This window comes from Tachyglossus aculeatus, unplaced genomic scaffold (assembly GCF_015852505.1).
Source record: "Tachyglossus aculeatus isolate mTacAcu1 unplaced genomic scaffold, mTacAcu1.pri scaffold_108_arrow_ctg1, whole genome shotgun sequence".
In the NCBI taxonomy this organism is placed as follows: domain Eukaryota; kingdom Metazoa; phylum Chordata; class Mammalia; order Monotremata; family Tachyglossidae; genus Tachyglossus; species Tachyglossus aculeatus.
Window position 1 is genome coordinate 1,454,475 of NW_024044845.1, and position 72,089 is coordinate 1,526,563.

Consider the following 72,089-nt stretch of genomic DNA (forward strand, 5'->3'; position numbering starts at 1 on the left):
CTGGGACTGGTTACACAGTATATAGAGATGGGGGGGGGGGGGTAGGGAAAGGGGAAGTGAGGAGGGGGCGAAGAAGAAGGGAGAGAGGGAGAAAGAGAAAATTTTCTTATTCTCATTACCATCAGAAACAGTTATCTTAGTCAGCAGCCTATGTATGTTTTCCTCAGTTCTTTGTCCGTCATGGAAACTCAGATAGAGAGAGCTGTGTGCTGACCCTCTGTGGAGTGTTTTCTCAGGGTGGATAAAATGATGGGATAGGAAACAATCAAGGCAAAAAGGTTAGTAGGGCCAGAACACCAGTGCTGACAATGAATAAGATGTTGCCAAAATAGGTCTTGGTACAGACAAGCTTCAGCAGAGGAAGCATGTCACAAAAATAGTGGTCAGTATGACTGGGGCCACAGAAATGTAGCTGCACCATGATGAAAATATGCATGATCGAATGCAGAAAAGCCCCTACGAAAGAGGTCAAGACCAACGTGTGGCAAGCCTGCCAGGTCATAATGATCAGGTAGTGGAGAGGCTTGCAGAAGGCGACATAGCGATCGTAAGCCCTGGCCACTAGGATGAATATTTTGGCCCCACCGAAGAAGTGAGCACTAAAGAGAAGCAGCGTGGCTCAGTGGAAAGAGCACGGGCTTTGGAGTCAGAGGTCATGGGTTCAAATCCCGGCTACGCCAATTGTCAGCTGTGTGACTTTGGACAAGTCACTTCACTTCTCTGTGCCTCAGTTACCTCATCTGTAAAATGGGGATTAAGACTGTGAGACCCCCGTGGGACAACCTGATCACCTTGTATCCTCCCCATCGCCTAGAACAGTGCTTTGCACATAGTAAGCACTTACTAAATGCCATTATTAGTATTATTAAAGAGTTGGACCATGCAGACGTTGTAGGAGATGGTTTTTCTTTCTACCAATAGGTCTGCAATCATCTTAGGAGCAACTGTGGAGGTGAAGCAGAGGTCCATGACAGACAAGGAACTGAGGAAAATGTACATAGGCTGCTGACTAAGATGGCTGTTTTTGATGGTGATGAGGATAAGAAGATTGCCCAACAAGTTGGCTAGATAACAGAGTAAGAACAACTTCAAGTTACCTTCCCCTCTTGGTTTGGGAACAGACCCCTTAAGACAAACTCTGTGATGTTGTTTGAATTCTCCATCAGGTCGGCCAAGGTGATGTGTGTACAGCAGATGGATATTTACCTGAATCATCCAAATTGAGAATTATCAAGTATTACTAATTTTGAAGCACTAGCTCAGAACACATGTTCTCACTCTGAATAGAAATGGAGGGACTTGTGTACTATTAAGAATTCATTAAAATAGAATAATGATGATCATGATGATTATGATAGTAGTGAGGAAGGCATAGGAAGTTTCCAGTGCTATACTAATCATTGGGGTAGACAAAAGATAATCAACTCAGACACAGCCCATATCTGGTCAAGTCCCTTAGCTTCTTAGTGCCTCAATTTCTTCATCTGCACAATGGGGATAAAATACCTGTAGCCCCTTCCTCTTAAACTGTAAGCCTCCAGGGGATACAGGTTTTTTATCCCCATTGTACAGATGAAGAAACTGAGACACTCAGACGTTAAGGAACTTGCCCAAGGACCCACCACAGGCCAATGGCAGAACTAGGACTAAAAGCCAGAGTTCTGAGCTCTTTCTACTAATTAATACCTCATCCCTTAAAATTTGCTGAGATCATTCTCTAAGTGTAAACATCCTGGAAAGACCATTTGATCCCCCACAATTCATTTCTTAGAACCTTCAAATTTACTGTAAACATTTCAAGATATAAATAAAGTCTATAGCCTTTCTCATCCCCACTATCATTAAGTATTTTCAGGATGCATTTTTTTTCACCAGTTTCATATATTGTGGAAACAAGTTCAACATTACTTGGTAGTTATACAGATTTCCTCTTGGCATTTTCTCATATGAGGTGATCTGAGGTGCAGGTTCATGGCATAGAGGATAGAGCACGGGCCTGGGAGTCAGAAGGTCTTGCTCTGCCACTTACCTGCTGCCCTGGCCTAGTCACTTCACTTCTCTGCACCTCAGTTATCTCATCTGCAAAATGGGGATGAAGAATCTGAGAACCACATGGTACAACCTGACTACCTTGTATCTACCCCAGCATTTAGAACAGCAATTAGTATTCCCAGTACTATGTGCTTACCGGGCACATAGTAAGCATTTAATAAATACCATAATTATTATTATTGAGCAGCGATGTGGCTTAGTGAAAAGAGCATGGGTTTGGGAATCAGAGGTCGTTCATTCATTTCATTCATTCATTCATTCATTCAATCGTATTTACTGAGCACTTACTGTGTGCAGAGCACTGTACTAAACCCTTGGGAAGTACAAGTTTGCAACATATAGAGACAGTCCCTACCCAACAGTGAGATCACAGTTTAGAAGGGGGAGACAGAGAACAAAACAAAACATATTAACAAAATAAAATAAATAGAATAAATATGTACTAATAAAATAAATAAATAGAGTAATAAATACATACAAACATATATACCTATATACAGGTGTTGTGGGGATGGGAAGGAGGTAAGGAGGGCGGGCGGGGGAGGGGGCGGAGGAGAGAAAGGAGGGAGATCAGTCTAGGAAGGCCTCCTGGAGGAGGTGAGCTCTCAGTAGGACCTGGAAGGGAGAAAGCGAGCTGGCTTGGCGAATGTGTGGAGGGAGGGCATTCCAGGCCAAGGTAATGACGTGGGCCGGGGGTCAACGGCGGGACAGGCAAGAACGAGGCACGTTGAGGAGATTAGCGGCAGAGGAGGGGAGGGTGTGGGTTGGGCTGTAGAAGGAGAGAAGAGAGGTGAGGTAGGAGGGGGCGAGGTGATGAAGAGCCTTGAAGCCGAGTGTGAGAAGCTTTTGCCTGATGCGTAGGTTGATTGGTAGCCACTGGAGATTTTTGAGGAGGGGAGTAACATGCCCAGAGCGTTTCTGCACAAAGACGATCTGGGCAGCGACGTGACGTATGGATTGAAGTGGGGAGAGACAGGAGGATGGGAGATCGGAGAGGAGGCTGATACAGTAATCCAGATGGGATAGGATGGGAGCATGAACGAGCAGAGTAGCGGTTTGGGTGGAGAGGAAAGGGCGGATCTTGGCAACATTGCAGAGGTGAGACCGGCAGATTTCGGTAACGGCTTGTATGTGACGGGTGAACGAGAGAGCGGAGTCGAGGATGACATCAAGGTTTCGGCTTGTGAGCTGGGAAGGATGGTAGTGCCATCAACAGTCATGGGAAAGTCAGGGAGAGGGCAGGGTTTGGGAGGGAAGACAAGGAGTTCAGTCTTGGCCATGTTGAGTTTTAGGTGGCGGGCAGACATCCAGATGGAGATGTCCTGAAGTCAGGAGGAGATGCGAGCCTGGAGGGAGGGAGAGAGAGCAGGGGCAGAGATGTAGAATTGGGTGTCATCAGCGTAGAGATGATAGTTGAAGCCGTGGGAGCGAATGAGGTCACCAAAAGAGTTAGTGTAGCTCGAGAACAGAAGGGGACCAAGAACTGACCCTTGTGGAACCCCTACAGTTAGGGGATGGGAGGGGGAGGAGGAGCCCGCAAAAGAGACTGAGAATGAATGGCCGGAGAGATAAGAGGAGAACCAGGAGAGGACAGAGTCTGTGAAGCCAAGGTTGGATAGCGTGTTGAGGAGAAGGGGTTGGTCCACGGTGTCGAAGGCAGCTGAGAGGTCGAGGAGAATTAGGATAGAGTATGAGCCGTTGGATTTGGCAAGCAGGAGGTCATTGGTGACCTTTGAGAGGGCAGTTTCCGTGGAATGTAGGGGATGGAATCCAGATTGGAGGGGGTCAAGGAGAGAGTTGGTGTTGAGGAATTCGAGGCAGTGCATGCAGATGTCTCCTTCAAGGAGTTTGGAACGGAATGGTAGGAGGGAGATAGGGCGATAACTAGAAGATGAGGTAGAGTCAAGAGAGGTTTGTTTTAGGATAGGTTTTAGGCAGAGGGGAAGGAACCAGTGGAGAGTGAGCGGTTGAAGATGGAAGTTAAGGGGAGGAGGGAAGTGGCAAGAGATTTCATAAGATGAGAGGGAATGGAGTCCGAAGCACAGGTGGATGGAGTAGCACTTGAGAGGAGGGTGGAGATCTAATCTGAAGATACTGTTGGGAAGAATGGGAGAGTAACAGAGAGGGCTGAGGGCGGGGGGGATGGAGAAGGGGGAGGGGTGACTTTGGGGAGCTCAGACCTGGTGAAGTTAATTTTACTAATGAAGTAGGAGGCCAGATCGGTGGGGATGAGTGATGGAGAAGGGGGAGGAATAGGGGGTCTGAGGAGGGAGTTAAATGTCCGGAACAGCTGAGCAGGATGACAGGCATGGGTGTTAATAAGGGAGTAAAAATAGTTTTGCCTGGCAGAGGAGAGGGCAGAGTAAAGGCACGAAAGGATGAACTTGAAGTGAACAAGTTTGGCCTGGTGTTTAGACTTTCGCCAGCAACGTTCAACAGCTCGAGCATAAGAACGAAGGAGGCAGACAGTGGAAGTGATCCAAGGCTGTGGGTTAGTGGTGCGAGAGCGACAAAGGGAAAGGGGAGTGAGTGAGTTGAGTTGAGTAGAGAGTGTGGAGTTGAGAGCAGTAATCTGGTCATCAAGAGTTGGTAGAGAGGATAGGGAGGCGAGGTGGGGTGTGATGCGCTGAGAAAGATGGATGGGGTTAAGAGAGTGGCGGTCTCTGTGGGGTAGTAATATAGATTTAAAGGGGGGAGGAGTGTGAGTAAGGAGGCACCAGGGCACCTATATGAGACAAAGAGGTACCCAGAATCACACACCTTACTTTGCAGGAAGTGGTCAGATAGACATTACTCACAGATTGTGGATCATTCATTTTTTTTTCTTTTAGAAAGAAGTGAATTTTTTAGTTGAACACAAATTTAATAATACTGAAAGCACCTGGCCCTTCAATTTTGAAGCATTCAATTCAGTCCACACCTCTTTGAATCCAAGAAACAACAGAGGTCATTTCTGAGCTCTGACTCAAGGTCTGCTCTAAGTGATGCTCCTTGTTCATTTGACTATGTGACTATGCAAACTAACTGTTAAGTTGCCACAGGACCATTTAAAGACCATTAAAGGAGCCAGGGACCTATCCCCTGGAGGGAATTCCAGTTGTCTTCCGAGGAACTTAGAGAACAGGAAGGAAGCCACAAAACTTAGACTGCATTAGTTGAGGTCAATTGCAGGAAAAACATCAGGGACTTGACCAGTAATAATAATAACGGTGGTATTTATTAAAGACTTACTACATGTCTAAAACTGTGCTGTTAGGGAGGATACAGGATAATCAGACTGGACACAATCTCTCTTCCCCTTAAGACTCATGTCTAAAAGAGTTCGCAAACAATTATTTAGTCCCCATTTTATGGATAAGGAAACTCTAAAGCACGCTTAGAGAAGTTAAGTGACAAGCCCAAAGTCACACAGCACGAACATGGTGGATCTGGGATTAGAACCCAGTCCTCTGACTCCCAGGCCAAAGCTCCTTCCATTAGGCTATGCTGTGTCTCTGCATAGTGGATAGAACACTGGCCTGGGAATCAGAAGCTTATGGGTTCTAATTCTGGCTCCATCACTTGTCTGCTGTGTGATCTTGGGCAAGTCACTTTATTTCATTGTGCCTCAATTTCCTCATCTATAAAATGGGGATTAAATCTGTGAGCCCCAAGTGGGACTGGGCCTGTGTGCAACCCAATTTACTTGTATCCACGCTGGCACTTTATATAACACCTAGCACAATGTAAGTGCTTAACGAATATTTATATATACACCTAGAAGCCCGCCCGCCCGCCCGCCATCACACCGCGAGGCCTTGCTGCTCCCGGAAGGATCCTCTCCTCAGAGCGCCGCCATAGACGCCCGGGACTCCGTTCCCGAGAGGCCCGCCCGCCCGCCATCACACCGCGAGGCCTTGCTGCTCCCGGAAGGATCCTCTCCTCAGAGCGCCGCCATAGACGCCCGGGACTCCTCCCCGAGAGGCCCGCCATCACACTGCGAGACGCCCGGGACTCAGTTCCCGAGAGGCCCGCCTGCCATCACACCGCGAGGCCTTGCTGCTCCCGGAAGGATCCTCTCCTCAGAGCGCCGCCATAGACGCCCGGGACTCCGTTCCCGAGAGGCCCGCCCGCCATCACACCGCGAGGCCTTGCTGCTCCCGGAAGGATCCTCTCCTCTGAGCGCCGCCATAGACGCCCGGGACTCCGTTCCCGAGAGGCCCGCCCGCCCGCCCCACCCGCCATCACACCGCGAGACGCCCGGGACTCCGTTCCCGAGAGGCCCGCCCGCCATCACACCGCGCGGCCTTGCTGCTCCCGGAAGGTTCCTCTCCTCAAAGCGCGCCGCCATAGACGCCCGGGACTCCGTTCCCGAGAGGTCCGCCTGCCATCACACCGCCATCACACAGCGCGGCCTTGCCGCTCCCGGAAGGCTCCTCTCCTCAGAGCGCTGCCATTGACGCCCGGGACTCCGTTCCCGAGAGGCCCGGCCGCCCGCCCTCCCGCCATCTCAGCGCCCCCACGGACGCCCCCCCCTGCTTCCACCCCCCCCAACTTCGGAGGCCTTCCGTAAAGTGCCCCTCATCCCCCCCCTCTTCCAGGTCCGGTCCTGACTGACTCTCCCCCCGCCCCCAGGTAAAAAGCCCTTGTTAGCACCATGTTAGCACCATGTTACATGTTACATTAACGACAACCTCATTCACACCTCCTCAGCCCTCCCATGCTAGTTGACTGTTCGCTCCCCTCCCCAGGTATCTCTGCTCCCTGACCCCCCTTAACTGGCCCACCCTACTCCAGCTCTTAATAGTTTGTATCTGCTCTCTGTGGCATCATTGTCTGCCAATTCTATTATTGCCATAGCATATTGATTGCTCAACTACACCCTGTGATGCCATCGCCTACTTTTATCATTGCTACTGTTTTATTGCTTCTGCATCTCAATTGTTAACACCCCCGCGGTACTGTCACTCGCCCTGCTGACCTCACCATGAACTTTCAGTTCCCTTGCTCCCAACTGCCATTCCCATTCCTCACCTTCCCCTTCCCCTCTCCCACCCAGCTGTTTCCCTCCCTCTCACCCACCAAGACCGCTCCCCCTCAACCCCTACCAAGGATTCCTCTGTACCAGCGCAGGTCCTCCGCTTCTCCCTCCCGGCCCCCCTCCTCCCCGTCTCCCCGCCCCCACCCCATCCCAGTTCTCCTTTCCCATCGCCACGCCCCTTCCCACTCTCCCCGCCCAGGCCCCCGCCAACTCATCCCAATCCAAACCCTCCCCACCCCTCGCACCCTTCCCCCTCCCTCCCCTCCCTCGACAGCTGATGCCAAGTGTGGCCTCTGGAACCCCCGCTCCGTTTTAAGTAAGATCCCTTTCATCCTGGACCTTTTCCTTTCCAGTTCTATACTCCTCCTCGCCCTAACTGAAACATGGCTGTCGCCGGACGACACGGTCTCTTCTGCTGCTCTCTGCAGTGCAGGCCTCTTCTTCTCCCACTCCCCCAGACTCACCGGAAAAGGAGGAGGTGTCGGTTTCCTTCTCGCCCCCCAATGTCGCTTTCGCACTATCCCTCCTCCCCCCTTCCCTTTCCTTCCCTTCCTTTGAAGCCCACATTATTCGCCTCTACCACCCCCTCCAGATTCTTGTAGCCGTCATCTACCGCCCTCCGGGCCCCACTTCCAACTTCTTTAACGACTTTGACCCCTTCCTCACATTCCTTCTCTCCTTCTCCATGCCCACTCTGATCCTCGGAGACTTCAATATCCACATGGATATCCCTAACGACTCCTCTGCCGCCCGCCTTCTATCTCTCCTTGACGCTGCCAACCTCTTCCTCCACCCCACCTCACCCACTCACCAACTTGGTCATACCCTCGACCTCATCATCTCCTACCGCTGCACTGTGTCCACCCGCACCAACTCTGTGATCCCTCTCTCTGATCATAATCTTCTCACCTGCCTCCTCACTCACACACCTTTCCCCCGTAAATCCGTATTACTCCCTCACAGAGATCTCCGCTCTCTGGACCCCACCCATCTTTCGGAGCGCCTCACACCCCACCTCGCCGCCCTCTCCTCTCTACCCAGTCTTGATGATCAGATTACTGTTCTCAACTCTACCCTTTCTACTCAGCTAGACTCGCTCGCTCCCCTTTCCCTTCGCCGCTCTCGCACCACTAACCCACAGCCCTGGATCACTGCCACTGTCCGCCTCCTTCGCTCTTATGCTCGAGCTGCCGAACGCTGCTGGCGAAAGTCTAAACACCATGCCAACCTCGTTCACTTCAAGTTTATCCTTTCCTGCCTTAACTCAGCCCTCTCTTCTGCCAGACAAAACTATTTCTCCTCCCTTATTGACACCCATGCCCATCACCCCCGCCAGCTCTTCCGTACATTCAACTCCCTTCTCAGGCCCCCGGTTCCTCCCCCTCCTCCTTCCCTCACCCCCAACGATCTGGCCTCCTACTTCATTAACAAAATTAAATCCATCAGGTCCGACCTCCCCAAAGTCTCTTCCCCCCCTTTCTCCAACCCCCCGGCTCTCAACACTCTCTGCTACTCTCCCATCCTTCCCAGCGGTATCCTCAGAGGAACTCTCCTCCCTCCTCTCAAGTGCTACTCCGGCCACCTGTGCTTCTGACCCCATTCCCTCTCATCTTATGAAATCTCTCGCTCCATCCCTTCTCCCCTCCTTAACTTCCATCTTCAACCGCTCACTCTCCACTGGTTCCTTCCCCTCTGCCTTCAAACATGCCCATGTCTCTCCCATCCTAAAAAAACCCTCTCTTGACCCCACCTCACCTTCTAGTTATCGTCCCATATCCCTCCTACCATTCCTTTCCAAACTCCTTGAACGAGTTGTCTACACGCGCTGCCTAGATTTCCTCAACAACAACTCTCTCCTCGACCCCCTCCAGTCTGGCTTCCGTCCCCTTCATTCCACGGAAACTGCGCTCTCAAAGATCACCAATGACCTCCTGCTTGCCAAATCCAACGGCTCATACTCTGTCCTAATCCTCCTCGACCTCTCAGCTGCCTTTGACACTGTGGACCACCCCCTTCTCCTCCACACGTTATCTGACCTTGGCTTCACAGACTCCGTCCTCTCCTGGTTCTCCTCTTATCTCTCCGGTCGTTCTTTCTCAGTCTCTTTTGCAGGCTCCTCCTCCCCCTCCCATCCTCTTATGGTGGGGGTTCCCCAAGGGTCAGTGCTTGGTCCCCTTCTGTTCTCAATCTACACTCACTCCCTTGGTGACCTCATTCGCTCCCACGGCTTCAACTATCATCTCTACGCTGATGACACCCAGATCTACATCTCTGCCCCTGCTCTCTCCCCCTCCCTCCAGGCTTGCATCTCCTCCTGCCTTCAGGACATCTCCATCTGGATGTCCGCCCGCCACCTAAAGCTCAACATGTCGAAGACTGAGCTCCTTGTCTTCCCTCCCAAACCTTGTCCTCTCCCTGACTTTCCCATCTCTGTTGACGGCACTACCATCCTTCCCGTCTCACAAGCCCGCAACCTTGGTGTCATCCTCGACTCCGCTCTCTCATTCACCCCTCACATCCAAGCCGTCACCAAAACCTGCCGGTCTCAGCTCCGCAACATTGCCAAGATCCGCCCTTTCCTCTCCATCCAAACTGCTACCCTGCTCATTCAAGCTCTCATCCTATCCCGTCTGGACTACTGCACTAGCCTTCTCTCTGATCTCCCATCCTCGTGTCTCTCTCCACTTCAATCCATACTTCATGCTGCTGCCCGGATTATCTTTGTCCAGAAACGCTCTGGACATATTACTCCCCTCCTCAAAAACCTCCAATGGCTACCGATCAATCTGCGCATCAGGCAGAAACTCCTCACCCTGGGCTTCAAGGCTGTCCATCACCTCGCCCCCTCCTACCTCACCTCCCTTCTCTCCTTCTACTGCCCAGCCCGCACCCTCCGCTCCTCCACCACTAATCTCCTCACTGTACCTCGCTCTCGCCTGTCCCGCCATCGACCCCCGGCCCACGTCATCCCCCGGGCCTGGAATGCCCTCCCTCTGCCCATCCGCCAAGCTAGCTCTCTTCCTCCCTTCAAGGCCCTGCTGAGAGCTCACCTCCTCCAGGAGGCCTTCCCAGACTGAGCCCCTTCTTTCCTCTCCCCCTCGTCCCCCTCTCCATCCCCCCGTCTTACCTCCTTCCCTTCCCCACAGCACCTGTATATATGTATATATGGTTGTACATATTTATTACTCTATTTATTTATTTATTTATTTATTTATTTTACTTGTACATTTCTATCCTACTTATTTTATTTTGTTGGTATGTTTGGTTCTGTTCTCTGTCTCCCCCTTTTAGACTGTGAGCCCACTGTTGGGTAGGGACTGTCTCTATGTGATGCCAATTTGTACTTCCCAAGCGCTTAGTACAGTGCTCTGCACATAGTAAGCGCTCAATAAATACGATTGATTGATTGATTGATTGAATATCACAAATATTATTTATTGTTATTATTTTCTGCCATTGATTTCTCATGACATAGACACTGGTGATGGGATTTTAAAATTAAGAACATTTGAACAAACCATTTAGGTGCTCTATCTGAATGCTTGTAAAAGTGGAAGTAAAATTAAAGCATTGGGTTAGTTTGTCATTTTTATATTCTCCTTGGAAATCTCACAACTCTACAGATGCTTACACAACCATACATGTAACTAACATTGGTATTTATAAACAGTATTATTCTGCATCCATAGTAATAGCTGTTCATAATAGCCAGTTGGAGCGATTATATGCATAACCAAATTACTTTATACCATTTAACTCTATACAGAAATGATAGGTTTGTCTTTGTCTGAAGAGCATGGTCTATTTGAAAGAGCATGGGCTTAGGAGTCACAGAGCCTGGATACTTATTCCAGCTCCACCATTTGTCTGCTGTATGATCTTGTGCACATCACTTATCTTTTCTGAGCCTTAGCTCTCTTATTTGTAAAATGGGGACACTGCAAGGTCACCCAGCAGTCACACATTGCAGGTGGGTGGACTATCCAGAATGCATATTTTTGCTTTTTCAATTTTTGCAGCTGATTGAGTCATGACTGAGGCATGTTCACTTGTGCTTGAGAGAAGACAGCATGGAAGCACCAAGACCTAGTAGAAAGGGCACGAGTGGAGAATCAGGAGTTCTGAATTCTAGTTCCATTATTGTCCTGCTGTGTGTCCTTGGGTAAATCACCTATTCTCTCTGTGCCTCAGTTTCCTAACTTCCTTTCAGACTGTGAGCCCATAAGGGACAGTATTTTCACTTTGTAATGAATTAGGTGCTCAACACATAGAATGTGATTTGTACCTTATTTAATCAATGCCATAAAGTGGGTCACTTCACTTTCTTTCATTTTCCTTCCACTTGTCATTCTCCACATATCACTGTTACCTTGTACAGCACTGTGTGATCTTGGCTGGATAGAACACTTGAGGTCCCATGGCCTAAAATGATTTTAAGGCCAAATAATGAGAACCAAATGGAGACACTAAAAAGAAATTGAATACCTATTGTCGTCCATTTGTGTCTCCTTTGAATTTTCTGTTACATGAAGTTGTGATAGTGGGGCAGTTCTGGGGATGTATGCTGCATTTACTCTCTTTGTTCCTTTACCTTAGCGTTATGGGGAGTGCTAGATGATGGTGAGGATAGAAAGAAGGAAGAAGAGGGGGCATTGTTAGAGAAGCAGCAATGGATAGAGCAAAGACCTTGGAGTCAGAAAAACTTGGGTTCTCATCCCAGTCCCCCCAAAATGTCTGCTGTGTGACCTGGTGTAACTCACTTCACTTCTTTGTGCCTCAGTTACCTCATCTGTAAAATGGGGATTAAGACTGTGAGCACCATGTGGTACCGGGACTGTGTACAACCCAATCTCCTCGTATCCACCTCAGCACTTAGTACAGTACTTGGCACATAGTAAGCACGTACCGAATACCACAGTTATTACTATTGCTAAGTATGGGCAGGACCTTGTAAGGTGAATTGAACTTTAGGCTCCTAACAGATGTTTGAAGCTCAATTAGACCTTCAAAATACAAACATGTGGCTTATTACTTCATTCCTGCAAAGCCACTTTCCTACTCCATTACTTCTTCATGACATTCTTCACCACACTGCATTCCTCAGGGTGTAGATCAGAGGGTTCAACATAGGGATGATGATGGTATAAAATGTGGCAACCATTTTATCTTCCACAAAGGTGGTGTCCAGTCTCAAGTACATAAAAGTTACAGGGATCAAAGAAGATGATGATCACAGCGATGTGAGAACCACAGCTAGAGAGACTTTTTTGCTGTCCTTCCTCGCTCTGCTGTCTCAGGGACCACAATATAATGGCATAAGAGAAGAGAAAGATGAGAAAGCTCCCTAGAGTGATCATTCCACTATTGGCCATGACTACAACAGTAGAGACATGGGTGTTGGCACAGCGAGTTTCAGCACAGGATGGACGTCACAAAAATAGTGATCAATTATATTGGGGCCGCAGAGGGGCAGCTGGACAACCAGGGCCACCTGAATGATGGAGTGGATGAAGCCCCCAAGATATGAGCCCACGAGCATTTTATTGCACACAGATCGGTTCATGATGTTCATGTAATGGAGGGGTTTGCAGATGGCCACGTAACGGTCATAGGCCAAAACTGTAAGGAGGAAGATCTTGGTGCAACCAAAGAAATGTACACCATAAAGTTGCATCATCCACCCCTCAAAGGAGATGGTTTTCCTCTCAGAGATCAGGTCTCTAATTATCTTGGGGGCTGTGAAGGACGAGTAGCAAATATCTACCAGGGACAGATAATTGAGGAAGAAGTATGTAGGTGACCTGTAGAGGTATCCGAAACAGACAGTCAGCATGATGAGGACGTTTCCCAGAACGATGATGGCATAGAAGAGGAAAAATATCACAAAACATGCCTTTGGCCCTTCACATTCTGTGAAAGTCCTAAGAGCTCAAATTCGGTGACATTGTTTATTTTTTCCATGGATTTATTAGATGGCAAAGTGCATAGGAGGTGATTAATTTCCCTAGAATAGTGCAAAAGAAATGACATCATTGACTGTAATGTAGACAGACTCGCAGTCCCTGAGGGAAGAAAACAACAGTTGTCAAGGTGACAAAATCCTAATTTTTTTTTTAGTATGTATTTGTCAGTTTCATTTACTAAAGTGTTACCATAATTAAAGGTCGCCTTCTGTTTAGAAACGTTATCTCTGCACCTCTTTCATTCTGACAGGGCAACTGAGCCAAAGCTTTGGGCAGGAAAAGTAGGATAGGTAATCAGAAGGACCTAGCTTCTAATCCTGGCTCTGCCACTGTTCTTTTGTGTGACCTTAGGCAAATCACTTTACTTCTCTGGGCCTCAATTAACACATCTGTAAAATGGGGGATTAAGCACCTGTTTTCCCCGATTTAGACTGTGTACCCCATATGGGACAGAGATTATGTCTAATCTGATTTTTCCCATCATTTAGTACAATGTTTGGCAAATAGTAAGTGCTTAACAAATACCAAATTATTATTGATAATTATAATTGATTATATATCAAAGTAATCAATATTATAACAGTATATATTTTTCTATAATACAAATATTAGTAGTACAAAAATGCATCAATCTATTAGTAACGGAGTATATTATGTTATGATGTTAATTAATTAAAAGTAATTAATTGATTAGTATTATTAATTATTATTACTGTTATTATTCCTTGTGCCAGGTCACATAGTGGGCAATGGGCAGAACCTGGATTAAAGCTCAGACCATTTCTAGTAGACCAATCTACTCAACTTAACTTTTTTGTGTCTCTGTTTCTTCATCTGTAAATTAGGGATTCCGGTTCTCCCTCTAAGCCTGAAATCCCCATGGAACATTGTCTGACCTGATCATCTTGTATCTACCTCAGAGATTAGAATAGTGTTTGGCACATAGTAAGCTCTTAACAAATCCCACAATTATTATTATTGATATTATTATTAGAGGGATGAACTTAATTTCTCTGTGCAAGAACAGCTTTGTATGTACCTGCTGCACTCTTGGATCAATGGGGCCCACAGTTGTTCAGAGAACAGATCAGGAAGCTCCATCGCTAGAACACTCCTGTGTGGAGAGAGAGCTGGAATGCTCCCCGCCCCCCGACACACACACACCAAAACCCGGAGCCTTTTGCTTCACAAACACGAATGAAGCAAAGCCACAGCTCATGGTCTCTGAACAGTAAGCAGGGCGGGTTCAGGACTGCAGGATTAAGAGAAAAAAAAGGACGGTTTTTCTTCTTAGTGCATACAAGAGAGAATGAGCTCTTTTAGACACACAGGGAAGAATAACACTTCTGCATCATTTAGTAGAATTGTTGTTTTGATAGAAAAAAACTAACGGTCATGTTGATCAAGAAAATGAAGATACTTGAATTTAGATACCAAGACAAATTAATCTTTCTATTGTACAATTCTACTCTTATTTTATTGCATAGAGTAAGTACTAAATAAATTTTCTTAAATGAATACAATAGGATATCATTATTAGTGTCATTATATTGTTTAATATCAATGACCGTTCTAAACCCTGGGATAAATATGAGTTAATCAGATTAGATTCAGTACCTGCCCCACATGGGGCTTCCAGTCTAAGTAGGAGGGAGAACAGTTATTGAATCCCCATTTTACAGATGAGGATACGGAGACAGAGAGAATTTAAGTGACTTGCCCATGGTCACACAACAGGCTATTGATAGAACCGGAATTAGAACCCAGGTCCTCTGGCCCTCAGGAACATTCCCTTTCCCTTAAGCCATGCTGCTTCCCATTCAATGCTGATGCCATTTAAAATGGAAAAAACTTAATCCCAGTCTCATAATCAGAAAACCTGGAGAAAATCACTACTGCTGCACTGTCTCAAGATAATTCTAAGATAAAGGAATATAAATTATTTCTCTAGTGAGTCAGGTACTCATGGCTTGAAGATATTAGCACAAAATGTTTGTTCCCTATATAGAATCTTAACAAAAGAATCATAGTTTAGAATCATAGTTTAGGAAGGTTAAAATCATGGTTCAGATTGTAAACCCCTAATCAAATATCATCAAAGCCAAAGCCCTTTGATAAATTAGCTGCAGGGTTATCATCACTATTAATTTTCCAAGTGAAGGTAACTTCTTTTCCTCTCATTCACAGCCCGCAGTGGCTACTTTAACCCTTTCTCTCTCTCATTTGGTAGTGAGAGTAGATGTCTCTGAAAATACCCAGGAAAGAAAATGGAATTTAACCTCTCTTAAATCTACTTTGACCTCATCAATCTAGACTTTTGACTTAATTAGATTCCTGTTTCTACTGTTATTCGGTGTCTCCCCTGATGATTTTCAGGGTGGTGAATAGAAACTCCTGGGTCTATTGATTCTTCAGTGTTGTCTTTCCCCTGTGAGACTCAAACAATGGTGGTGAAATCGCAAGAGGTAAGACCCTGGGAGCTCTCACTAGCCTGTACATTCCTTAAGGGCAGGGAATGTATCTACCAACTTCGTTGCATTGCATTCTCTCAAGGGCTTAGTACACTGTTGTGCACACAGTAAGCAATAAATACCAATAAATACCTTCGACTGACTGAGCATTCACACTTCGTGATACTAATCATCAGAGCTAATGGTGAAGGGATACCTATTATACCTCTTCAGAAACCTGCTGCTCAGCCTGATGACAATGAATGCATTGAATATGAACCCTCTCCCAAATGTAGCCTTGGATTCTGCCTCATAACCAACCCATCAGCACTATTTCAGACTTGCTTTGTCTGGTTTTCACGCCAGAAATTATGGTCAAAGAGCCTGCCCTACAGGATATTTTCAGATGTAGCATTTTGGTGCCATGTATGGATTAATACAGATAATGCATATGCTCTGGAAATAACAACCAAATAATGGTCTTTGTTAACTGTTGCTCTATTTACCCCATGTCCTTCACCACCTTCTCATTCTGCACATCAGTTGTTTATTCCAAATGCTTCCCCCAGATTTCCAGTCCTTCTCTCTGCTTCCTTTTCATCTTCATCGATATGGATTATACCATCCATTCGAGTCATTTTAATTCCTAAAGTTAATCCTAAATTATAGCAATTTCCCCACAGCTCCATTGTTCGTTATCATCCCATGATTCTCTAGCAAAGCAACTGGAAGCGCATCTAAGACATCTATTTAGATCCAAACAGATCCCCCTTTTGTATTGCTATTTGTGGCTGGTGCAAATCATGCCTCATTAAAATAACAATAATAGTAATAATAACAACAATGGCATTTGTTAAGCACTTACTATATGCCAAGCACTGTTCTAAACTTTGGAGTAGACAGTAGTTAATCAGTTTGGACATGGCCCCTCTGCTACACGGGGCTTCCAGTCTAAGTAGGAGGGAGAACTAGTATTTTATTCCCATTTCATTCCCATTTCACAGTTGAGGAAGATGAGGCACAGACAAATTAAGAAGCAAGCGGCCCAACCGGAATTAGAACCCAGGACCTCTGACTCCCAGACCCAAGCTCTTTCTCCTAGGCCATGCTACTGTGAGTTTAGCCCCATCTTACTGTCCACTCAGTTTGCAGTCTCCTAAACAATCTAGGACAGTGTTGAAGCCAGCTAAAAAGTGATTAAAGTAAATCAATGCACTGAGAGTTAGAAGAGAGCAAAGTGGCTTTGTGAAGTAATACAATATATTCCATCAGCTAAACCCAAAGAAATATATCGTTTATATTCTCAGAGGTAAAACCGTTGCTTGGTAAGAGTGTAATTCAGTTCATTATGCACTACAGCAAAACAGACCTTATTTCAGTGTTTGGTGTATCTCCCATAAAAGTATCTCTGTTTTACAAAAATGGTGTAAAAATGAATAGTACAGTTAAAACATATTCTATTGTACCTAAAATGTTCTAATGACTTTCTAGGTGTGGTGGAAGGGATGGAGGTGGGAATAGCTACTTGAAACAAAGGCAGAGACAACCATGAACTTCTCCAAGACTCGTGATTCCAGTTTCAAAAGGCTCACAGTCAGTGACCCCATGTAACCCAACAGAAAATCGAGCCTGGATTATATTGCTCCAGATTTTCCCCTCGATATGTCCTTTCGGGTTGTAAGTGGAGAATGTATTTCTAGGTCCTCAATAGCCATTTTCTTTATTTCAAACATACATCAAGAGGCCTTGTGCTGAACTGTATTCAACTGCAAAGAAATGAGCAGGGAGCGTGTCCACTATTCTGTTGTACTATACTCTCCCAAGCAATTTATACAGTGTTCTGCACATAGTAAATTCTCAGTAAAAACGATCGATGGATTGAGTGTGTCTTTGGTTCTTGGATTCTTTGCCTCCCTCTACTGCCTCATACTTAACTACAAGGAGACCATTTTCAAAACCTATAAATGCATTTTTTAAAGTCCCCATTTTAACTGAGCCCCCTTTTTCCTCTCCTTCTCCCCATACTTCCCCTTCTCTACTTCCTGCCCTTCCCCACAGCACTTGTATATATATTTGTACATGTTTGTTACTCTATTTTACTTGTACATATTTACTATTCTATTTATTTTGTTGATGGTGTGTATATAGCTTTAATTCTATTTGTTCTGACGACTTTGACAACTGTCTACATGTTTTGTTTAGTTGTCTGTCTTCCCCTTAATATTGATGGTATTTGTTAAGCGCTTACTATGTGTAAAGCACTGTTCTAACCGCTGGGCACTGTTCTAAGCCCTCCTAGACTGTGAGCCCATTGTTGGGTAGGGACCGTCTCTATATGTTGCCAACTTGTACTTCCCAAGCGCTTAGTACAGTGCTCTGCACACAGTAAGCGCTCAATAAATACGATTGATTGAATGAATGAATGAATGAATGAACAAAGTTAGTTCTTTGAAAAGCTCACCAGCAAAACTTGCTACAAGGATTTTATTAATATGTTTTGTTTTGTTCTCTGCCTCCCCCTTCTAGACTGTGAGCCCGCTGTTGGGTAGGGACCGTCTCTATATGTTGCCAACTTGGACTTCCCAAGCGCTTAGTACAGTGCTCTGCAGACAGTAAGTGCCCAATAAATACGATTGATTGATTGATTGATTGGGCAAGTCGCTGCACTTCTGGGTCTCAGTTCCCGCATCTGGAAAACGGGGAGGAAGACTGGGAGCCCCGTGTGGGACAACCTGATCATCCTGTAACCTTCCCAGTGCTTAGAACGGTGCTTTGCGCATAATAAGCGCTTCATTCATTCATTCGATCGTATTTATTTTTGTAGCTCACTGGAAGGAGCCCGGGCTTTGGAGTCAGAGGTCGTGGGTTCAAATCCCGGCTCTGCCAACTGTCAGCTGCGTGACTTTGGGCAAGTCACTTCACTTCTCCGTGCCTCAGTTACCTCATCTGTAGAATGGGGATTAAGACTGTGAGCCCCATGTGGGACAACCTCATCACCTTGTAACCTCCCCAGCGTTTAGAGCACATAGTAAGCGCTTAATAAATGCCATCATTATTATTCCAGCGCTTAGAACAGTGCTTTGCACATAGTAAGTGCTTAACAAATGCCATTATTATTATTATTATTATTGAGCTCTTACTGTGTGCAGAGCACTGGACTAACCGCTTAATAGATGCCATCATTATTACCGGGGCCGTGGTGCCATCCCAACCGCTTGGGAGACTGCTCTAACAGACCAGTAAACCGACACAGGCCCTGTCCACGATGGGCTCTAAGAATAATAATAATGTTGGCATTTGGTAAGAGCTAGCTCTCTTCCTCCCTTCAAGGCCCTCCTGAGAGCTCACCTCCTCCAGGAGGCCTTCCCACACTGAGCCCCCTCCTTCCTCTCCCTCTCCTCCCTCTCCCTCTCCTCCCTCTCCCTCTCCTCCCCCTCCCTCCCGCCTTGCATCCTTCCCCTCCCCATAGCACCTGTATATATGTATATATGTTTGTACGCAATTATTACTCTATTTTGTTTGTATGTATTTATTTTATTTTGTTAATATATTTTGTTTTGTTCTCTGTCTCCCCCTTCCCCCTATATGTTGCCAACTTGTACTTCCCAAGCGCTTAGAACAGTGCTCTGCACACAGTAAGCGCTCAATAAATACTATTGAATGAATGAATGAATTTGGTAAGCGCTTACTATGTGTAAAGCACTGTTCTAAGCGCTGGGGGGGATACAAAGTGATCAGGTTGTCCCACGTGTGGCTCACGGTCTTAATCCCCATTTTACAGATGAGGTAACTAAGGCTCAGAGAAGTTAAGTGACTTGCCCAAGGTCACACAGCAGACGTGGTGGAGCCGGGATTTGAACCCATAACCTTAGTACAGTGCTCTGCACACAGTAAGTGCTCAATAAATACGATTGATTGATTGATTGACTGGGTTTTTCAGCTTTTCCATTGCTCCTTTCTGAGCTCATTCAGGGTTTTTTGGAAAGATGGAAAAGAAAGTTCTCTCAGCAAATGCCGAGTGATATTCTGAGATCCTTTACCCCCTGATCTCAGAAAGCAGCAAACGTTATAGTTATATACTTGCCCCTCACTCCCAAATTCCAAGCTATAACAACATCTTTGAGGAAAACATCTCCTCTGTTATCCCAGATCACCACAGACATAAAGTGAGTGATGTAAAGTGGTATGAACCTGGGGAATTTCATCCCTAAAGAATCCCAATCCCCCAGTTAGAAATGTTTCCCGCACAAACCAATAATCTTGGTTTAGGTTTAAATGAATGTTTAAGAATGAAATTTTCAGAAAATGAAAAATTAGGCCCATTTCCTGCCAGCTTCACAAGCCTAAAATGCATGATTAAATAGATGCAAAATAATTGTTTTCTTCTTCCCTAATTAATACCCGTCAATTTATAACACTCCCATTGTGTTGTAGAGTTCGAGAACATGGAGTTCTAAGTGAGGAAAAATATTCTGCCGCTTCCTACAATTTTTTCAAAATGAAGAAGAGATTCGTGCTGCAAATTGTCACAAAGCAAAACAAAAAAACTGACTGAGCATCAACATGCCTGATTGCCCGACATAGAGTCACCAGCTATCCAAGCAGTAACCAAGCTAAATCATCAACAGGACAGGGCAAGAATCAACCTGATGCATACCTGGTCATCAGTGATCATTACCTCCTATTCAAAGGACTTAGGAAACCCCAAGGACTCCAAGCAGATTTCTTTTTGATCGGGAATTTCTCCTCTTGCAAAGAATAGAGAAAAAGAAGGTCCACCTATTGAGAATTTCATGTTTCTTGTTCAGGACCATACTCCAGGATTTTGACATTAAGAAGGATTACCCTATGTGTTGAGGTGAGATATCCTATGCCCCATTTAACATACTTAGGACTTGTGGGACTAGAAAGGTAAATTGAAGATGTCAATTCAAGAGCAATAAACACATTTTGGGCAGGGGATATGACTGTTTATTGTTATATTGTTCTCTCCCAAGCATTTACTACAGTGCTGTGTATACATTAAGCTCTCAATAAATACGACTGAAGGAAGGAAGGAGGGAGGGAAGGAAGAGAAGGAGAGAAAGAAGGAAGAACTGAGGAAGGAAGGGAGGGATGGAGGAAGGAAGGAGGGAGGGAGGGAGGGGGAGGAAGGAAGGGAGGAAGGGAGGAAGGGAGGAAGGAAGGAAGGAAGGAAGGAAGGAAGGAAGGAAGGAAGGGAGGGAGGGAGGAAGGGAGGGAGGGAGGGAGGGAGGGAGGAAGGAGGGACCCAAGTCTTCTGACTCATAAGCTCATGCTCTTTCCAAGTTGTTGTTCTAATTAGAGATTACTGATCCAGACAGAGCCCCAGACATCTGAAACCAATACAATCAGAACTTCTATCAGTACAGGTGTACAGAGCTTTAGTCTGGTTCAGAAAAAGGATTGAAGTTCAGGATTATCTAGTGACCTCTCAAAAAATATTTTTGTAGTAATTTGCATTGATTGGGTTTACCAGAGTCTGAATTTCAGTTTTTGATATTGCTATTGAGTTTTACAATGGACCATTAGTTAATTCTCATCAACAATCTATCATTCTACAAACACTAAAGTAATTATTCAGATAATTGGCCAGGAAGATCCACGCCTAAATGTCCTACTTTTCCTCTAAGATTAAGTTTGGGTTACTGATTTAATCACTTTGAAAAATCCAATGTGAAGTAGAGAACAGTCACTTGGTGAATTCAGACAATTCAAAACAAAGCAATCCACTTGTCTATCAATATACCTGAGCAATTCAGACAAATGTTAAGTTTGGAGGGTTTCCATCTGAATTATCTGGATAGCTGTGTAGACCTCACTGCATATTTCAAGAGGATTTATCTCTGACCTGAAAACGCCAATTTATTTTTGTATGGTGCTACCTGGAAAATTAAAAATCAAGTTTACTAAGCTCCCCACACTTCTCGAAAGAGTTTGTGTTTTTTTCACAAACCATTCAATAATCAATAAGAATATTAATTAAACATCTAGAATTGCATGAGTTATAATATTAAGCTCGAGGAAGAAGACTTAGATAATTTCAGACTTTGACCCTGTCCCTCAGAAGACTTGGAATCTAAACAAGGGAGGAAATGTATTTCAGTGTCTGTCTCCCCTGTAGACAGTGAACTCCTTGTGGGAAAATATTGTGTCTACTAAAGGTGTTGCATTATACTTACCCAAGTGCTTAGAACAATGCTCTGCATACAGGAAGCATTCAATAAATACCATTGATTGATTTATTTAAAGACACAGATGGAAAAAAGGTAAAACCAGGACCAACAGTAAAAGATTATTTTTCATGGCTCATCATCTCACCATTCCTCTCTGAGCCACCCTGTCTAAATGCAACAGTGTTTCCAATATTTTCTATGTTGAAAAGACAGAACTTGTTCCTAGGGGAGGTGAGGGAGAAGAGAACAACCAGCATGGTCCAGATGGGCATGAGCATGGGCTTGGGCTTGAGGGTCTGAAGGACCTGGGGTCTAAGCTGGCTCCACCAGTTGTCTGCTGTGTGATTTTGGGCATGTTGATTCACTTCTCTGTGTCTTAGGTATTTCAGATGTAAAATGGGGATTAAGACTATGAGCCCCTTGTGGAACATGGACTGTGTCCAACCTGATTAGCTGGTATCTACCCCAGCGCATAGTACAGTGCCTGGCACACAGCAAGCACTTAACAAATACCATTAAAAAAAAAGAAATTTGGTGTCTCGCTGAAGAGAGGCAGGGCCCTGGACTGCCCCTATGAACCCAGTAATTTTGGTAATGGGGGAGTGCCAAGCCCCTTGTGGAAAAGCAATTTGAAAGGCAAAATATCACTGTGATGCAACTCGATTTCTCAAATAAATCTGAACCTGGCTTATGTTGCTCTATTGCCCAATGTAAATATAGTAGTTCTCATAGATTCCAATTATAGTAATCACATAGTGCCAGAGCATCAAGGAACCCACCTATTAACATCTCAGTCTCAGCAAAGAATAAACTGCAAAGTAGCAGGCATCCATTGAATGACATGATTCTCTTCTCATGGAACAAATCTGCACGAGAAGCAGTGTGCCTAGTGGAAAGAGCCCATGCCTGGGAGTCAGAGGACCTGAGTTCCAATCCTCCATCAATCCCTACTATGTGAACTTGAACAAGTCACTTAACTTTTCTGGGCCTCTGTTGTCTCATTCATAAAATGGGGATTAAGACTGTGAACCCTATGTGGAACAGGGACTAACAGGGACTGTGTCCAACACGACTATCTTGTATCTATCCCAGCGCTTAATACAGTGTATAGCAGGTAGTAACCACATAACAAATACTATATTTTAAAAAAATATGTCCTAAGGAGAAACATAGGTTTATGACGGAGAAACAGGCAAGAAAGAAGGACGTGGTGATGGTGATGCAAATGATCAGTTTCACCGGACAAATCCAGGCTTAGATGTGACAAATAATGATTTTGAACCAGAAAAATGACTTTTGTCGCTTCAGAAATCAGGAAAATTCCCGAAGGTTAGACTCAGTTTCATGGCTGACAACTTCTTCAGGAGAGCAAGAGTGGAAAGAGGAGGAGGATTTTAGCAGATAAGCAAGCAGATTGGGTTTTGAGAATAGCAAGGACGTTTAGAAGAACTAACATGTCAAAAAGATGATGGACATTTTAAGCCCGATTTAAAAATTCTGGGTTCTTTTCAACACTGCTTAAGAGGAGTCGGGACTTGTCGGAGCCCTGGGTTGAGGGAACCTAAATGTCCAGCCCAAAAAGTTGTGCAGGTGCATACAACAGCTGGATACCCCCACAGCTGAAAATCCACTGGACCCCTTCCCTTCCCACAGTATCTATGTTCAAGGTCATGAACGGAAATACACATTTTTATTTTAAAACTAATTACCAAAATTCCATGAGCAAACCAGAAAAGTGTCATTTGTCACATTCTAGAATAATGACCCCATCCTATCTCGTTGTAACTTCCCAATTCAGACTTCCACCAGGAATCAACCCCTCCATCGCAAAATCACAATAGTCTACAGGCAGAAGAACTACCGACAATGATTTCTCATCCATCTCAACCCAAATCCAACCTTACAGATGCACAAGGTGAAAGGCAGTTTTACCTGGAAAACATCGGTCCCATTTCAGGTGAGACCAGATAAGCCTAAATCTCTCAGAAACTGTCCTTTTGAAGATGTCCCAGGAAGTCATTCCTGGGTCAAAACATTTGATGAAAGGATTGGACCATTCATTCATTCAATCGTATTTATTGAGCATTTACTGTGTGCACAGCACTGCACTAAGCTCTTGGGAAGTACAAATTGGCAACAGATAGAGGCGGTCCTTACCCAACAACGGGCTCACAGTCTAGAAAGGGGAGACAGACAAGAAAACAGAACAAGTAGACAGGTGTCAATACCATCAGGATAAATAAAATGATGTCTATATACACCTCATTGATAAAATAGAGTAATAAATATGTACAAATAAAATAGAGTAATAAATATGTACAAGCATATACAAATACTGTGGGGAGGGGGTGGGGGGAGGGAAGGGGGGCATTGGGCAGAGGAGGAGGAGGAGATGAAAAAAGAGCATAGAACCCACATGACGGGTAACACATCTTGCCCTGGCATATTTGTTCCAAATCCATTCAAACATTGGCAAAGGTTAAGCCAAACCAGTTTCACTTGGAACCATCAGTTTCATTTGGATTCACCATTCCATGGAAAGGTTTCAAAGCCACGGCCTTTTTACCAGTTCAGGAAACCATTATTTGTGTTTAGTTTTGAATCTGTTAACTGACCATTCCTTTTTAACGGTAAAGTTAAAAACTTTAACGCAGAGCACCAAAAGGCGAACCAATTCCTCACTCTGTTCCCGACCTGAATCTCCCTCCCGTTTAAAATACTCCAAGATACACGTCTTCCCATCTTCAAAATCTTGCTAATAACTCCCCAGGAAGCACTTTTCGGCTCCATAATTTTCGCATGGCATTTTTCACCTCTGTGGTCCTCAAAGTGTAGATCAAAGGGTTAAACAAGGGAGTAACGATCGTATAAAAGACTGACACCAATTTATCCACAGAGAAGGTGGTTTGGGGCCGGACGTATATGAATATACAGGGACCAAAGAATAAGGTGACCACAAGAATGTGGGAGCTGCAGGTGGACGGGGCTTTACATCTTCCTTCAGCCCCTTTGGACCTCAGATAGTACAAGATGACCACATAGGATGCCATAAGCACAACAAAACCCGAGGTACAGATGGCCCCACTGTTGGAAACGAACAGCAGGTTCGCCAAGTGAGTGTCGGAGCAGGCGAGTTTCATCAAAAGTTGCACATCACATAAATAATGATCGATCACATTGGGACCACAGAATGGTAGGCTCAGGGTGAGGAAAAGCTGGGCAGAAGAATGCAAGAAAGACACTACCCAGGCTAAGCCCACCAGAAAGCCACACAGATACTGATTCATGATGGTGGTATAGAGGAGGGGCTTACAGATGGCCACGTAGTGGTCATAGGCCATCAGAATGAGGACCAGGATTTCCATGCAGCCGAAGAAATGGAGTGCAAAGAGTTGGGTCATGCAGCCCCCAGAAGTTATGGTCTTCTTATCTGAGAGAGAGTCTACAATCAATTTGGGGGCCGTGGTAGAGGAGAAACAGGCATCTGAAAATGACAAATAGGCCAGGAAATAGTACATAGGTGATTCAAGAGTTGGGCTAGTCTTGATGGTCAACACAGTGAGGAAGTTTCCAAACAGTGTAGCCAAGTAAAATATCAAGAAGACAGCAAAGATGACGTTCTGCTTCTCTGGAACCTGGGTCAGTCCCAACAGTACAAATTCTGTAACACTGTTTGGGATAGCCATGAGTTCGCTATCCACGGAGCACCTCTGGGTGAAAACTGGTGTTCCTACAAAAATAAGAAAGAAATTCGCATGAGCGCTACCTTGGGGCTGAGGCAGGATCTTATTCCAAGGAACAGGGACTGGTTCTCCTCTATCCTGGGGAGATGGTGAACTAGTAGAGAATAGCATGGTCATGACTTTGTAAAGTGAAAGTTTCTCCTTGAGAATATTTATATTTTCATTCCAATCTGACGTTCTCATTGAACAGTGTTTGGAGATCCCCTAAACTTAGCAGTGTGGCTGAGAAGCAGCGTGGCTCAGTGGAAAGAGCACGGGCTTGGGGATTGGAGGTCATGGGTTCAAATCCCGGCTCTGCCACTTGTCAGCTGTGTGACTTTGGGCAAATCACTTAATTTCTCTGTGCCTCAGTTCCCTCATCTGTAAAATGGGGATTAAGATTGTGAACCCCACGTGGGACAACCTGATCACCTTGTATCCTCCCCAGCGCTTAGAACATTGCTTTGCATATAGTAAGCACTTAACAGATGCCATCGTTATTATATTATTATTAGCATGAGATAGAAATCTAGTTGTAGAAATGACTAGATCTGCAGGCCAGGGGGACAATCTGTTGTACACCTGTAGATCTGTTTCTTGGAAAATTGGTTCATGTTCTTCTCTCAGTTCACATTGTTGTTGAGATATTATTCATGTACCCCATTTTAATTTATGACTATTGAGCATTGTTAGAGCATGTGCCTGGGCGTCAGAAGGACCTGGGGGTCTAATCCCAGTTCTGCCACTTGTGTGCTGTGTGACTTTGGTCAAGTCATTTAATTTCTCTGTGCCTCAGTTACTTCGTCCATAAACTGGGTATTAAACTATGAGCCCCATGTGGGACATGGGCCGTATCCAATATAATTAGCTTGTATCTACACCAGCACTTAGTACAGTGCCTGACATTTAGTAAGCACTTAAATATCATTTTTAAAAGCAGTAGGAAGGTTCTAACCCTGGCTTCACCACATATCTGCTAGGTGACCTTGGGCAAGTCATTTAACTTATCTTTACCTCATGTCCCTTATCTGTAAAATGAGGAGCTAATACCGTTTCTCTCTCTTACTTAGACTGTGAGCCTCATGTGGGACCTGATAAGCTTATATTTACCTCAGCACTTAGTACACTGCTTAGCACACAGATATAACTCCAATTGTTATTACTATTATTATCATTATTGTTAAGGCAGAAGAATGGATGAAGTGAATGACCTGCAGAGATTTTTCATATTTTGATTCTATAATTCTATAACTTAGTCTTCAGATACTCAATATAACTACTGCACACATTTTGATGTATTTGATTTTGTAAAATTATAAAATTATCTGAATTGGTATTTCCCCACCCATTCTGCTTGAAACTTCTCTCAATTTCCCAGATTGCCATTCATCACCTAAACAACTGTTTACAGTACCTGTACTGAAAGAGCCAGAAAAATAACAGAAAGAGGAGAGCTTATCAAAACTGAGTTCAGAAAGAGTTTCAAATGTGCTCTACAGATAAAATGAAAAGAAACAAAAAATAGCCTGGAAAACTGACTTAAGGAAATAGGATTAGATGAGACATATGCCTTATCTAGAAGTCTGTTTCCATTATTAACACCAAAGGATGCTTAGAAAAATAGTGTCAAGATTGCCTTCCTTGGCATCCATCATTATGGTTACATTTCCCTCTAATAACACATCACGGATCTATTGTCTATTGCTACAATCAATCAGTAGAACTTTATTTATTGAGTAGTTACTCTGTACAGAGCCCATACCAAGCACTTGGGAAAGTGCAATCGAGTTAGTAGACACAATCTCTGCCCTCAAGGAGTTTGCCATCTATTTATGGAGACAGACACTACAATAAATTACAAGTAGGGGGAAACAAACCTCTGAGAGTCACATACTGAGAGTTTCCAGTACTCTACCAATCTCGATTATTCATTCACTCATTCAATCATATTTATTGAGCACTAACTGTGTGCAGAGTACTGTAATAAGCTCTTGGGAAGTATAAGTCGGCAACATAGAGAGACAATTCCTACCCAACAACGGGCTCGCAGTCTAGAAGGGGGAGACAGACAACAAAACAAAACATGAAGACTGGTGTCAACAACGATAGAATAAATAGAATTATAACTATATGCACATCATTAACAAAATAAACAGAATAGTAAATATGTACAAGTAAAATAAATAGAGTAGTAAATCTGTACAAATATATACAAGTGCTGTGGGGAGGAGAAGGAGCCTGCTTTTGGGTAGGGATCGTCTCTATATGTTGCCAACTTGTACCTCCCAAGCGCTTAGTACAGTGTTCTGCACACAGTAAGCGCTCAATAAATACGATGGAATGAAGGAGGTAGGGCAGAGGGGGGATGGGAAGGAGGAGAGGAAAAAGGGGGCTCAGTCTGGGAAGGCCTCCTGGAGGAGGTGAGCTCTCAGTAGGGCTTTGAAGGGAGGAAGAAAGCTAGCTTGGCAGATGTGTGGAAGGAGGGCATTCCAGGTTAGGGGAAGGATGTGGGCTGGGGGTCGATGGCGGGACAGGTGAGAACGGGGCACAGTGAGGAGGTTAGCGGCAGAGGGGAGGAGGCAGCAGGCTGGGCTGTAGGAGGAGAGAAGGGAGGTGAGGTAAGAGAGGGCAAGGTGAGGGAGAGCTTTGAAGCCAAGAGTGAAGAGTTTTTGCTCGATTCATAGGTTGACAGGCCACCACTGGAGATTTTTGAGGAGGGGAGTGACATGCCCAGAGCATTTCTGTACAAAGACAATCCGGGCAGCAGAGTGAAGTGTAGACTCAAGGGGGGAGAGAAAGGAGGATGGGAGATCAGAGAGGAGGCTGATGCAGTAATCCAGTCGGGATAGGATGAGAGATTGAACCAGCAAGGTAACAGTTTGGATGGAGAGGAAAGGGCGGATCTTGGCGATCTTGTGGAGGTGAGACCGGCAGGTTTTTGTGATGGATTGGCTGTGCGGGTGAATGAGAGAGCAGAGTTGAGGATGACACCAGGGTTGCGGGCTTGTGAGATGGGAAGGATGGTAGTGCCGTCTACAGTGAGGGGAAAGTCAGGGATAGGACAGGGTTTGGGTGGGAAGATAAGGAGTTCAGTCTTGGACGTATTGAGTTTTAGATGGCGAGGAAACATCCAGATGGAGATGTCCCAAAGGCAGGAGGAGACACGAGCCTGGATGGAGGGAGAGAGAGCAGGGGCAGAGATGTGGATTTGGGTGTCATCAGCCTAGAGATGATAGTTGAAGCCGTGGGAGCAAATGAGTTCACCAAGGGAGTGAGTGTAGATAGGGAACAGAAGGGGACCAAGAACTGACCCTTGAGGAACTCTGACCCTTAAGGAACCCCTATGGGAGGGACTATGGGAGGGAGAGTCAAGCAGAGGCATATCTATTCCATTTATAGTTCATACAGTGGCTAGCGAGTTGAAGGCAATCTGCTACAAGTCAAAGCTCACCTGTGCTGAGCAGCAGCAGCATGGTAGAGAGTTGAGGGCAAAGACCCAGATTTACTGCACAGAAGGAGGCAATGTTAAACCGCTTCCATATTTTTACCAAGAAAACTCTATGGATACACTACCAGAACAACTGCAGGTGGAGGTGGGGCATTCTGGGAGAGACGTGCCCATGGCATTGTTATGGGTCGTATACAACTCGACAGCATAAGATGAAAACAACAACAGCGGGAAGCAACACAGTTTGAAGACATGCATGTGATTAGCAGATACATAAGGAGGAATATCCAAGTGCTTGGGTAAATGTGGATGTGTTGATGTAGCTGTTGGTGGAGACATAGGTTGGAGAGGTGAGAGATTTGTCAGGGAAGGCCTCCTGTAGGAGAGATTTCAGATGTTTGAAGATGGGAAGAACAGTGACCTGCCATATGTGAAGGGGGAGTGAGTTCTAGCCAAGAGGGTGATTATTAGCAAGAAATCAACAGTGAGAAGCATGCGCCATCTTGATCCTTCTTGAACTTTCAAATACCCTGACTTTCCCTCTAATAATAGTGATGACATTTGTTAAGCGCTTATTATGTGTCAAACACTGTTCTAAGCGATAGAATAGATAGAAGTTAATCAGATCAGACACAGTCCCTGTTTCACATGGAGCTCAGAGTCTAAGTATGCGGGAGGATGGGTTTGAATCCCCATATTATAGATGAGGAAACTGAGACACAGAAAGTTAAGTGAATTGCCCGAGGTCACATAGGTAATTGGTAGAGCTGAAATTAGAACCTAGGTCCTCTGTCTCCCAGAACTGTGATCTTTCCACTAGGTCACATTGCTTCTCTGCTTCTCTAATAATGAGTAAGGTATCACCCATAATTTTCCCAGAATTTTCTGATTGCTTTTGGTACTTTCTGCCTTCACAACTTCCTTTAGTAACAAATTCCATATCCTTACAACTTCTCTGTGCAGTTTCTGTTTTAAGAGCAACTGATCATGCCTAAAATATTCTTCCACTGTTTCAATGACACTGTGCTCTCTACAGTTTAAAACCTCTGAATTATACAAAATGGGATCAGCAGTTATAGTTAAGAGTTCCAAATCTTACCTTGGACTCTGTCCTCACCAGTCTCCTTGCATTAATAACTGATCCAAGAAACATCCAGCAGTCAACAAATGATAATTCAGGATGGTTTCCCAATTCTCGGTGTGAAATGATAGAAGAAAAGAAAATTTCTGCTCTGAGAAGCAGTATGGCCTAAAGGAAAGAGCTCAGGCCTGGGAGCCAAAAGGGACCTGGGTTTTAATTTTGACTTCACCAATTACCAGTTCTGTGACTTTGGGCAAGTCACATAACTTCCTTGTACCTCAGTTTCAATTAGTCAAATGTATTATTTCATTCATTCATTCATTCATTCATATTATTGAGCACTTACTATGTGCAGAGCACTGTACTAAGCACTTGGAAAATATAAATGAGCAATAAAGTACAATATAGCAAGCACTGTAATAAGCACATGGGAGAGTACAAGAGAATTAGCAGACACATTACTTGTCCATAACAAGCTCATCTATAAAATGGAAATTAAATACCTGTTCTCCCTCCTATGTAGACTATCAGAGCCTCATGTGGGATTGGTACTTTGCCTGACTTGATTATTTTATACCTATCCGAGTGCTTAATACAGTGCTTGGCATATAGAAAGTTCTTAACAAATACCACAGTTATTATTGTTATTCTTATTGGTGATGGTGGCAAAAAGCCCTCTCAATAACTAGTCCTTTGCCACCTTCCTCAAACACAGTCCTCCACTTTGTACGTTTAAAGGCAAAGTTCTGTTCTTTGTATTCCACTGGATATTTAAAGTCATCCCTTGAATGTTCAGAAATGTGTGTGTCTCTCTGTCAGCCTCTAGGGGCTAGAGATTTCCCCAGGCAAAAGAGATTGCCAAGGAAGTCCAATAATTTATTTTCATTTGGTCAAATTCTATGGGTCAGAACAGAAGAGGGTGCAGCTATGTTTTCCAATTCTTTTCTTGGAGCTTCAAAGAGAAAATAAGAGCATGAAACTTCAAAGAGAAAGCTAAGAGAAAGAGAAATAGCAGTTTTCTCCACTCAAAGTCCTCACAGTAGCTAACTCCCCTGTTTTCCTTAATGCCTGTGTCCCATCCTCAATCTCTATATTCCATCCACCTTTGAATTTCCTGAATATTAATAGCCATTCATCAAAAACTTGGGATCACAGAGGTCTCCTTGTGAGTTTCCCAAGGACTTAGACAGGAGACTGTCCAAAACAGCACAGGATCTCATTTTACCTTGACTACATCACATTCCAGAGAAATAATTTTGTGCTCTGTTCTGTCAGTTGGAGACATTTTTTCAGCCAACTCAGGGTACAAAGCACTACCTTGGGCATAAAAGGGGAAGTGCAACTGCCAGGCTGGGCTGAATTGGGGTCAGCAGTAATCGGTCGAACAATGGTATTTATTGAGTGTTTACTACATGCAAAAGCACTGTTCTAAGAGCTTGAAAGAGCACAATATAATTAGCAGAAATAGTCCCTGCCCATACTAAACTTACATTCTAGAGGGAGAGACAAGGTCCCCATCTTCTGGGGCCCCTGAAATTGATTCCCTTTCAACAGTTTTTGTCACTGAATGTTACGTTCTTCAAAAATGTTCATCAAATTATTTAAAGTGCTTTTAAATCAAATCACACTAAAAAAATAAACTTTGCCACATTAGATTTCAGATGTTAAATTACTCAATAGTTTTCTTTAAATTATTTCCCAAAGGTCCCTATGTCTTTTTCCTGCTTTAAACCAGGCCTCCAAAGCAAGCACATGTACACATGACAGTTACAGGCAAATCAACTTGTGAAGAAAACCCAGTTTTACATTGAAGAAGATGACTGTACTCCAGGGGCTTTTAATTTGAACCATGACCACCTCAGCCCCCACAAGACTAAGTAAGCTGAGTATCTATGGATTTGACCAGTCCTCCCAAACTTCCTAAATTCAAAGCCAACCACAACCCTTCTGGCCATCAGAAAAGTCAAGAGTCTACACACGTGGTCTGTTTAAGCACAGGTTAAGGGGGACTTGAGCACACTTTTATTATCTGAAACTTGCTCAGTAAATCATTGGCATTTATTGAGCACTTGCAGAGTGTAGAGCACTGTATTAAGCCCTTGAACACTGTACTAAGCATTCACACCACTGCTATGGCCTGAAACTCTTTTCCTCCCCTTTGAAATGTACCAGTCCACTAATCCCTCTTTCATTTCATCTTCTCCAGGAATCCTACCCCAAGTAAGGATCTATCCAAGTTCTTCCATCCCAAAGCTCCTTATTGAGAGCTTATTGTGTACAGAACACTATACTAAGCACTTGGGAGAACATAAGTCAACACGTAATGCATATATCAATATACAGATTGGTGGTATACATTGATCTATACACACTGCTGATGTATTCAACTACATATTAACCTCTCATTTTATACTCTTGCCATTATCAACTGCATCCTGGTTCTTCTTTCTGCTCTAACTATTGGAAAATATCTGTGTCCTCCCAAATCCCCCATTACATGTATATGCTCCTTGGGGCAGGGAACGTTTGATCTTTTGTATAGTTCTCTGCACACAGTAGGATCTCAATAAATACTATTGACTGATTGATCGACTGATTGATTGAGCCACCCAGTTCTCTTAAAAACTGTAGCTGCAGTTAAGCTAATAATGGATACCTACAGAAATGCTGAGTTTATAGAAACTCAAACTGATTAGCAGAACGTTCACCAGAGCTGACGAAAAGCATGCCTCTGATAAGTCACAACTTGGCCTCTCACATGGGTGTGGGGGGAGAGAGAAACTCTCCACACTTAAATCATTACCAAAAGCTTTAAAGCACTCATTCACCTGGTCCTCTCCTACCTCACCTCGTTGTTCTTCTACTATCAATCAGTGAATCAATCAATTGTATTTATTGAGCGCTTACTGTGTGCAGAGCACTATACTAAGCGCTTGGGAAGTACAAGTTGGCAACATATAGAGACAGTCCCTACCCAACAGTGGGCTCACAGCCTAAAAGGGGGAGACAGAGAACAAAACCAAACATACTAACAAAATAAAATATATAGAATAGATATGTACAAGTAAAATAAATAAATGAATAAATAAATAGAGTAATAAATATGTACAAACATATATACATATATACAGGTGCTGTGGGGAAGAGAAGGAGGTAAGATGGGGGGATGGAGAGGGGGACGAGGGGGAGAGGAAGGAAGGGGCCCAGTCTCAGGAAGGGGCTACATCCCCACCCACACACTTAGCCCCTCAAATGCCAACCTACTCACTGAATTTAGATTTCATCTATCTCATGGCCGACCTCTCGCCCAAATCCTGCCTCTGGCCTGGAACACCCTCCCACTTAATATCCGACAGACAATTACTCTCCCCACCTTCAAACACTTATTGTAGGTAAATCTCTTCCAAGAGGCCTTCTTTGACTAAGACCTCCTTTCCTCTCTCCCACTCCCTTCTGGGTCACCTTGACTTGCTCCTTTCATCCATCCCTGTTTCCATCCCTACAACACTTATGCACTTATCTGTAAAATTTATTTATATTAATGTCTGTCTCCCCCTCTACACTGCGAGCTCCTTGTGGACAGGTAATGTGTCTGTTTAATTGTTGTATTTTACTCTCCTGTGCGCTTAGTACAGTGTTCAGCACACGATAAATGCTCAATAAATATGAATGACTGATTCAGAAGGGAGAGAGGCACACACAGATGAATTTCTCCTGAGGGCCTTGATAAGGTCCCAGATTCCTGGAGCTCAAGATGGAGTTAAGCCTTTGATGGGTTGTGAAGAGAGACTCTCAGACCCTGTGTAAGACACACATTCATTCATTCATTCAATCATATTTATTGAGCACTTGTGTGCAGAGCACTGTAATAAGCAATTGGAAGTACAGAGCGCCTGACCATAAGCACCAGAGCTAAATCAAGATCGAAACTCAACATGGAACCCAGCATCGACCTTCCTGAGCCTTGGGAAAATAGCCCACACCTCCCAGACTGGGGCCATTACAGTGGTGGCCCTGACCTACTTTCGTCCAACAGACTACTGACCCACTTCCCACAACTAATCTGTCCTTAACTCACCCTGCCCCCACAGTCTTCCTCTCTACTATTCCCTCTCAGATATTTTTAATTGTATTTCTTAAATGCTTATTAAATATCAGGTAATATACTAAGTGCTGAGGTAGATAGAAGATAATCAGGTTGGACACTGCCCATGTCCCATGTAGATCTCACACTCTAGATCCTTGAAACTGGGACACAGAGAGGTTAGGCGACTTGCCCATGGTCATACAGTAGACACGTGGCAGAGCCAGGATTAGAACATGGATTCTCTGACTCCCAAGCCTATGCTTTTTCGACTAGGCCACCCTGTTTCTCAAAGTTTTATCAGCAACTTCAAAGTCTTTCTTGCTTCACCGGAGATTGAGAACACATCTTTCTTTCTGACTGGTCGCTTCACTTGTGGCAACCCTAAGATAAGCTTACTCTACAGGATCTCCATGGAGGAGTGGAGCAAGACGAGAACAAGCATACCATGCATCCCACCATGGAGGGACACATCTTCCCCCCAGCAGGACCTCTCCCATTAGTGTCAGCGCTAATTTTTCTGACATGGAGATGGCTTTGCTTTTTCTGTCTTGAAATTGTTAAATAAGATGGAGAAATCCAGTCTTACTTTGAAGACCATCTTGCCAAAATCAGCTTGTCTGGTCATTTTACTTCAGGCCTGGTAGAGCTACACTCATTCATTGTTCGTTTAGTCACAACTAGAAAGGGTCTCGGTAACACTTTGCTCTCCCATGCTTCTAGCATCCAAATCCTGTGGACTGACTCAAATCCTCCCAAGCACCCCAGACCCCAAAATCACGACACAGTTCTTTGATTGTCTTAGCTCTACTGAGCCACGTAATTCTTAATATGAGCAAGCATTCCACTGAATCTTCAAGCCACTCACTCATGTCTCTGGTTCCCACAATAGCATGAGATTAGGATTCAGAAGTGGGTCCTGCAAGATGAGTTTGACTGTGAGACCCATGAGGTTCACAGACTGATTCTAACTGGATTATCTTGTATCTACTCCAGTGCTTAGTACATTGTTTGGCATTGACAAATACTACAATTTTTATTACTATTTCTGTTGTTGTTTTAAGAGAGTCCACACCTTGAAAAACATATTCCAAGTAGTAGAGAAGGAGAATTGAACAGCCCAGTCCTTGCCCTTTGCCCAATGCCAAAAGCTCCACACTTTGAACAATGCTTGGCACATAGTAACTGCTTAACTAGTTCCATAATTATTATTTGAAGGCCCTAGAAGCAGAATTCCTTGCTCCCCAAGCCCTAACACCCTCCCTCCCCAGCCTCCCTCATCCCCTACCCCTCACACACTGCCAGGGAAAGCCCAGGGGATGATTAACAAATTCTAAGCTTAATCAAGGTCACTTTCCTGGAACAGCAGACCTTGATTTGATAGAATGGTGAACAGGGAGACGATTCTGATCATGAAGTCTAACTAGAGATAAAACCAAACCTAGAATCACTATTATTCACCCTGGGGTTCGCTCATCAGTAATTCATTAAAAAATGGAATGGAGTTTTGCAAGATCAGGAATCTTTTTAACTTCAAACCATTTTTCTTAATGGTGGAGAAATATGGGATGGTTTTATGCTGTTCAAATCACAGAGCTAGAAGGAACCTTAAGTTCTCTGCTTACTGAACATATTAAGCACTCAATAAATACGACTGAATGAATGAATGAATGCCCTTTTGTGTAATCCCCGCCCTTTCCTGACAAAACTATCCAAAACAGATGAGTGTCTAGCAAACCCTAGGAGGGAAATATATTGTCCAGTCTTGGAAATTCAGTCTCTTTCCCTCTCCTTTCCCCTCTTTTCTCAGCTAACTTAAGTGATATGCTGTGAGCCCGCTGTTGGGTAGGGACCGTCTCTATATGTTGCCAACTTGTACTTGCCAAGTACTTAGTACAGTGCTCTTCACACAGTAATCACTCAATAAATACGATTGAATGAATGAATGAATATACTGGTAGTAGCAGGTTGATATTTTTGTGGGGTCTGAGGGGCTAGTTGGAGGAGGAGTTATGGTATTTGTTAAGTCCTTACTATATGCCAGGCACTGTATCTACCCTGTAGCTTCCCTAAGGTAGATACAAACTCATCAGGTTAGACACAGTCCATGTCCCACAAGGGGCTCACAGTCTTTATCCACATTTTACAAATGAGTTTACTGAGACACGTAGAAGTTAAGTAACTTGCCCAAGGTCATCATTTACGAATGAGCTTCTGGCCTTGGGGAGATTTTCAATGGGTTTTATTTGTAGGCTATTTCAAATAATTGTAAAAAAAAATACCCAAATGCCAAAGACTGGGGAACAGACCTGGCTAACTGGGAAATGCACTGTATTAAGCACTTGGGAAAGTAAAAAAGAAGCACGAGACTAAACCTCAACCCTCAGGAAAGCTTCCAATCAAAGGGAGCAGAGAGACACAAGTTTATTTACAGTTAGGAGGAGAAAGGGAATCGAAAGATAGATAGGATAAGCAAGTGCCAAAATAGTACAGTCCACAAAACTATGTCCATATTTGCTATGAATTGCTGCAAATAAAAAAAAAATACTGTAGTTTGTGGTTGGGAGGTTATGACCCGATGCAAGACATGCCCTTGGAGAACTCGTGATTTTCCTCAGTGTCACTAATGGACTCAACATATTTGGTAGAAAACAAACCAGCAACTTCTTAATTTGGAGGAAAAAAACGAAACAACCCAATGAAGGAAGGTTGGACTTTCTTCTCTATTACCATTTTATTGCCTTTGCACTTCACTGTAGGTACTGAATAAGATCCCATTTCTAAACAACTCAGGGTGTGTATTGCAGTTTTCCTTGAGTCCTCTGGTGGAATCTTCACCGAGGGATCAAACAATCAATCAATCAATCAATCAATCGTATTTATTGAGCGCTTACTATGTGCAGAGCACTGTACTAAGCGCTTGGGAAGTACAAATTGGCAACACATAGAGACAGTCCCTACCCAACAGTGGGCTCACAGTCTAAAAGGGGGAGACAGAGAACAAAACCAAACATACCAACAAAATAAAATAAATAGGATAGAAATGTACTAGTAAAATAAATAAATAAATAAATGAATAGAGTAATAAATATGTGCAACCATATATACATATATACAGGTGCTGTGGGGAAGGGAAGGAGGTAAGATGGGGGATGGAGAGGGGGACGAGGGGGAGAGGAAGGAAGGGGCTCAGTCTGGGAAGGCCTCCTGGAGGAGGTGAGCTCTCAGCAGGGCCTTGAAGGGAGGAAGAGAGCTAGCTTGGCGGAGGGGCAGAGGGAGGGCATTCCAGGCCCGGGGGATGACGTGGGCCGGGGTCGATGGCGGGACAGGCGAGAACGAGGTACAGTGAGGAGATTAGCGGTGCAGGAGCGGAGGGTGCGGGCTGGGCAGTAGAAGGAGAGAAGGGAGGTGAGGTAGGAGGGGGCGAGGTGATGGACAGCCTTGAAGCCCAGGGTGAGGAGTTTCTGCCTGATGCGCAGATTGATTGGTAGCCATTGGAGGTTTTTGAGGAGGGGAGTAATATGCCCAGAGCGTTTCTGGACAAAGATAATCCGGGCAGCAGCATGAAGTATGGATTGAAGTGGAAAGAGACACGAGGATGGGAGATCAGAGAGAAGGCTGGTGCAGTAGTCCAGACGGGATAGGATGAGAGCTTGAATGAGCAGGGTAGCGGTTTGGATGGAGAGGAAAGGGCGGATCTTGGCAATGTTGCGGAGCTGGGACCGGTAGGTTTTGGTGACGGCTTGGATGTGAGGGGTGAATGAGAGAGCGGAGTCGAGGATGACACCAAGGTTGCGGGCTTGTGAGACGGGAAGGATGGTAGTGCCGTCAACAGAGATGGGAAAGTCAGGGAGAGGACAAGGTTTGGGAGGGAAGACAAGGAGCTCAGTCTTCGACATGTTGAGCTTTAGGTGGCGGGAAGACATCCAGATGGAGATGTCCTGAAGGCAGGAGGAGATGCGAGCCTGGAGGGAGGGGGAGAGAGCAGGGGCAGAGATGTAGATCTGGGTGTCATCAGCGTAGAGATGATAGTTGAAGCCGTGGGAGCGAATGAGGTCACCAAGGGAGTGAGTGTAGATTGAGAACAGAAGGGGACCAAGCACTGAACCTTGGGGAACCCCCAAAGTAAGAGGATGGGAGGGGGAGGAGGAGCCTGCAAAAGAGACTGAGAAAGAACGGCCGGAGAGATAAGAGGAGAACCAGGAGAGGACGGAGTCTGTGAAGCCAAGGTCAGATAGCGTGTTGAGGAGAAGGGGGTGGTCCACAGTGTCAAAGGCAGCTGAGAGGTCGAGGAGGATTAGGACAGAGTATGAGCCGTTGGATTTGGCAAGCAGGAGGTCATTGGTGACCTTTGAGAGGGCAGTTTCCGTGGAATGTAGGGGACGGAAGCCAGACTGGAGGGGGTCGAGGAGAGAGTTGTTGTTGAGGAATTCTAGGCAGCGCGTGAGGGATAGAATAGGCCTAAGTTAATAATAGCATCTGTTCCTCTATTTCTTCAATAGCTTTTCTCAAGCAAAGCACTGTACTAAGGGGCTGGGAAAAACACAAAGATAATAATAATGATGATAATAGCATTTGTTAAACACTTGCTATGTGCCAAGGACTGTTCTAAGCAGTGGGGTAGATACAAGATAATTAGGTTGTCCCTCAGGGGGCTCACAGTCTTAATCCCCATTTTACAGATGATGTAACTGAGGCATAGAGAAGTTGAGACCTACCCAAAGTCACACAGCTGACAAGTGGCAGAGACAAAATTGGAACCCACAACCTCTGACTCCCAGGCCCGTGCTCTTTCCCTTCGGCCACGTTGCTTCTCCTGAGAATGTCTTGAGATGAGAATTAGACACAGTCCCTTTCCCTCTAGGGGCTCTCAATCTAAAAATGAGTAGGGGTAAGCATTAGTCACAGACAGTTTAAGTAAAGATGAAACAATAAAAACACAAAACAACAGCTTATTTATTGAAGACCTACTGAGTGCAATGCATTGGGTTAAGCTCTTGACAGTGAACAAGAGGAATAGTACTTAGACTGGAGTTGAGAAAGACATACTGCTCTCTGAAGAGATGGTGGAATAGGAAGCTGTGGATTAAGATTGTTTCAAGTCCATCAGGGTTAGTTCACTGTGGGCAGGGAATATATCTACTGACCCTATTGTACTCACCCAAGAGCTGAGTACAATGTTTTGCGCACAGTAAGTACTCAATAAATACAATTTATTGAATCATCGATTGTCTTCCCATCTTCCAAGGTACTACATGATAGTGTAGTCGAGCAGCCCAACCCTGCATGACACTTCTCTGACACCATTTCTCTCATTTCAACTCTTCCCAGTTATAAACTGACAGGTCACAACTCACAAGAGTCTAAACATTTCTAAACTGGGGAAACTATGAAAATATGCTATTCTTACTTTCTCCTTCTCAACACCTGGGATTCCTGTTAAACAGATAACAGTTAAGGGATTACAGGAAGCATTAGAGGGTCAGAGAAGAAATAACTGGAGATCTCCCAATCCAAGCCAACATCATCATCATCATCATCAATCGTATTTATTGATCGCTTACTACGTGCACAGCACTTTACTAAGCGCTTGGGAAGTACAAATTGGCAACATATAGAGACAGTCCCTACCCAACAGTGGGCTCACAGTCTAAAAGTCTAACATCAAAAACCATTACTCCACAGAAAAATGTTCATTTGCCCCTGGGAGTCACTCTGTGGCTCCATACCTTCCTCATGGCATTCTTCACTTCTGTGTTCCTCAGAGTGTAGATCAAAGGTTTAACAAGGGAGTAACAATTATGTAGAATACTGACACTGATTTATCCACAGAGAAGGTGATCTGAGGTCGGGTCTATATGAAATTGCAGGGGCTATAGAATAAGGCGACCACAAGAATGTGGGAGCTGAAGGTGGACAGGGCTTTGCATCTCCCTTCAGCCCCCTTAGACCTCAGTGAGTACAAGATGACCGTGTAGGAAGCCATGAGCATTACAAAACTCAAGGTACAGAAGCTCCACTATTAGAAACAAAACCAACAGGTTTACAAAGTAAGTGTCAGCACAGGCGAGTTTTATCAAGGGTTGAAAATCACAACAAAAAATGATCGATCACATCAGGGCCACAGGAGGGTAAACTGAAAGTGAGTCAAAGCTGGGTAGAATGCAGAAAAGACCCAAACTGGGCTATTCCCACCAAGATGCTACAGACACGCCTGTTCATGATGGCTGTGTAATGAAGGGGTTTGCAGATGGCCACATAGCGATCGTGCGAGATCATAATGAGGATCAGTGTTTCCAAGCAGCTGAAGAAATGGAGGGCAAAGGTCCGGGTTATACAGTCATTGAAGTAGATGGTCTTCTTCTCAGAGATTGTGATGACGAGCAATTTTGGGGTCGTGGTGGTGGAAAAACAGGCATCATAGAAGGACAAATAGCTCAGAAAGAAGTACATACGAGATTCAAGAGTCTGACTGGTTTTGATGGTTACTATAATGAATAACATAGTTGCAACGTAGAGAATTATGAAGACTGCAAAAATGATTTTCTGCTCTGCTGGATCATCTGGCAGCCCCAATAAAATGAATTCTGTCACACTGTTTTTAATCAACATGATTTTTTATAGACATTTATTAAGCGCTTACTATGTGCAGAGCACTGTTCTAAGCGCTGGCAAATTTACAAGGTGATCAGGCTGTCCCCTGTGGGGTTCACAGTGTTAATCCCCATTTTACAGATGAGGTAACTGAGGCCCAGAGAAGTTAAGTGACTTGCCCAAAGTTACACAGCTGACGAGTGGTGGAGCCGGGATTTGAACCCATGACCTCTGACTCCAAAGCCCAGGCTCTTTCCACTGAGCCACGGGAAAGCACCCAAACGAGAAATTCATCACCTACAAAAAGAGAATACAAGAATGAAGATGAGTACAGATTGTAGTAGCATGAGAGAAGAAATGTGGCCTAATGGAAAGAGCACGGGCCTGGGAGTCAGAGTACCTGGGTTCTAATCCCATCTCTGCCACTGGTCTGATGTGTGACCTTTGGCAAATCACTCAACTTTTCTGTGCATCAGTTACCTAATCTGTAAAATGGTGAATAAGACTGTGAGCACCACGTGGTACAATCTGATTCCCTTGTATCTACCACTGCTTAGAACAGTGCTTCGTACATAGTAAGCACTTAACACCATAATACCGTAATAATTATTATTATTCTCTGTGCTTCAGTTACCTCATCTGTGAAATGGGGGTGATGACTGTGAGCCTTACATTGGACACAGTGAGCCCTATGTTGTACATTGGCTGTGTCCAACCTGGTTAGCTTGCATCTACCCCAGGACTTAGTGCAATGTCTGGCACATAGTAAACACTTGACAAATACCATTCAAAATAGGTAGCATAATAATAATACTAATTACAATTATTACTATAGCTTGATTTTATCATGTTAATCAGCCAATCAATTTAATAAGAAAGCTAAGTTCAATACATATCAGTTGCTACCAGGCAATTCAGCAGTGGGTTTGAATGTGACTCTCCAAAAGAAAAACAGTAGAACTTTGATGTAAAAGGCTCTCTTAATAAACAACAGATATGCAGCGACCAAGTAGACTTCAGAACTGAATGTATGCAAAGGTATGGATTAATTCTAGCAGCATTCTCTTCTCTCCTATATGCCAGGGGTCTCATAAACAAATTGTTGGATACACGATGAAGCACACTGGGAAACACATGCAAGAATTTTGCCCAAAGTGACCTCCTCAAGGTGTCAGTGCTGTGCTGTAGCACCACAGACTACCATGGAATTTTCCAGGGCAGCCATCACAGGAGCTTCTGCAGGTTTCTCTACCCAGTTGGCCAGGGATTTTCAGGATTCCTTCTGAGCCTGTCCACCACATGAGATGCCCCCTTTTCATGGTGTTTGTTAAGTGTTTACTATGTGACAAACATTATTCTAACTGCTGGGGTAGGTACACGTTAATGATATAGTTCTCTGGTGACAAACCTTCAATACTGATGGAATTGACCCAGCAAACATTCTGCTGCTTCAGCTGTTTCAACCTCCCACCACGGTGAGATATAAAACTATGATAGAAACATGCAAAAGGAGGGTAAAGAGATAGCCTGAAATTCGAGAATTTAGAATTCCTCACTCAATCATTATAGATGCTGGTTTCCTTCGGTAAATACAGAACTTCACAAATGAGGAAAATCTGCAAAGACATCAGAACCAAATATTCCAGGCAGGCCCTTTCCAAGCGTCAAGCCGTCACAAATAGTGACAAAGTCGGATGCCTTTTCGACCCTTCATGACAGTCAAATTATGACTCTAATCAAGCAGCGTGGCTCAGTGGAAAGAGCACAGGCTTTGGAGTCAGAGGTCATGGGTTCAAATCCCGGGTCCACCAATTGCTAGCTGAGTGACTTTAGGCATTTCTCAACTTCTCTGTGCCTCAGCTACCTCATCTGTAAAATGGGGATTAAGACTGTGAGCCCCCTGTGGGTCAACCCGATCACCTTATAACCTCCCCAGAGCTTAGAACAGTGTTTTGCACATAGTAAGCACTTAATAAATGCCATCGTTATTATTATTATTATTATTACTACCTTCCATTCTATGAGAAGAAGGCAAGAGATGGCCTTGTAGAAAGAGCATGAGCCTGGGAGTCAGAGAAACTGGGTTCTTATCCAGGCTCCACCACTTACGTATTGTGTGACCTTGGGCAAGTCACTTAACTTCTCTGTGCCTCAGTTCACTCATCTGCAAAATGGGGATTCGATACCTGTTCTCCCTCCTACTTAGACTGTGAACCTCACGTGGGACCTGATTCTCTTGTATCTACCCCAGTGCTTACTACAGTGCTTAACATAATAAGCGCTTAACAAATACCACTATTACTATTATTAGGGAAGAGATAAATTCTCACCATTTTACTTCTTATGTTTGCCTTTTACCCAATTCCTGCTCAATTTTAGAGTTGGGGGAATGACAAGTCTCTGTTGTATTAACATTTCTTAAAAAGCATTCCTGATTTCCTTATCTGTCTTCTAACATGAAACCCTCCTACATATCTACAAAATGGGAACAAATTATACAGTCACCCTGAATAAAAATAATCTGGACGAGCCAAACAGTATGAAGAATTTTTTACGGATTTTTTAAGCGCTTGGTGCCAGGGTAATCAATTTGGGCACAGTCTACATCCCAGATGGGGTTCACAGTTTTAATCCCCATTTTACAGGTGAGGTAATTGAAGTGCAAAGAAGTTAAGTTAATTTCTCAAAGTCACACAGCAAACAAGTGACAGAGCAGGAATTAGAACACAGATCCTTCTGACTCCCGTGCCGGTGCCCTATACACTAAGCAACATTTCTTCTCCTATCTCAATTTAGTAACTATGTTCCTGTGTTCACAGTGGTCGATTGTTGTTTTTGGTTAATAATGCCTTCACAGTACATCTATGCTCTGATATGGACTAAGGATTTGGCAAGTTTAAGAGTAATTCTGCAAAGAATGAGCCGCTCACTGGCACAGTCCCGTCCAATGGTGGCCCACTACTCAGCTGCTCCCAATGAAAGGATTGCCAGGCGTTTGAGTCCAGCCCTTTCCCTACTCTATATAAGGCTCCCGGAGGTTGAGCCTTCTCCCGGTTGCTGGCGTTTCAGTATCTTACCAGTGTTGGCCCTCCTCTCCGTATTGCCGGGTCATGGTGAGTGAGGTTAGGGGGCTTATTTTAACCTTTTCACTGCTCTCTGGGGGTAGGGGCTTTGGCTCTGTCGGAACTTGTGTTTTTGATCCTAAGTCGGGTCGTGGGCAGATGCCTGTAGGTGTAGTTTCTCTGTGCGAAGGGGGCCGTTTCGAGTGCAGTCCAAGAGGTCAGAATGACCCACCTGCCCCGGTTACGGTATGGCTGCACGAGTTCCATTGGAATAATACTTCCATATAATATAGTATTATTTATTAAGGACTTATTACGTGCAAAGCACTGTTCTGAGCGCGGCAGAGGTTAGAAGGTAATCGGGTTGTCGAAAGCGGGGCTCACAGCCTTAATCCCTTCTTTGCCGATGAGGGAAACGAGGCACAGAGAAGTGAAGTGACGTGTCCAAAGTCACACAGCCGGTAATTGGTGGAGACGGGATTTGAACCCATGACCTCTGACTCCAAAGCCCGCGCTCTTTACACTGTGACAAGCTGCTTCTCTAATTATTTTTCGCTTTCTATTTGGATTAATCCCTGACCCAGAACTTTGGGAGACGGGGCTGTTCCTCCACAAAACCCCTGCAAGTGAGTAGCTTACAGACTTTTTTTTCACGGTGCTTCCTTTCCCTTTTTCTCTATCTAGTCCTCTTCATAAAAAGGAACAACTATAGAAGGCTTTAAATCCAAAACCCCACAACCTCCCTATTTTTAAAACGAAAATCACTCTTCCCGAGTGAAGCCAGCAAGAGCAAGGGCTTTGTTGGTGCTCATGGCAGAACAAATCTGTTGATTTGTGCCCACGATCGCAAAACCGATTTTTAGGTGGCTTCAGATATCTGGTCCCCGTAGATAACCTAATGAGTGCTTTGGGCTCCAGGGGGAGGTGTGACCGTCGGTCGAGGGTATTGTCGATGCCCACACATGCCCGAAAGTACGATTGGGGGCCACAGGGTCACAGGCTAACCTTAAATAACCGTGCGGGGGCCTAAACCGGATTTCGGTCCCCAGCGGTACCCAATTTGATTTTTGGCTGGTAATTTGGATTTCCTGATGGAAGGATAAAGGATATCAATATTCTAGATGTCCAGAAGTACTTTGATTCCCTTGAAAATCGATGGAGATCACTCTGGAAAATGAAACAGACTCGGTTGGGTTTCCCGGCTAGCCCTGTGTCCATCCCTGTGCTGGAAGGAAGGTGGATGGTCCATTCAAAAAAATCCCCAAAACACGAAAAATTTTTCGGGCCAGCAATTCCCTTTGTCCAACCTCTAAAGGTGCCACCTCCCTTCCCGGGACACCATGGATGTTAATAGTCAGATGATGCATTGGCTTTTTGATTTCCTCTTAAATTAAACAAATTTAAGAGGAAATCTAAACGCCAATTACTTTTTCATTTCGGTTCCTTTGGTGGTTCTGAGGTTTCTAAGGCATGTTTTGAACTCCTCTATTGTTTTGGGGGCCATCGTGGTTTTTTTTTTTCAATTTTATTTCCTTTGGGATTTAGGGCACTCTTCCCGGGCCCACCTCTTGGGGTGGACAGTTGAAAATCAGCAGGGTCCCAGTTCCAGTCTAGTTGGGTCCTCACTGTCCAAACCGAAAGAAATTTGATTTAATTCCCGCCTCCTGGGGACAGAATGTTGGATCGGGAAACTTTTAGTAAGGTTTATTTTTCCTTGTTTTTAAATAATCAGCTAGACCGTACCCTAGCTCTTCCATCCCCTGGGTCCCTTGGATTACCCGAGATTCCTTTTCCGTCCTTCCCCACTGGGTTTTTCATACCACCCCCTGCCGAGGAAGACCCCATCCACATCCAACGCACTCCGCCAAGCAGGTACGGTGTTTGTTCTGCACAGAATAAGCCGCTCACTGGCACAGTCCCCTCCAATGGTGGCCCACTACTAAACTGCTCCCAATGAAGGGATTGCCAGGCGGATGAGTCCCGCCCCTTCCCTACTCTATATAAGGCCCCCGGAAGTTGGGCCTTATCACGGTTGCTTCCGTTTCAGTATCTTAGCAGTGCCGGCCCTCCTCTCTGTATTGCAGGGTCATGGTGAGTGAGGTTAGGGGGCTTATTTTGACCTTATCACTGTTCTCTGGGGGTAGGGGCTTTGGCTCTGTCGGAGTTTGTGTTGTTGATCCTGAGTCGGGGTGTGGGCAGATGCCTGTAGGTGTAGTTTCTCTGTGCGGAGGGGGCCGTCTCGAGTTTAGTCCGAGAGGTCAGAATGACCCACCTACCCCAGTTACGGTATGGCGTCACGAGTTCCATTGGAATAATAATTCCATATAATATAGTATTATTTACTAAGGATTTATGTACAAAGCACTGTTCTGAGCGCGGCAGAGGTTAGAAGGTTATCGGGTTGTCCAACGTGGGGCTCACAGATTAATCCCTTCTTTACCGATGAGGGAACCGAGGCACAGAGAAGTGAAGTGACGTGTCCAAAGTCACACAGCCCGTAATTGGTGGAGGCGGGATTTGAACCCATGACCTCGGACTCCAAAGCCCGCACTCTTTACACTGTGACAAGCCGCTTTTCTAATTATTTTTCTCTTTCTATTTAGATTAATCCCTGACACAGAGACCTGGGAGATGGGGCTGTTCCTCCACAAAACCTCCGCAATTGAGGAGCTTACAGACTTTTTTTTTCATGGTGCTTCCTTTCCCTTTTTCTCTATTTAGTCCTCCTCATAAAAAATGAACAACTGTAGAAGGCTTTTAATCCAAAAACCCACAACGTCCCTATTTTTAAAACGAAAATCACTCTCTCCAAGTGAAGGCAGCAAGAGCAAGCGCTTTGTTGGTGCTCATGGTAGAACATATCTGTTAATTTGTGCCCACGATCCTAAAACCGATTTTTAGGTGGCTACACATATCTGGTGCCTGTAGATAACCTAATGATTTCTTTGGGCTCCAAGGGGAGGAGTGGCCGTCGGTCGAGGGTATTGTCGATCCCCACTCATGCACGAATTTGCGATTGGGGGCCACAGGGTCACAGGTTAACCTTAAATAACCGTGTGGGGGCCTAAACCGGTTTTCAGTCCCCAACGGTGCCCAAATTGATTTTTGGCTGGTAATTTGGTTTTCCTGATGGGAGGATAAAGGATATAAATATTCGAGATGTCCAGAGGTACTTTGATTTCATTGAAGATCGATGGAGATCACTCTGGAAAATGGAACAGACTCGGTAGGGTTGTCCGGCTAGCCCTGTGTCCACCCCAGTGCTGGAAGGAAGGTGGATGGGCCATTCAAAAAAATCCCCAAAACACGAAAAATTATTAGGGCTGGCAATTCCCTTTCTCCATCCTCAAAAGAAATCACCTTCCTACCAGGGACACCATGGATATTAATAGTCAGATGGTGAATTGGCTTTTTGATTTCCTCTTAAATTAAATAAATTTAAGAGGAAATCAAAACGCCAATTACTTTTTCATTTCGGTTCCTTTTGTGTTTCTGAGGTTTCTAAGGCATGTTTTGAACCCCTCTATTCTTTTGGGGGCCATAGTGGTTTTTTTTCAATTTTATTTCCCTGTGGGATTTAGGGCACTCTTCCTGGTGCCCACCTCTTTCGGGTGGACAGTTGAAAATCGACAGGGTCCCAGTTCCAGTCTCGTTGGGTCCTCACTGTCCAAACCGAAAGAAATTTGATTTAATTCCCGCCTCCTGGGGACAGAATGTTGGATCGGGAAACTTTTAGTTCGGTTTATTTTTCCTTCTTTTTAAATAATCAGCTAGACTGTACCCTAGCTCTCCCATCCCCTGGGTCCCTTGGAGTACCCGAGATTCCTTTTCTGTCCTTCCCCACTGGGTTTTTCATACCACCCCCTGCCGAGGATGCCCCCCTCCAAATCCCACGCACTCTGCCAAGCAGGTACGGTGTTTGTTCTGCAAAGAATGAGCCGCTCACTGGCACAGTCCCCTGCAATGGTGGCCCACTACTCAGCTGCTCCCAATGAAGGGATTGCCAGGCGTTTGAGTCCCGCCATTTCCCGACTCTATATAAGGCCCACGGAGGTTGGGCCTTCTCCCGGTTGCTGCCGATTCAGTATCTTACCTGTGCTGGCCCTCCACTCTGTATTGTCGGGTCATGGTGAGTGAGGTTAAGGGGTTTATTTTGACCTTTTCACTGCTCTGTGGAGATAGGGGCTTTGGCTCTGTCGGAGTTTGTGTTGTTGATCCTGAGTCGGGTCATGGGCAGATGCCTGTAGGTGTAGCTTCTCTGTTCGGAGGGGGCTGTCTCGAATTTAGTCCGAGAGGTCAGAATGACCCACCTGCCCCAGTTACGATATGGCTGCACGAGTTTCATTGGAATAATAATTTCATCTAATATAGTATTATTTATTAAGGACTTATTATTTGCAAAGCACTGGTCTGAGCGCGGCAGAGGTTAGAAAGTGATCGGGTTGTCCAACGCGGGGCTCACAGCCTTAATCCCCACTTTACCGATGAGGGAACGGAGACACAGAGAAGTGAAGTGACTTGTCCAAATTCACACAGCCGGTAATTGGTGGAGGCGGGATTTGAACCCGTGACCTCTGACTCCAAAGCCCGCGCTCTTTACACTGTAACAAGCTGCTTCTCTAATTATTTTTCTCTTTCTATTTAGATTCATCCCCGACCCAGAGCCTTTGGAGATGAGGCTGTTCCTTCACAAAACCCCTGCAAGTGAGTAGCTTACAGACTTTTTTTTTCCTGGTGCTTCCTTTCCCTTTTTCTCTATCTAGTCCTCCTCATAAAAAAGGAACAACTGTAGAAGGCTTTTAATCGAAAACCCCATAACCTCCCTATTTTTAAAACGAAAATCACTCTCTCCAAGTGCAGCTAGCAAGGGCAAGCGCTTTGTTGGTGCTCATGGCAGAACAAATCTGTGGATTTGTGCCCATGATTGCAAAACCGATTTTTAGGTGGCTACACATATCTGGTGCCCGTAGATAACCTAATGAGTGCTTTGGGCTCCAAGGGGAGGAGTGGCCGTCGGTCGAGGGTATTGTCGATGCCCACACATGCCCGAAAGTGCGATTGGGGGTCACAGGTTAACCTTAAATAACCATGTAGGGGCCTAAACCGATTTTCGGTTCCAGTGTGGTTGGGTCCTCACTGTCCAAACCGAAAGAAATTTGATTTAATTCCCGCTTCATGGGGACAGAATATTGGATCGGGAAACTTTTAGTTCGGTTTATTTTTCGTTCTTTTTAAATAATCAGCTAGACCGTACCCTTGCTCTCCCATCACCTGAGTCCCCTGGAGTACCCGAGATTCATTTTCGGTCCTTCCCGACTGGGTTTCTCATACCACCCCCTGCCGAGGAAGACCTCCTCCACATACCACGCACTCTGCCAAGCAGGTACGGTGTTTGTTCTGCAAAGAATGATCCGCACACTGGCACATTCCCCTCCAATGGTGGCCCACAACTCAGCTGCTCCCAATGAGGGGATTCCCAGGAGGTTAAGTCCCGCCCTTTTCCTACTCTATATAAGGACCCCGGAGGCTGGGCCTTTTCCCGGTTGCTGCCGTTTCAGTATCTTACCAGTGCCGGCCCTCCTCTCTGTATTGCCGGGTCATAGTGAGTGACGTTAGGGGGATTATTTTGACTTTTTCACTGCTTTCTGGGGGTAGGCGCTTTGGCTCTGTCGGAGTTTGTGTTGTTGATCCTGAGTCGGGTCGTGGGCAGATGCCTGTAGGTATAGTTTCTCAGTGCGGAGGGGGCCGTCTCGAGTTTAGTCCGAGAGATCAGAATGACCCACCTGCCCCAGTAACGGTATGGCTGCGCGAGTTCCATTGGAATAAAAATACCATCTAATATAGTATTATTTATTGAGGACTTATGATGTGCAAAGCACTGTTCTGAGCGCGGCAGAGGTTAGAAGCTAATCGGGTTGACCAAAGCGGGGCTCACAGCTTTAATCTACACTTTACCGATGAGGGAACCGAGGCACGGAGAAGTGATGTGACTTGTCCAAAGTCACACAGCCGGTAATTGGTGGAGGGGGGATTTGAACCCACGACCTGTGACTCCAAAGCCCGCGCTCTTTACACTGTGACAAGCTGCTTCTCTAATTATTTTTCTCTTTCTATTTAGATTAATCCCTGACCCAGAGCCTTGGGAGACGGGGCTGCTTCTCCACAAAACCCCTGCAAGTGAGTAGCTTACAGATATATTTTTCTGGTGCTTCCTTTCCCTTTTTCTCTATCTGGTCCTCCTCCTAAAAAAAGGAACAACTGTAGAAGGCTTTTAAACCAAAACCCCACAACGTCCCTATTTTCGAAACGAAAATCACTCTCCCCATGTGAAGCCTGCAAGAGCAACCGCTTTGTTGGTGCTCATGGTAGAACATATCTGTTAATTTGTGCCCACGATCGTAAAACCTATTTTTAGGTGGCTACAGATATCTGGTGCCCGTAGATAACCTAATGATTGCTTTGGGCTCCAAGGGGAGGAGTGGCCGTCGGTCAAGGGTATTGTCGATCCCCACCCATGCACGAATTTGCGATTGGGAGCCACAGGGTCACAGGTTAACCTTAAATAACCGTGTGGGGGCCTAAACCTGTTTTCGGTCCCCAACGGTGCCCAAATTGATTTTTGGCTGGTAATTTGGATTTCCTGATGGGAGGATAAAGGATATCAATATTCGAGTTGTCCAGAGGTACTTTGATTTCCTTGAAAATCGATGGAGATCATTCTGGAAAATGGAACAGACTCGGTTGGGCTGGCCGGCTAGCCCTGTGTCCACCCCAGTGCTGGAAGGAAGGTGGATGGGTCATTCAAAAAAATCCCCAAAACACGAAAAATTTTTCGGGCCGGCAATTCCCTTTGTCCATCCTCTAAAGGAACCACCTACCTTCTCGGGACACCATGGATATTAATACAGATGATGCATTGGCTTTTTGATTTCCTCTTAAGTTAAATAAATTTAAGAGGAAATCAAAACGCCAATTACTTTTTCATTTCGGTTCCTTTTGTGGTTCTGAGGTTCCTAAGGCATGTTTTGAACCCCTCTATTCTTATGGGGGCCATCGTGGTTTTTTCTCAATTTTATTTCCTTGTGGGATTTAGGACTCTCTTCCCGGGGCCCACCTCTTGTGGTGGACAGCTGAAAATCGGCAGGGTCCCAGTTCCAGTCTCGTTGTGTCCTCACTGTCCAAACTGAAAGTAATTTGGTTTAATTCCCGCCTCGGGGGGACAGAATGTTGGATCGGGAAACTTTTAGTTCGGTTTATTTTTCCTTCTTTTTAAATAATCAGCTAGACTGTACCCTAGCTCTCCCATCCCCTGGGTCCCTTGGAGTACCCGAGATTCCTTTTTGGTCCGTCCGCACTAGGTTTTTCATACCACCCCCCGCCGAGGAAGCCCCCATCAACATCCCACGCAATCTGCCAAGCAGGTACGGTGTTGGTTCTGCAAAGAATGAGCCACCCACGGGCACAGTCCCCTCCAATAGTGGCCCACTGCTCAGCTGCTCCCAATGAAGGGATTGCCAGGCGTTTGAGTCCCGCCCTTTCCCTACTCTATATAAGGCCCACGGAGGTTGGGCCTTCTCCCTGTTGCTGCCGTTTCAGTATCTTACCAGTGCCGGCCCTCCTCTCTGTATGGCCGGGTCATGGTGAGTGAGGTTAGGGGGCTTATTTTGACCATTTCACTGCGCTCTGGGGGTAGGTGCTTTGGCTCTGTCGGAGTCTGTGGTGTTGATCCTGAGTCGGGTCGTGGGCAGATGCCTGCAGGTGTAGTTTCTCTGTTCGGAGGGGGCCGTCTCGAGTTTAGTCCCGAGAGGTCAGAATGACCCACCTGCCCCAGTTACGGTATGGCTGCAAGAGTTCCATTGGAAAAATAATTCCATCTAATATAGTATTACTTATTAAGGACTTATGTGCAAAGCACTGTTCTGAGCGCGGCAGAGGTTAGAAGGTTATCGGGTTGTCCAAAGCCGGGCTCACAGCCTTAATCCCCACTTTACCGATGAGGGAACGGAGGCACAGAGAAGTGAAGTGACGTGTCCAAAGTCACACAGCCGGTAATTGGTGGAGGCGGGATTTCAACCCATGACCTGCGACTCCAAAGCCCGCGCTCCTTACTCTGTGACAAGATGCTTCTCTAAGTATTTTTGTCTTTCTATTTAGATTAATCCCTGATCCAGAGCCTTGGGAGACGGGGCTGTTCCTCCACAAAACACATTCAAGTGAGTAGCTTACAGACCTTTTTTTTTCACGGTGCTTCCTTTCCCTTTTTCTCTATCTAGTCCTCCTCATAAAAAAGGAACAACTGTATAAGGCTTTTAATCCAAAACTCCACAACGTCCCTATTTTTAAAACGAAAATCACTCTCTCCAAGTGAAGCCAGCAAGAGCAAGCTCTTTGTTGGTGGTCATGGCAGAACAAATCTGATTTGTGCCCACGATCGCAAAACCGATTTTTAGGTGGCTACAGATATCTGGTGACGGTAGATAACCTAATATGCGCTTTGGGCTCCAAGGGAAGGAGTGGCTGTCAGTCGAGTGTATTGTCGATTCCCACACATGCCCGAAAGTGCGATTGGGGGCCACAGGGTCACAGGTTAACCTTAAATAACCGTGTGGGGGCCTAAACCGGTTTTCGGCCCGCAGCGGTGCCCAATTTGAATTTTGGTTGGTAATTTGGATTTCCTGATGGGAGGATAAAGGATATCAATATTCTAGATATTCAGAGGTACTTTGATTTCCTTGAAAATCGATGGAGATCACTCTGGAAAATGGAACAGACTCGGTTGGGCTGCCCGGCTAGCCCTGTGTCCACCCAAGTGCTGGAAGGAAGGTGGATGGGCCATTCAAAAAAATCCCCAAAACACGAAAAATTTTTCGGGCCGGCAATTCCTTTTGTCCATCCTCTAAAGGAACCACCTACCTTCTCGGGACACCATGGATATTAATACAGATGATGCATTGGCTTTTTGATTTCCTCTTAAGTTAAATAAATTTAAGAGGAAATCAAAACGCCAATTACTTTTTCATTTCGGTTCCTTTTGTGGTTCTGAGGTTCCTAAGGCATGTTTTGAACCCCTCTATTCTTTTGGGGGCCATCGTGGTTTTTTCTCAATTTTATTTCCTTGTGGGATTTAGGACTCTCTTCCCGGGGCCCACCTCTTGTGGTGGACAGCTGAAAATCGGCAGGGTCCCAGTTCCAGTCTCGTTGTGTCCTCACTGTCCAAACTGAAAGTAATTTGGTTTAATTCCCGCCTCGGGGGGACAGAATGTTGGATCGGGAAACTTTTAGTTCGGTTTATTTTTCCTTCTTTTTAAATAATCAGCTAGACTGTACCCTAGCTCTCCCATCCCCTGGGTCCCTTGGAGTACCCGAGATTCCTTTTTGGTCCGTCCGCACTAGGCTTTTCATACCACCCCCTGCCGAGGAAGCCCCCCTCAACATCCCACGCAATCTGCCAAGCAAGTACGGTGTTGGTTCTGCAAAGAATGAGCCACCCACGGGCACAGTCCCCTCCAATAGTGGCCCACTGCTCAGCTGCTCCCAATGAAGCGATTGCCAGGCGTTTGAGTCCCGCCCTTTCCCTACTCTATATAAGGCCCACGGAGGTTGGGCCTTCTCCCTGTTGCTGCCGTTTCAGTATCTTACCAGTGCCGGCCCTCCTCTCTGTATGGCCGGGTCATGGTGAGTGAGGTTAGGGGGCTTATTTTGACCTTTTCACTGCGCTCTGGGGGTAGGTGCTTTGGCTCTGTCGGAGTCTGTGGTGTTGATCCTGAGTCGGGTCGTGGGCAGATGCCTGCAGGTGTAGTTTCTCTGTTCGGAGGGGGCCGTCTCGAGTTTAGTCCCGAGAGGTCAGAATGACCCACCTGCCCCAGTTACGGTATGGCTGCAAGAGTTCCATTGGAAAAATAATTCCATCTAATATAGTATTATTTATTAAGGACTTATGTGCAAAGCACTGTTCTGAGCACGGCAGAGGTTAGAAGGTTATCGGGTTGTCCAAAGCCGGGCTCACAGCCTTAATCCCCACTTTACCGATGAGGGAACGGAGGCACAGAGAAGTGAAGTGACGTGTCCAAAGTCACACAGCCGGTAATTGGTGGAGGCGGGATTTCAACCCATGACCTGCGACTCCAAAGCCCGCGCTCCTTACTCTGTGACAAGATGCTTCTCTAAGTATTTTTGTCTTTCTATTTAGATTAATCCCTGATCCAGAGCCTTGGGAGACGGGGCTGTTCCTCCACAAAATACATTCAAGTGAGTAGCTTACAGACCTTTTTTTTCATGGTGCTTCCTTTCCCTTTTTCTCTATCTAGTCCTCCTCATAAAAAAGGAACAACTGTATAAGGCTTTTAATCCAAAACTCCACAACGTCCCTATTTTTAAAACGAAAATCACTCTCTCCAAGTGAAGCCAGCAAGAGCAAGCTCTTTGTTGGTGGTCATGGCAGAACAAATCTGATTTGTGCCCACGATCGCAAAACCGATTTTTAGGTGGCTACAGATATCTGGTGACGGTAGATAACCTAATATGCGCTTTCGGCTCCAAGGGAAGGAGTGGCCGTCAGTCGAGTGTATTGTCGATGCCCACACATGCCCGAAAGTGCGATTGGGGGCCACAGGGTCACAGGTTAACCTTAAATATCCGTGCGGGGGCCTAAACCGGTTTTCGGCCCACAGCGGTGCCCAATTTGATTTTTGGTTGGTAATTTGGATTTCCTGATGGGAGGATAAAGGATATCAATATTCTAGATATTCAGAGGTACTTTGATTTCCTTGAAAATCGATGGAGATCACTCTGGAAAATGGAACAGACTCGGTTGGGCTGCCCGGCCAGCCCTGTGTCCACCCAAGTGCTGGAAGGAAGGTGGATGGGCCATTCAAAAAAATCCCCAAAACACGAAAAATTTTCCGGGCCGGCAATTTCCTTTCTCCATCCTCTAAAGGAACCACCTCCCTTCCCGGGACACCATGGATATTGATAGTCAGATGATTCATTGGCCTTTTGATTTCCTCTTAAATTAAATAAATTTAAGAGGAAATCAAAACGCCAATTACTTTTTCATTTCGGTTCCTTTTGTGGTTCTGAGGTTTCTAAGGCATGTTTTGAAGCCCTCTATTCTTCTGGACGCCATCGTTGTTGTTTTTCAATTTTATTTCCCTGTGGGATTAAGGGCACTCTTCCCGGGCCCACCTCTTGGGGTGGACAGTTGAAAATCGGCAGGGTCCCAGTTCCAGTCTCGTTGGGTCCTCTCCGTCCAACCCGAAAGAAATTTGATTTAATTCCCGCCTCATGGAGACAGAATGTTGAATCGGGAAGCTTTTAGTTCGTTTTATTTTTCCTTCTTTTTAAATAATCAGCTAGACAGTACCCTAGCTCTCCCATCCCCTGGGTCCCTTGGAGTACCCGAGATTCCTTTTCAGTCCTTCCCCACTGCGTTTTTAATACCGCTCCCTGCCGAGGGAGGCCCCCTCCACATCCCACGCACTCTACCAAGCAGGTACGGTGTTTGTTTTGCAAAGGATTAGCCGCGCACTGACACAGTCCCCTCCAAAGTTGGCCCAATACTCAGCTGCTCCCAATGAAGGGATTGCCAGGCCTTTGAGTCATGCCCTTTCCCTACTCTATATAAGGCCCAAGGAACAGCCCCGTCTGCCAAGGCTCTGCGTCAGGGATTAATCTAAATAGAAAGAGAAAAATAATTAGAGAAGCAGCTTGTCACAGTGTAAAGAGCGTGGGCTTTGAAGTCAAGGTCATGGGTTCAAATCCCGCCTCCACCAATTACCAGCTGTGTGACTTTGGACACGTCACTTCACTTCTCTGTGCCTCCGTTCCGTCATCGGTAAAGTGCGGATTAAGGCTGTGAGCCCCGCGTTGGACAACCCGATTACCTTCTAACCTCTGCCGCGCTCAGAACAGTTCTTTACGCATAATAAGTCCTTAATAAATAATACTATATTAGAGGTAATTATTTTTCCATTGTAACTCGTGCAGCCATACCGTAACTGTGGCAGGTGGGTCATTCTGACCTCTCGGACTAAACTCGAGACGGCCCCCTCCGCACAGAGAAACTACACCTACAGGCATCTGCCCACGACCCGACTCAGGATCAACAACACAAACTCCGACTGAGCCAAAGCCCCTACCCCCAGAGAGTAGTGAAAAGTTGAAAATAAGCCCCCTAACCTCACTCCCCATGACCCGGCAATACAGAGAGGAGGGCAGGCACTGGTAAGATACTGAAACAGCAGCAACCGGGAGAAGGCCCAACCTCCAGGGGTCTTAGAGTAGGGAAGGGGCGGGACTCAACCGCCTTGCAATCCCTTCATTGGGAGCAGCTGAGTAGTGGGCCACCATTGGAGGGGACTGTACCAGTGAGCGGCTCATCCTTTGCAGAACAAACACCGTACCTGCTTGGCAGAGTGCGTGGGATGTGGAGGGGGGCTTCGTCGGCAGGGGGTGGCATGGAAAACCCAGTGGGGAAGGACTGGAAAGGAATCTCGGGTACTCCAAGGGACCCAGGAAATGGGAGAGCTAGGGTATGGCCTAGCTGATTATTTCAAAAGAAGGAAAAATAAACCTAACTAAAAGTTTCCCGATCCAACATTCTGTCCCCATTAGGCGGGAATTAAATCAAATTTTTTTCGATTTGGACAGTGAGGACCCAACGAGACTGGAACTGGGACCCTGCCGATTTTCAACTGTCCACCTCAAGAGGTGGACCCCGGGAAGAGTGCCCTAAATCCCACAGGGAAATTAAAATGAAAAAAAAAAACCCACGATGGCCCCCCAAAAAATAGAGGGGTTCAAAACACGCCTTAGAAACCTCAGAACCACAAAAGGAACCGAAATGAAAAAGTAATTGGCGTTTTGATTTCCTCTCAAATTTATTTAAGAGGGAATCAAAAAGCTAATGCATCATCTGACTATTAATATCCATGGTGTCCGGGAAGGGAGGTGGTTCCTTTAGAGTATGGACAAAGGGAATTACCGGCCCGAAAAGTTTTTCGTGTTTTGGGGATTTTTTTGAATGTCCCATCCACCTTCCTTCCAGCACTGGGGTGGACAAAGGGCTAGCCGGGCAGCCCAACCGAGTCTGTTCCATTTTACACAGTGATCTCCATCGATTTTCAAGGAAATCAAAGTACCTCTGGAAATCCAGAATATTGATAACCCTTATCCTCCCATCAGGAAATCCAAATTACCAGCCAAAAATCAATTTGGGCACCGCTGGGGACCGAAAACTGGTTTAGGCCCCCGCACGGTTATTTAAGGTTAACCTGTGACCCTGTGGTCCCCAATCGCATTTTCGGGCATGTGTGGGCAACGGCAATACCATCGACCGACTGCCACTCCTCCCCTTGGAGCCCAAATCACTCATTAGGTAATCTACGGGCACCAGATATCTGTAGCCACGTAAAAATCGGTTTTGCGATCGTGGGCACAAATCAACAGATTTGTTCTGCCATGAGCACCAACAAAGCACTTGCTCTTGCAGGCTTCACTAGGGGAGAATGATTTTCGTTTTAAAAATAGGGAGGTTGTGGGGTTTTGGCTTAAAACCCTTCCACTGTTGTTCCTTTTTTTACGAGGAGCACTAGATAGAGAAAAAGGGAAAGGAAGGAGAAGGAAAAAAAATGTCTGTAAGCTACTCACTTGCACGGGTTTTGTGGAGGAACAGCCACGTCTCCCAAGGCTCTGGGTTAGGGATTAATCTCCTTTTCTTCATTGGGAGCAGCTGAGTAGTGGGCCACCATTGTGGGGGACTGTGGCCCTGAGCGGCTCATTCTTTGCAGAATAAATACCGTACCTGCTTGGCAGAGTGCGTGGGATGTGGAAGGGGGCTTCTTGGGCAGGGGGCAGTACGGAAAACCCAGTGGGGAAGGACCGAAAAGGAACCTCGGGTACTCCAAGGTACCCAGGGGAGGGGAAAGCTAGGGTACGGTCTAGCTGATTATTTAAAAAGAAGGAAAAATAAACCGAACTAAAAGTTTCCTGATCCAACATTCTGTCTCCATGAGGTGGGAATTAAATCAAACTTCTTTCGGTTTGGACTGTGAGGACCCAACGAGACTGCAACTGGGACCTTGCCGATTTTCAACTGTCCACCCCAAGAGGTGAGCCCCGGGAAGAGTGCCCTAAATCCCACAGGGAAATAAAATTGTAAAAAAAACAACGATGGCCCCCAAAACAATAGAGGGCTTCAAAACATGCCTTAGAAACCTCAGAACCACAAAAGGAACCGAAATGAAAAAGTAATTGGCGTTTTGATTTCCTCTTAAATTTATTTAATATAAGAGGAAATGAAAAAGCCAATGCATATTCTGACTATTAATATCGATGGTGTCCCGTGAAGGGAGGTGGTTCTTTTAAAGGATGGACAAAGGGAATTGCTGGCCCGAAAAATTTTTCGTGATTTGGGGATTTTTTTGAATGGCCTATCCACCTTCCCTCCAGCACTGGGGTGGACACAGGGCTAGCCGGGCAACCCAACCGAGTCTGTTCCATTTTCCAGTGTGATCTCCATCGATTTTCAAGGAAATCAAAGTACCTCTGGACATCTAGAATATTGATATCCTTTATCCTCCCATCAGGAAATCTAAATTACCATCCAAAAATCAATTTGGGCTCCACTGGGAAACAAAAACCGGTTTAGGCCCCCACACGGTTATTTAAGGTTAAACTGTGGCCCCCAATCGCACTTTCGGGCATGTGTGGGCATCGACAATACCCTCGAACGACGGCCACTCCTCCCCTTGGAGGCCAAAACACTCATTAGCTTATCTACGGGAACCAGATATCTGTAGCCACTTAAGAATCGGTTTTCCGATCGTGGGCAGAAATCAACAGATTTGTTCTGTCATGAGCACCAACCAAGCGCTTGCTCTTGCAGGCTTCACTTGGGGAGAGTGATTCTCGTTTTAAAAATAGGGGGTTTGTGGGAAAAAAAGTCTGTAAGCTACTCACTTGCAGGGGTTTTGTGGAGGAACAGCCACGTCTCCCAAGTCTCTGGGTCAGGGATTAATCTAAATAGAAAGACAAAAGTAATTAGAGAAGCAGCTTGTCACAGTGTAAAGAGCGCGGGCTTTGGAGTCACAGGTCATGGATTCAAATCCTGCCTCCACCAATTACTGGGTGTGTGACTTTGGACACGTCACTTCACTTCTCTATGCCTCGGTTCCCTCATCGGTAAAGTGAGGATTAAGGCTGTGAGCCCCGCGTTGGACAATCAGATTACCTTGAAACCTCTGCCGCGCACAGAACAGTGCTTTGCACATAATAAGTCCTTAGTAAATAATGCTATATTACATGGAATTATTATTCCAATGGAACTCGTGAAGCCATACCGCAACTGGGGCAGGTGGGTCATTCTGACCTCTCGGACTAAACTCGAGACGGCCCCCTCCGCACAGAGAAACTACACCTACAGGCATCTGCCCACAACCCGACTCAGGATCAACAACACAAACTCCGACAGAGCCAAAGCCCCTACCCACAGAGAGCAGTGAAAAAGTCAAAATAAGCCCCCTACCCTCATTTACCATGACCCGGCAATACAGAGAGGAGGGCAGGCACTGGTAAAATACTGAAACAGAAGCAACCGGGAGAAGGCCTAACCTCCGGGGGCCTTACATAGAGTAGGGAAGGGGAAGGACTCAACCGCTTGGCAATCCCTTCATTGGGAGCAAATGGGTAGTAGGCCACCATTGGAGGGGACTGTGCGCGTGAGCGGCTCATCCTTTGCAGAACAAACACCGTACCTTCTTGGCAGAGTGCGTGGGATGTGGAGGGGGGCTTCCTCGGCAGGGGGTGGCATGAAAAACCCAGTGGGGAAGGACCGAAAAGGAATCTCGGGCACTCCAAGGGACCCAGGGAATGGGAGAGCTTGTGTACGGCCTAGCTGATTATTTAAAAAGAAGGAAAAATAAACCGAAATAAAGGTTTCCCGATCCAACATTCTGTCCCCATGAGGCGGGAATTAAATCAAATTTCTTTCGGTTTGGACAGTAAGGACCCAACGAGACTGGAACTGGGACCCTGCCGATTTTCAACTGTCCACCCCAAGAGGTAGACCCCGGGAAGAGTGCCCTAAATCCCACAGGGAAATAAAATTGAAAAAGAACCAGGATGGTCCCCAAAAGAAAAGAGGGGTTTAAAAGATGCTTTAGAAACCTCAGAACCAAAAAAGGAACTGAAATGAAAAAGTAATTGGGGTTTTGATTTCCTCTTAAATTTATTTAATTTAAGAGGAACTCAAAAAGCCAATGAATCATCTGACTATTAATATCCATGTTGTCCCGGGAAGGGAAGTGGTTCCTTTAGAGGATGGACAAAGGGAATTGCCGGCCCGAAAAATTTTTCGTGTTTTGGGGATTTTTTTGAATGGGCCATCCACCTTCCTTCCAGCATTGGGGTGGACACAAGGCTAGCCGGGCTACCCTACAGAGTATGTTCCATTTTCCAGAGTGATCTCCATCCATTTTCAAGGAAATCAAAGTACCTCTGGACATCCAGAATCTTGATACCCTTTATCCCCCCATCAGGAAATCCAAATTACCAGCCAAAAATCAATTTGAGCACCGCTGGGGACCGAAAACCGGTTTAGGCCCCCACACGGTTATTTAAGGTTAACCTGTGACCCTGTGGCCCCCAATCACACTTTCGGGCAGGTGTGGGCATCGACAATACCCTCGACCGACGGCCACTCCTCCCCTTGGAGCCCAAAGCACTCATTAGGTTATCTACGGGCACCAGGTATCTGTAGCCACCTAAAAATCGGTTTTGCGATCGGGGGCACAAATCAACAGATTTGTTCTGCCATGAGCACCAACAAAGCGCTTGCTCTTGCGGGCTTCACTTGGGGAGGGTGATTTTCGTTTTAAATCTGCGGAGGTTGTGGGGTTTTGGTTTAAAAGCCTTCTACAGTTGTTCCTTTTTTTTACGAGGAGGACTAAATAGAGAAAAAGGGAAATGAAGCACCAGGGGAAAAAAAGTCTGTAAGCTACTCACTTGCACGGGTTTTGTGGAGGAACAGCCACGTCTCCCAGGGCTCTGGGTCAGGGATTAATCTAAATAGAAAGACAAAAATAATTAGAGAAGCAGCTTGTCACAGGGTAAATAGCGCGGGCTTTGGAGTCAGAGGTCATTGGTTCAAATCCCGCCTCCACCAATTACCGGCTGTGTGATTTTGGACACGTCACTTCACTTCTCTGTGCTTCGGTTCCCTCATCGGTAAAGTGGGGATTAAGGCTGTGAGCCCCGCGTTGGACAACCCGATTACCTTGTAACCTCTGCCGCGCTTAGAACAGTGCTTTGCACATAATAAGTCCTTAATAAATAATATTATATTAGATGGAATTATTATTCCAATGGAACTCGTTCAGCCATACAGTAACTGTGGCAAGTGGGTCATTCTGACCTCTCTGACCAAACTCGAGACGGCCCCCTCCGCACAGAGAAACTACACCTACGGGCATCTGCTCACGACCCGACTCAGGATCAACAACACAAACTCCGACAGAGCCAAAGCCCCTACCCCCAGAGAACAGTGAAAAAGTCAAAATAAGCCCCCTACCCGCACTCCCCATGTCCCGGTAATACAGAGAGGACGGCAGGCACTGGGAAAGTACTGAAACGGAAGCAACCGGGAGAAGGGCCAACCTCCGGGGGCCTTATATAGAGTAGGGAAGGGTCGGGACTCAACCGCCTGCCAATTCCTTCATTGGGAGCAGCTGAGTAGTGGGCCACCATTGGAGGGGACTGTGCCGGTGAGCGACTCATCCTTTCCAGATCAAACACCATACCTTCTTGGCTCAGTGCGTGGGATGTGGAGGGGGTCTTCCTAGGCAGGGGGTGGCATGAAAAACCCAGTGGGGAAGGACTGAAAAGGAATCTCGGGTACTCCAAGGGACCCAGGGGATGGAAGAGCTCGGGTACGGCCTAGCTGATTATTTAAAAAGAAGGAAACATAAACTGAACTAAAAGTTGCCCAATCCAACATTCTGTCCCCATGAGGCGGGAATTAAATCAAATTTCTTTCGGTTTGGACAGTGAGGACCCAACGAGACTGGAACTGGGACCCTTCCGATTTTCAACTGTCCACCCCAAAATGTGGACCCCGGGAAGAGTGCCCTAAATCCCACAGGGAAAGAAAAATTGAAAATAAAAACCACGATGGCCCCTAAAAGAATAGAGGGGTTTAGAACATGCCTTAGAAACCTCAGAACCACAAAAGGAACCGAAATCAAAAAGTAATTGGCGTTTTGATTTCCTCTTAAATTTATTTAATTTAAGAGGAAATCAAAAAGCCAATGCATCATCTGACTATTAATATCCATGGTGTCCCGGGAAGGGAGGTGGTTCTTTAGAGGATGGACAGAGGGAATTGCCGGCCCGAAAAATTTTTAGTGTTTTGGGGATTTTTTTGAATGACCCATCCACCTTCCTTCCAGCAGTGGGGAGGACACATGGCTAGCCGGGCAACCTAGCCGTGTCTGTTCCATTTTCCAGAGTGATATCCATTGATTTTCAAGGAAATCAAAGTACCTCTGTACATCTAGAATATTGATACCCTTTATCCTCCCATCACGAAATCCAAATTACCAGCCAAAAATCAATTTGGGCACCGCTGGGTACCGAAAACCGGTTTAGGTTCCCTCATCGGCAAAGTGGGGATTAAGGCTGTGAACCCCGCGTTGGACAAGATTGCCAAGATCCCCCCTTTCCTCCTTCTACTGTTTTTCCTTTTTAATGAGGAGGAATAGATAGAGGAAAAAGGGAAAGGAAGCACCAGGAAAAAAAAACTCTGTAAACTACTCACTTGCAGGGGTTTTGTGGAGTGACAGCCTCGTCTCCCAAGGCTCTGGGTCAGTGATTAATCTAAATAGAAAGACAAAAAAAAAATAGAGAAGCAGCGTGGCTCAGTGTAAAGAGCCCGGGCTTTGGAGTCAGAGGTCATGCGTTCAAATCCCTCTTCCACCAATTACAAGCTATGTGACTTTGGACACGTCACTTCACTTATCTGTGCCTCGGTTCCCTCATCGATAAAGTGGGGATTGAGGCCGTGAGCCCCGCGTTGGACAACTCGATTACCTTGTAACCTCTGCCGCGCTCAGAACAGTGCTTTGCACGTAATAAGTCTAGAATATCAATATTCTAGATGTCCAGAGGTACTTTGATTTCCTTGAAAAACGATGGAGATCACTCTGTAAAATGGCACAGACTCGGCTGGATTGCACGGCTAGCCATGAGTCCACCCCAATGCTGGATGGAAGGTAGATGGGCCATTCAAAAAAATCCCCAAATCTCGAAAAAGTTTTCGGTCCTGCAATTCCCTTTATCCATCCTCTAAAGGAACCACCACCCTTCCCGAGACACCATGGATATTAACAGTCAGATGATGCATTGAATTTTTGATTTCCCCTTAAATTAAATAAATTTAAGTAGAAATCAAAACGCCAATTACTTTTTCATTTCGGTTCCTTTTGTGGTTCTGAGGTTTCTAAGCCATGTTCTAAACCCCTCTATTCTTTTGGGGGCCATCGTGGTTTTTTTTCAATTTTATTTCCCTGTGGGATTTAGGGCACACTTCCCGGGGTCCACCTCTTGGGGTGGACACTTGAAAATCGGCAGGGTCCCAGTTCCAGTCTCTTTTAGGTCCTCACTGTCTAAACCGAAAGAAATTTGATTTAATTGCCGCCTCATGGGGATAGAATGTTTCATCGGGAAATTTTTCGTTCGGTTTAATTTTCCTTCTTTTTCAATTATCAGCTAGGCCGTACCCTAGCTCTCCCATTCCCTGGGTCCCTTGGAGTACCCGAGATTCCTTTTCGGTCCTTCCTCACAGGGTTTTTCATGCCACCCCCTGCCGAGGAAGACCCCCTCCACATCTCACGCACTCTGCCAAGTAGGTACGGTGTTTGTTCTGCAAAGAATGAGCCGCTCAGGGGCACAGTCCCCTCTAATGGTGGCCCACTACTCAGCTGCTCCCAATGAAGGGATTGCCAGGCGGTTGAGTCCCGCCCTTCCCTACTCTATATAAGAGCCCCGGAGGTTGGCCCTTCTCCCGGTTGCTGCCGGTTCAGACCCTTCCCAGTGCCTGCCCTCCTCTCTGTATTCTCGGGTCATGGTTAGTGAGGATAAGGAGCTTATTTTGACTTTTTCACTGCTCTCTGGGGGTAGGATCTTTGGCTTTGTCGGAGTTTGTGTTGTTGATCCTGAGTCGGGTCGTGGGCACATGCCTGTAGGTGTAGTTTCTCTGTGCGGAGGGGGCCGTCGCGAGTTTGGTCCGAGAGGTCAGAATGACCCACCTGCCCCAGTTGCGGTATGGCTGCACGAGTTCCATTGGAATAATAATTCCATCTAGTATAGTATTATTTATTAAGGACTTATTATGTGCAAAGCACTATTCTGAGCGCGGCAGAGGTTAGAAGGTAATCGGGTTGTCCAACGCGTGGCTCACAGGCTTAATCCCCACTTTACCGATGAGGGAACCGAGGCACAGAGAAGTGAAGTGACGTGTACAAAGTCACACAGTCTGTAATTTGTGGAGGCGGGATTTGAACCCATGACCTCTGACTCCAAACCCCGCGCTTTTTACACTGAGCCACGCTGCTTCTCTTATTATTTTTGTCTTTCTGTTTAGATTAATCACTGACCCAAAGCCTTGGGAGACGTGGCTGTTCCTCCAGAACCCCCCTGCAAGTGAGTAGCTTACAGACTTTTTTTTCACTGGTGCTTCCTTTCCCTTTTTCTCTATCTAGTTCTCCTTATAAAAAAGGAACAACTGTAGAAGGCTTTTAATCCAAAACCCCACAACCTCCCTATCTTTAAAACAGAAATAACGTACCCCAAGTGAAGCCTACAACAGCAAGCGCTTTGTTGGTGCTCATGGCAGAACAAATCTGTTGATCTGTGCCCACGATCGCAAAACCGATTTTTAGGTGGCTACAGATATCTGGTGCCCGTAGAAAGCCTAATGAGTGCTTTGGGCTCCAAGGGGAGGAGTGGCCGTCGGTCGAGGGTATTGTCGATGCCCACACATGCCCGAAAGTGCGATTGGGGGCCACAGGGTCACAGGTTAACCTTAAATCACCGTGTGGGGGCCTAAACCGCTTTTTGGTCGCCAGCGGTGTCCAAATTGATTTTTGGCTGGTAATTTGGATTTCCTGATGGGAGGATAAAGGATATCAATATTCTAGATGTCCAGAGGTAGTTTGATTTCCTTGAAAATTGATGGAGATTTTCACCTGCCGGATCCCCTTTCTAGCTACCCTGCTCTGTGGCGGTTGAAGCTGTTGGTCTGCTTCCCCCCACCCGGGTCAGCAACCTCAGGAGATCACTGGACTACCGACGTATACCGAAGGAGGGAGTTCATTGGTGGACACTTAGATTCAGGCACGGAAGAAGGAAGCAAACAGACCCAGTGAGTTTGGTCATGAAAACTATGGCTTTACTGCGAAAACCTACTTAAAGGCTAAGGCTTTGATGCATGCGTCTATGGAAAAGCTATGGCTTTACTGCATAAACCTACAGGAGCTGTGCTTACGTTTACAAAGCATGCTCATACCTCAAACGAAAGGTATTACATCCTTTAGGGACCCAGTGTCTCACCCCATCACAGGGCGGTTTGAGCTCATGCCTCAAACTCAATCTCAGACAGGTCCTCGAACCCCTTTTTCTCTCTAGAACTTGTCGGGGACTTACAAAGCCTTGGGCCGGGAGTCCCAGGCTAAGCCAAAAACACTCTGGACTGTCCTAGTCTCCCCTCCGGGTTGCAAAGAGCAAGAGTTAGTTAGCCCAGGTGCACATTGTTTTAATGCGGGTGGGCATGGAAGTCGCAGCTGGGCGTTCATATTCCCCGACCAACCAGGCGAGCAATCCAATATGACCGCCATGTTTGGAAAAGATTATCTGCCTCTAACGCGTAACATCGAGCCGCTTCCGCATGGACCCTACTCTACATAGAAACTTGTTTTTGTGGACGTGGCAGACGGGGAATATATAGTGGAATTTGGGTGAGATGTTTCGGCCCTGTTAAGTGTAATCTTGAGCCATATCTGCAAGGTTTGGCCTCTAACTACAAGTCTTTGTTACCCATACATAAACAACTCAGAGCACGTAACAACTCCCTGATAATAAAGGAGAAGGAGGACCTTTCCAAAATGGGGTCGGTTTGGCTAGCTCTGGTTGGGAGACTCCAAATGCATCCCGACCGGTCAGCTCCAGTGTTGCTCTAGGCAGAGCGCGTTCAGGTGGATCTTCGTGGAGAAGCAGCGGGGAAAAAAGCTATAGAGAAAGCTGGAGAACAACAGAGCACGACACTATTTAAGCCATGTCTTGAGCGAGGAAAGTCAAAATATGCCAGGACCAATGGGGGAGGCAACAGTGGGGAAACACGAGGAAAGGAATGTCCAAATAACTTCCAGTTTCTCGGAGTTTATTCGGTCCTACCCGAGTCCTGTAGACGTACGGGACCAGGTCTCCCGTACCTTTGCTGTCTGGTTTTGGAGGGCAAATCCAGTGTGAACTGCTCGGACGATATGCACAACGAGCTTGGCCAAGTCCTCCTCGTATAGTATCTTGTGTGAAGCCGGAGCCTACGTTCCTAGTCTGACATCCTTCATTCATTCATTCATTCAATCGTATTCACTGCATGCTTACTGTCAGCAGAGCACTGTCCTAGGCACTTGGAAAGCACAATACGGCAACAAATAGCGACAATCCTTCCATAACGGGCACAGAATCTAGAAGGGGTGAGATAGACAACAAAACAAAACAAAACAAATGGACAGGCATCAATAGCATCAATATAAATAAATAGAATTATAGATGTATACACATGATCAATAAAATCAGTAGAATTATAAATATGAACATTTATACACAAGGGCTGTGGGGTGGGGAGGGGTTGTAGAGTAGAGGGAGGAGGTAGAGGCTATGGGGAGGGGATGAGGAGCAGAGGAAAATGGGGGCTCAGTCTTGGAAGGTCTCCCGGAGAGGTTGAATTCGCGGGGGTCGCATACCTATGGGGATGAAAAGAAGGAGCACCATGTTCGACAGGGACTAGGTCCAACCCGATCTGGTCTTATCCACCACAGTGCTTAGTACAGTGCCTGGCACATAGGAAGCGACTAAAAAATACCGCAGTTATCATTATTGGACTGGGTGCCCCATGTGGGACAGGGACTGTATTTTGACCTGATTATCTTGTATCTAGCCCAGTGCTTATAACAGTGCCTGGTACCTAGTCAGCGCTTTACAAATGCTGTCATTATAATTTTTCAGACCCCCAATCACCTTGCTAAAAATGAAGCGGGAGATGAGCCGATTTTTTAGTCCTACTCCCCCTAGCGCTCGGTAAAGTGCTCTGCCCCCAGTAGGCACTCAATAAATCCCATCGATTGGCCAAAGAAGCAGATTCCCCCGAGTCACCTGGAGGTCCTGATGGCAGTCATCCAGCAATTCAGGACTGAGTGCTAGACCGACCTTAGTTATTTATATTATAAACATATCTTAATCATAGTAATGTAAATACTATATACTCTAGATTGTGAGCTCTTTGTGGACAGGGAATGTGTATACCAACTCTGTGCTATTGTAGCCTTTCAAACACTCAGCAAGGTACTCTGCACGCAGTAAGCTCTCAAGAAATCTGATGGCTCTACAGATTAGTTCTCCAATTCAGACACTAAATTTAGCTAATTGTTACGAATAAAGGCAGAGCTTAATCTCTACCCATCGGGCCTTATCCCCCTTTCTTCTATCCCACGCTTTGGCACTGGTACACCCGTGGCCCAGTGAGGCCCTTGACGGCCCTACAGCCAATGCCTTAACTGGACAGGCATGAGGGGCATCCCATTTCCTCACTTCTATGGTATTCTTCTGCGGTTTCCAACAGCAGCGTACATCAAATAGGACAAAGTGAAATAGAATAGGACAATCCACGCACCGAGGTTCCAGGGAAGGGAGGACATCCACTCCCAAGGATGCCAAGCAGTTTACTGCATGTGGACCTGAGCCAACCTATCGTGGAGTGTTGGGAATAACCACTGTCTGCATGGCCACCATTGCTGCTGCACTCCGATGGGAACAGGACCGATTGCATCTCCCAGGACACGGCCGTGGTTTGATCCAGGCACCGAGCTAACGTGCAGGAGCGGTAGTAGAGTAAACTATCACGCCACGTACTGAGAACGGGATCTGCACATTTCTCAACTCCCACGTGCAGAGGTAGAATAAGAATCATGGCCTGAGGTTATTCTTAGTGCTCCCAGGCTGGGAGAGAATAGGAAGCCTGTGAGAACGAGGGCCAGAGCCAAGTGTGAGGACCGAAAGGCCACAAACTGGGGCGGACAATAAACCACCGCCTGGGTCAGAGACCTCCACGAAGATGCCGAGATCTCCCTGCGGACGGGCTACAAACCGGCAGGGCCGTCAACCACCTTCCGGGTCAAGGACCTGCCCTCTTCCCATCTGCTTCCCCTCCTACTCCACCGCGGGTTTCTCCCAAGGAGCTACCCCAAGTGGGGGTGGCAACCCTGGAGCTTCTGGCAGCTGTGGCCAGCAGCTGGGTGACGGAGTAGGAAGCCTGCCTCTAGCAGGAGCTGATCCGCTGCCTCTTCCCTGTCCTTTTCCACTTGAAGGACAAGCACTCGACAGTGGGCAGTGAGTCTCCCCGACCCTGCACAGTCCCCTTCATCTTGGTCCCTGGTCCTGGCCTCTTCTCCCCTCTCAAACTCGGCCTCGGATTCTCCGTTTCCTAAAGGCCAGATACATATTCTTCTGGCTGGCCCAGAGCATCGACTGGAGGTACACCCAAGTAGTTGGATGGACACTAAGCGGAGAGGTGAGGGAGAGCACGGCCTATGGTAGCATCTGGGAGCCCTTGGTGAGTACGACTGGGATGGGTGGGGGGTTGGAGGGGCGTCCTGGAGTCTAAGGGGGAATTGTGCGCCCGGATGTCTCCCCCTGGGGCACATCGATGGGATATCGGGGGTAATTAGCCTGTGCAGAGTACTGTGCCCAGCACTTGGGAGAGTTCAGTTGAACAGCTAGTGGACACGGTCCCGATCTGCAATGACCTTCCAGGCTAGAGGGGTTGATTTGGGAAAGGGACCAGGAGGAGGTTAAGAGCCCAGTGCCCTGGGGAGGAACTAGGTCCTGGGGACTTGGGGGTGGGCATCTACAAGCCTGTTGGGGATGGGCAGGGGTCTCTCACTCTCCTTCTCTTCCTGCTCAGATGGAGAGCTTTAAGGACAACCATCCCATTGTCTTGTCCCAAGCTCTGGCTTATACCAACTGCCCACAACCAGATGTGAAATTTACGGCTGTGCTCGTCTTCCGTGAGAGGAGAGTGGAAGGCACTGGGGATAGAAAAGAAAACAAGCAAAAAACCAACAAAAAAGCGTAATGTTCTGGCCCAGCCCCTTTTCTTTGCCGGATCCCAGAGGAGGCCCCGCTTGGTTCCTCCTCCATGCCTCTGGGGACTGGATATGGAAGCCGAGCGGCGATAGTCCTTCTGGGAAACGGGTGAATGGATGGATAGGCAAACAAATTAGAAAATGAAAATACAAACCGGCGGGACCATCAACCACCGCCCGGGACAAGAACCGCCCCGTTCCCATCTCCTGCCCTTCCTACACACTCTAACGGGGGTTTATTCTCAGGAGAGACCCCAAATACAGGCTGCTCCCGTGCAGCTGCTGGGAACCGTGGCTGGTGGCTGGTCGATGGAGAAGGAAGCCTGCCAACTGCAACACTGATGGTCCACTGCCTCCTCTCTGTCCTCTTCCACGTAATGGACCAGCACCCTACAGGGAGCAAAATGCGTCTTCCCCACCTTCTGCAGTCCCTGCCTATTTTGGGCGACTGGTCCTCCCCTCCCTCTCCCTCTGACACCTCCCCTCCCCCTGCAACCCACATTCTTGTTCTCCATTTCCAGAAGACCTTCTGGAAGGCCTACATATCTTCTTCAGTATACACCATCAACATCAGTTTGGATAATCTGGGGCTCTTCGATGAAGACTTGGAATTCTTTTCCCAGGGTGAGTCCCAATCGTGGCATCGGCTGCCCTTCCCAATAACGTCACCCCCGCAACGAGCCACAGGGCTTCCCCCGTACCCGAGCGCAGCTTTCCTTCTGCCGGCGCTGCCTTCGCTCCCTACACTCCCCCGGCAGGCGTCTCTCCCCCGGTTGTCCCTGCCCTGGGGTCCCAAGCCCCCGCCCTGGTGTCAGAAGCTCCCCACCCATCTCTTGCCCCTCTCACACACTCTCCCGGGGATCTCTCGTCAGGAGAGAACCCAAGTGGGGGCGGCTGCTTCCACGGCTCCCATAGAGCTTGGGGAATCTGCAGCGCTTCCCCAGCCCGTCACCTCAGCAGCGACCCACGGCGCTCCCACACCCTCCCCCAGGCACTGCGTCTCTCCATCTGCCAGAGCTGCCCTTGCCCCGGAGATCTCAGTACCCCTGTTGTCTCTGTCCTAGGGTCCCCAGCTCTCGCCAGGGTGCCAGCAGCCCCCCACCCATCTCCTGCCCCTCCTACACACTGCACCGGGGATTTCTCCTCAGGAGAGACCCCAGGTGCGGGTGGCAGCCCTGGAGCTGCTGGCAGCAGTAGCCAGCGGCTGTGTGATGGAATGGAAAGCCGGCCTCTGTCAGAAGCTGATCTGCTGCCTCCTTCCCGTCCTCTTCCACCTGAAGGACGAGCACCCAACAGTGGTCAAAGTGAGTCTCCCCCACCCACCGCAGTGCCCATCCTCTCTGGACCCCTTGTCCTGGGATCTGCCGCCCTCTGACATCCACCCCTGGGGCTCTCCGTTTCCAGAAAGCCAGACATACATTCTTCTAGTTGGCCCAGAATGTCGGCTGGAGGCACTCCAAAGTAGTCGGGTGGATGTTGAGCTGGGAAGAGAGGGAGAGCACAGCCTACGGTACCATCTGTGAGGCCTTGGTGAGTACGTCAGGGATGGGTCTGGTGTGGGAGGGGGCGTCCTTGAGTCTGGGATAAGAATTGTGGGTGCGGATCCCTCCTGGGGGACACATGGCTGGGATATATTGGGTAATTACTGTTTGCAGAGCACTGTACCGAATGCCTCAGATAGTACTGTTGAACAGTTGGTGGACACGTTCCCGGCCAGCAATGACCTTACAGTCTAGAGGGGGTGATTTGCGAAAGGTACCTGGAGGAGGTTAAGAGCCCAGTGCCCTTGGGTGGAACTAGGAGTTGGAGAGTTGGGGTGCATCCGCAAGGAGGTTGGGGGTGGGCTGGCGTCTCTCACTCTCCTTCTCTTCCTCCACAGATGGAGAGCTTTGAGTATAGCCATCCCATTTTCTCGTCCCAAGCTCTAGCATATACCAACTGCCCCCAGCCAGATGTGAAATTTGTGGCCATTGTATTCCTTGGTGAGTGGAGAGAAGAGGGCGCTCGGGAAAGAAAAAAAGAAGCAAGCAAAAAACTGCAAAATATGCTCATGATCAGGCCCGGTCCCTTTTCTTAGACGGATCCCAAAGGAGTCCTCTCTTGGCTCCTCCTCCCTGCCTCCGTTGGATGGACATGGAAGCAGAGTGTCTGTAGTCCTTCGGGGAAGCGATTGGACGGATGGATGGGCAAACAAACGAGAAAATAATGGCTCTTTTCCTTTCCCCTCAGTACACACCATCACCATCATTCTAGAAAGCTCGCTGCTGTCCGTTGAGGACTTGCGAATCATTTTCCAGAGAGAGTCTCAAACATAGACACCCTCTCTCTCTCTCTGCCCTACATCTCACGTGCTCTTTACCACCATCTTTTCAGAAATTCAACTTCTAGAAAACGACTTCTCGACCAAGATTCGCAGATTCCTGAGATCCTACAAGAGGAGACTGGCAAAGAACGATGGTCAGTTCTTCTTCTGAGGGCTCCCATTTCGTGGGAGAAGAAGAAGCCCAGGAGGGCGAGGTGGCAACAGGACTGTCCTGGGGCTACAGGTCTGAGGCAATGAGGGCTGCCTTCGGACGTGCCATAGGTTCAGTTCTCCGAGGAACTGAGAGGATTCCGGCCCCAGACAGCCATGTAAGAGAATCAGGTTCAGAGGGCCCGGCCCTCTCCGTGAACCCCCATTTTTCCTCTGGCCGCCAGCGAGAGGAAGGAGGCCAGGCGAGGGGTGGACTCTAACCCCAGGACTCGGGGATGGGGGGAACTGGACCGCGCCAGTGTCAAAACACTACCTCCTTTCCAGGTTGGGACTGCCTTTCCTTCAGCCAGCGGGGTCGGTAGAGAGTGGTGGCGCTGACAGTGGAGCGCCATTCGAGTCTGGGGGTGGGCCGGGGAGGGGGAGACCCGCCTACCAGGGTAGAGCTTGGATAGGTTTAAGTGCTGGGCTTGGGCACACTTCTGGTGAGGCATGGGTGCCCCAGGAGGGGGTTGATATGGCATTCATCCATTCAAT

At 46.3% G+C, this 72,089-nt stretch overlaps 1 protein-coding gene and 1 pseudogene across 1 annotated transcript; both read right to left on the minus strand.

Moving 5' to 3' along the window:
- Positions 1 to 11,100: 11,100 nt before the first annotated feature.
- On the minus strand, positions 11,101 to 14,136 carry LOC119922555 (annotated as a pseudogene).
- A 10,287-nt stretch (positions 14,137 to 24,423) lies between these two features.
- Positions 24,424 to 25,398, minus strand: LOC119922570 (olfactory receptor 4C11-like). Its single transcript, XM_038742323.1, has one exon. It carries the CDS (start codon positions 25,363 to 25,365, stop codon positions 24,424 to 24,426), a length of 942 nt encoding a protein of 313 aa, XP_038598251.1. The 5' UTR covers positions 25,366 to 25,398.
- Positions 25,399 to 72,089: the final 46,691 nt, after the last annotated feature.

Coding starts and splice junctions, on each gene's coding strand:
- LOC119922570 (XM_038742323.1), bottom strand. CDS start 25,365: ATGGCTATCCCAAACAGTGTTACAGAATTTGTACTGTTGGGACTGACC.